The following is a 72,089-nucleotide window of genomic DNA, read 5'->3' on the forward strand; positions in this document are numbered from 1 at the left end:
CGAAAACAAAACACCAAGGAAAAAAATCCAAAACCAGATTCAGATCCAAAACCAGGGGAGATCCAGCTCCAAAACCAAAACCAAATCACGAGGGTCTGCGCACATCTCTAGTAGTGACAGGTGCAGGGTGCTAGAATGAACACTACTGTGAGAGATTTAAAAGTGGAGATATTGCCCATAGGACCCAATCAGATTTTAGCTCTTATCTTCTAGAAGGTGCTAGTTAATTGTTAAGTAGAATCTTATTGGTTGCTATGGGCAACAACTCCAACTTCTAAAAACTCTCACTTTAGTAAATATACCCCCCAGAGTCTATTGAGCATACTCACGGCTTCGGCGACATGGCAATTTTTCTTGCTCAAATATCTGGGAAAAAAGCAACTACGCCATTTTCATAGAAAACAGAACAATCCTGAATTTGGTGTTTAGAGTCTAATCGAGTCCCAGCCATACTTGCCGACAATCAGCTCCAGCCTTCCGGGAGGGAGCTGATTGTCGGCTAATAGCAGGGGGCGGGGCCAGACATTGGGGGAGGAGCCGGGGGCGGGGCGGCCATTTGGTGGCACACTGGGGGCGGGGGCGGGGCCGCATGATCGCATCATCGTGACTCTGCCCCCTCTTCACAATGCTGTTATTTTCAGCATTGTGAAGCAGGGGGTGGGGCCACGATGACACGATTCTGCGCGAATCGCATCACCAGGCCCCCCGCTGCGGGGGTTTCCGTTTTTTTCAGGGGGGAGGTAGGGAGGGTCGCAAGCTTCTGGGAGGCTTGCCTGCCTTTCCGGGGGGCCGGGAGCGGCACCCGAAAATCGGGAGGCTCCCGGCCAAATCGGGAGGGTACGCAAGCCTGGTCCCAGCTCAGATCACTTTTGGGGTTCTAAGTAGAACAGAGTTACTGCTTGGGTCTGCTACAATTCGGATTTAAAATCCAAATCACGGATTTTGGATTGCAAGTAGACCGGTCCAAATTATACGATTTTAGCTGTTTTTATCAATTTTAAAGAAATTCAAAACCAGAACCGAAAGAAAAACATTTGAGGGTGGTTTTGCCAAAACTAAAACACTGGGATCCCTGCACATCTCTATTATGGATATCCTACCTATCAGTTAATGAGAGACGAAGAGAAGACCTTTCTTTAGCTTATGGCAGATATACTTAACAGTAATAGGGAATTTATTTCATGTTAAATTAGAAAGTGATAATGTATGTGAATAATTTAACCACATATCACAGACTAAGCTTTCTATATGTATGAAATACTCCTTTGTTCTTAAAGATAAATGGTTTAAAAATATTTTAATAACCCTTAGAGGCAGCACAGTAAATCCCATTATAGCAATCAAGATATAACACAATGCTCACCTATCTTCCACACTAAGATAAAGGGAAAAATGTAGACACACTGTCATTGGCCTGAATGGGGAATTTGATCCCTCTCTTTTTTTTTGTTATGTTTTGACAATATAATATTATAAATTGTTCTAAAAAAAACATTTTCCATGTTCCTCTGATCTGTAATTTACTGGAGATAAGGGTACTGTAACATGTAACCCAGCCTTTGTTCTTTCCTTTGTTTGTAGTATGCTTTAAAAATATATATCTAGAATTTCCCCCATGAATTGAAAGGAAATGAACTAACTCCACAGTGTCTCAGATTAATGAAAAAATTAGCTGTATGGTGATGAGCTAAATACCAACAGAATGGAAACTGATCAAACGGTATGCAATCGGGAAGCCGACTGCCTAAATACCGGCAGCCGGCTTCCCGACTGTCATATCCCGGCAAGGGTGAAATGCCGGGCGTCTAGATGTAGACACCCGGCATATCCCCGACGCCGGTAGACCGGCGCCCGGCATCCCGATCGTAGTGATGCCGGGCACCGCGAGTGGACAGCAGTGGGGGGGAGGGTTAGGTTTAGGGCTCCCGGGGGGGACTTAGGGTTAGGCACCCCCCCGGGAGGGTTAGGCTAGGGGGAGGGAGGGTTAGGGTTAGGCACCCGGGGGGGGGACTTAGGGTTAGGCAGTGGGGAAGGGGGTGGTTAGGGTTAGGCACTTAGAGGGGGGATTAGGGTTAGGCACTTGGGGGGGAGGTTAGGGTTAGGCACCCCTAAGGAGGGTTAGGGTTAAGGGGGTTAGGTTAGGTTAGATAATACTTACCTATCCACGATCGGGATTTCCAGCACTGTCGGGCTTCCGCTGCCGGGATCTCTGCTGATGTCGGGCTGCCGCTGCCGGAAATCGAACCGCTGGCCGCACGGCCGGTGGTGTTTCATACCAATTCCGATCAAACGGAGTACATGTATGCAGAGGTGTTCCTATTAGAGATGGCCATCCGTGGGATAACCATCGATGGTACCATTGGTAGATAACCTCAATGGTATAAAGTAATTGACAGGGGAACCATCAATGGATTTGCTCACCAATGTTCATCCCTGCTCTATTACTCACTGGGCAGCAAGCCAGTCATAGTTGGGAACAAGGCTTCATGGGTCATGTTAGGAGTGAAGCTTGGCTCTGTGTCCCAGCACCATGGTGAAAGAAAAAACACATTGTCTCTGTGCCATCAATAGTGAAGAACCATTGGATCCCTGCCATCAATGTCAAGACCATCGGCTATCAGTGGATGGCCGCCATTGATAGTGGTTAATCATCGATGGTTGATGGCCATCCCTAGTTCCCATGCATTCTGGCAGTGGGGCTGATTCAGCATTGCATAATGCTAAAAAAAATGATCCCTTTTCAAAAGTAAAAGTCATAAACAGTTAAGGTGCATTCAAAATAGGATGATAAACTAAAAAACATCCTCGCAATTTCTTGCTCCTCCAGATCTGGGTGGGATCAATCTTCCCTGTATCCAGCATTATGCCCTGGCTGCGAGTTATCATTATTCCCTGGATTGTATTGGTGGAAGTGACAATTTTATTAACAGGGCTGTTGAATAAGAGTTTAGCCTCCAAATTAATTAAGTTCGCTTACTCTATATGCACCCTTCAAAATTCCCACTTGTCCTACTGTAGCTCATAACTTCCTAAACACTCTTTGCCATGCATGGCGGCTGTTACGTAAAACACTCTCTTTTCCTACCAATAGTTGCCAAAACAAATTTCCAGGAGGGTATTGCTTGTAGTACTAAGCAGTCTTGGCATCGTCGGGGTTGTGCTATGTTTTCCAGTTTTGGATGGGGTTGCTTCTTGGCTCTTACTTTCCCAATTCTAAGAGAAATTCATTCAATTGCCCACCCGGGAGTTATCGCAGCTGACACCTTCAGATAAAACCTGTTTCCTGGATAATAATTTCCACGAAAGCTTACAAGGGCTTCACTCCACTTTTTTAATTTATACACACACCAGGTGGAACTTGGATTTTGCCACCTTATGCAGTGGTATGGTCAAATGGCATACTGACATTCCAGAAACTGAAATACAGAACATATGGGTAAATAATATATTATAGCGGCATGTAACATGCTGCTATAACTCTTCCTGCTCCGCCTCCTTAGCAGGAAGCACTAACAATGAGATGTAAGAACATCTCATCTGTCGGAGTGGGGGAGTTAAACTACCCCTCCGGCGCTCTCTGCCTGGGTACACAGTCCATCTGCTTCATGCTGATGCGCTGTGTCTCACCTCCCGGGTGACTCCACTGGGCATGCACGGGATCTCGCATCTCTTAGCCGCCGCAGCAGGGACAGTGCTGTCCTTGTTGTGGTAGTAGGGCAATGTCAGCTGCAACTGTCAATATCGATAGCTGCAGCTGTCGGATCGGTCAGTGCCATTGACCGTTCATACATTGACCCTGTCATTTACCTGACAGGCCCTCAATAATACATGGGGGAGAAGTGTGCTGATAGTAATTCATGGGGGAGAAGTGTGCTGATAATAATACATGGGGGAGAAGTACGCTGATACCACTTCCTCCCCATATCGACATATAATACATCTACCCCATAATCCATTTTTTGTATGTCTGAACAAGCAGCTGGTCTCCTCCTCATACAATAAAATTAATTGAAATGACTACATAGTGTGTACTACACCCCTAAGTTGAGATGCTTGAAAGGTGCCTACTCTGGCTCAAATTGTTTCAAATGGACTCAGTCTGACGCAGATCTCCTGCATTGTATCTGGTCATACACTGTGGTACAGGAGTTCTGACTGGCTGTTCAGGCTTATGTAACCCAGGACCTGAATATCCCTTATTAAATAGAGATGGGTTGGGCAATGTGTGATATCCGCTCTTATCAACACTCCTACTCGAAGGGTACTGCCGTATTATTAGCTAAAATAGCGGTGGTGGCATAAGAAATGATATCATCCCAGTGGATTCTTACAGATACTATGCCATTAGCTTTATTACTACCTACCTACTGTAGGTTAACGTACAGTATTTTTATCAAATGGACTGGATGGAATGTTCCCTAGATTTGGAGTCCAAAGCTGACAAATGTTTCTCAATCTGGCTTCCCTACGTCCATCCATTGCCTCTCCAGGTGAGGGAATTCACTAGAAAAGCCGTTTACCTAATATCCTGGTACAATTTAGAACTGTTAACCAATGGTTCCCCTCCCTTAAGGTTACACATGCTGCATGTTTTTGTCAATGTAATGTCTCCCTTTCCCTGTTACTACACTTAGGCCATTTTCTGATACCAATCCAAGTATTCTTGAACCCCATGTGATAGAGGGTCTCTCTTTGTTATTACTGCCTACAGATTGTTCTGCATATCCACCAGCTGCTGATATGTTACGGGTTGGAACCATGGCACAGTGGGCCTGATTCATTACCGATCGCAACTGCGATTACGCACGCAGATGGATGATTATTGCGTTCTGTGCATGCGTATGCATCGCACTGCACATTCGTGAAGGTCACACTGCGATCGCAGACACAACACAGAGTGATTGACAGGAAGTGACCTTTTGGGGGTGGTACTCGATGTTACAGGTAGTTTAGCTGTTTAGCTAAGTATTACGGATGTCAGTAAAGGGAGGTGGGCATCCTTATGTTAGGCTTTGACGGCATAGTGATTTCAAACATTAGCATATTTTCACAGTGGGTCTGCGTGAAAAATTGCAGTTGCGATCCATAATGAATCAGGCCCAGTGTTGCTGTGAATTCTCATAGTTATGTTTTCCTCATTCCATCTCCATTATATTACAGTGACATTTATTTTGGTATTAGTTTTATAACTAGACCTGGCTTGTTACCTGATATCACTGTATTTCTGTTCTTGTATGGCATCATGTATTTCTCAATAAAAACATTTGAAAAAAATAAGCTGCGTCTTTGTACGCAGATGCTTGGTTGGTTGTGCAAAGCCGTAAGTGGACGTCTCAATACATTTCCCGGCGGCTACAACATTTTGCATATATTTGTATAGCAGCTGCGTAGAAAGACACAGCAGAGCTATATTAACACCTGAGAAGTTTATTCCAATAAAATCAGTTATTTTCCATGAAGCAATAGTCTGTGGATACAGAGTGTGGGGATGGTAAGGGTAATCAGGTCTGTAGAGAGCTGATCCGGGTCGGGCAATTTTTTAGGAGTGTGGCCTAACTGGAAGACATGGATATGCCCACATTAGGGAAAAAAAACAGAGAAAAAATAATTGATGCAGCGTGCTGAAGGCAGGGGGGGGTTTGTGCTGTGATCCCATCACCAATGGGGGAGGTGCAATCAGGGTGAATGGTCTCTCACCAACCCCCACGCAGGGGGAGGAGACTGCTGGTGCTCACCAGTATCAGCTTCCCTAACCCCACTGCAGCCCAGTGCTGGGGAGAGAGGCTACTGAAATGTAAGAGGGAGGGGGGCAGCAGCATACCCAGGCTCCCCCAGGTTTGTTCATAATTAGTACCCATACCGACCAAAAGTGCCCCTGAGGGTAACTTCTTCTGGATTTTGTAACTGTGCACTTTAGAATAGTATGTTATACAATATATTGGTATGGCCCAACTAATTTATTAGGTCTATGAATTACCTCATAAGAGGTATGCTGCAATAGGTGGTTGGGTTCAATGAATTAACCAGGTGCACCTTGTGCGTACAATACATAAATTAATTCACATAAAGATTGAATACAAACATATTGGTTACTAGTTGTTGCCCATGGCTTTGCCCACGATGAAATCTCTTCTGCCAAGATTTTTTTTATTTGATGTTTTCTAGTTGTATTGCTTTGCATAGGGGCCCTGTTGTGGGAGTGGCCCATGTAGCCAACGACATTATACAGACTGGTGGCAGCAGCACCTTCACCCACCACTCACACCAATGTCACTGTGTGCCCTGTGCACAGACTGCTATGTAGCCTATCCTAGTCACCCACCACTCACACCAATGTCACTGTGTGCCCTGTGCACAGACTGCTATGTAGCCTATCCTAGTCACCCACCACTCACACCAATGTCACTTTGTGCTTTGTGCACAGACTGCATGCAGCCTATCCTATTCACCCACCACTCACACCAATGTCACTGTGTGTCCTGTGCACAGACTGCTATGTAGCCTATACTATTCACCCACCACTCACATCAATGTCACTGTGCGCCCTGTGCACAGACTGCTATGCAGCCTATCATATTCACCCACCACTCACACCAATGTCACTGTGTGCCCTGTGCACAGACTGCTATGTAGCCTATCATATTCACCAACCACTCACACCAATGTCACTGTGCGCACTGTGCACAGACTACTTATGCAGCCTATCCTATTCAAGTGAACGCGGGCCCCAAGCACCTCTCCCCCCACCCCTTACTGGCCGCGTGCATGGTCCCACACCTATCTCTTGCATTGATGATGTCAATAAATGTTGTTTTTCTTATTACACAGCTTTAACTTGACGGATTGATATGAAACAAAGTGCAGGTTATTTCTAGGATTTTCCTCTACACAATGATGTAGTTTTCATGAAAATCGGTTCAGTTGTTTTTGCGCCAACTTGGAACAAACAGACAACACAACATTCTTATTATATTAGTTTAGATTAAGACTTTGTACAGGGCTTTGTAAAGGTAATACATTTGATTAAACAGTGCTGTTATTTAACTACATCATACTTTAACAATGTATTGAGAAAATGTCATGTCAGGAAAGATGAAGTACAATGTTAATGTGAAAAGATATAATAATTGCAAAAAAATATATCTACACACCTGTTTTATCTTTTCATATTAACATCACACTGTATCTTATCATATTACATATTCTTAAAATAGCATTTACCTGCTGGTTCATTACTAATGAACAAGGAACATGCTGAATCATGGTGACCAAAGCAATTTAACATTGAAACAGTGGAGCATGTGAGCCTCTTTAGTGTTATAGTCCAGCATAGAGATTTCTAAGGCTCTATTTATTAATCTTTTTTTACTAAAATAATGTGAAAAAGGGTGTTTTCAGACCATTTTCACATTATTTTAGTTTCACTGAAATGTAAGGGCAATTGGAGTAATTCTTGTGAAAAACTACTCCAAGCCCTTTAATTTGCATTTCTTTAGCAAGCAGATCGCATTTCTCATACTTGTGATGGGAAATGTGATCTGCTTGAAATTTTACGAAGGGGGAATTGTGGAAAAATAACAGGTGGGGGCCCTGCTATAACAACGCCATCTAGAGATGGCGTTAAGCAGGGTTCCCTCCGGTTCCCCAAATCCTGCTCCGCTCTGACAGGCAGAGCAGAGCTGGGAGCCAGCCCCCTGTGATCAGCTTTGTGGTCTAAGTAGACTACAAGCTGATCACTGTAAAAAAAAATAATTAAAAATAAAACAAAGCAAACACTTACCTGCAGCCGGGGGTCCGCTGATCAGTGCACTCTCTCCTCCGGTCAGCTGGTCGCTGAGGAGCCCCAGCGACCATCTGACTGAAGGAGAGAACTCACCGATCACCAAGGTAAGTGTCATCTAGGGGAGGGGGGCAGTCACGGGGGGGTAGAGTGAGAATTGTGTAGTGAGGATTCACAGGGACAGAGCTTTCCCTTCTTGGGAATTTTGATACATTCTCGTGATAATTCCGAAATTATCACACTACAATCTGTATTTGAAATGCGGATTGTAGTAAATAGGGACCTAAGTGAGTTTCTCTCTGTTTTTGTTGGAGAGGAGTGCGCTCCTGCGCTGTCTCCCCCTGTACAGTGATGAGCCGGTGGGATGATGTCACTGTCTAGAGTGCTGTAGTACTGCATGTTAAAGCAGTCCTTAGTTTCTTTACCTGACTACTGTTGTGACCGCTGCCATAGCTATTACGTGTTTATCACTGTTAACCCTACGTCTGCTGCTATTATTGCTGCCACTGCTGTTAACTCTGTGCCTGCTGCTATAATTGCTGCTACCTCTGTTAACTCTGTGTACACCTCTGTTATCAAATAAACCCACCATCCTGGTTAAGGACATTTGTGTGGACTCATCCATTTCACATTCCGCTGACTACTATTGTAACCAAACAGGTTCTATCAATAGGTTATGGTCCCAGTATCCCAAGGGTGAAGAACACAGAAATGTCCTGTATTCGGATCAAGACAGAATATGCACAGTGCAGTAGCCAGCATAAGCTTTGTAAAACTGAGAATTGCTCCATGTTGAAATTCTCTATGGAGATGCAGTTAAAGCAAGATAATTTGTGGAAGTCTAAAATGATCCAGGTGACAATCCAAATCCTGATTAAGTGGATAAAGCAATAAGTACCATTGGCCTAGCTGTAGGACAGCATGTGTATTCCATAATTCACAGGAAAGTGTTAGCATATGACAAATGGACAGTCCTGCAGGCAGCGTATGATGATAAGTCTGATGAGGAGGATAAACCTGAGGTGTACACTGATTCTGAGCTGGGAATAAAGTAAGAAAGAGCAAGTAACTGTGCATCTTGGTAAAACCATTATTTCAAATGTGCAGAGAGATTTAGATTTGAGAAGAGTGTGCAAACTGAAATCTAAGTTGCAGTGTAAAAAAAAAAGCTATCCAGCTTTTTAAGGCTACATGCAAAGCAGCCAGTATTTACCACACATGAAAAAAAACATTTATTTGCACCCCTTGCATTGCAACATTGTTTGCCCGTGTACATATTTACTTGCGCATTCTTTATTTATTCCCAACTCAGAAACAGGCCCACTGAACGTTACCATACTGAGAGTCTGATTCTGCTTTGGGAATAAAGTAAAAATGAGCAAGTGACTGTTCACTTTGATAAACCGATGTTGCTCTTCAGGTGGGGAAGATGTAAAGAGTGCAGAGAGATTTAGATTTTAGAAGGGTGGGTTCTAGCTCAAATCTAAACTGCAGTGTACAAATAAAACTGTTCAGCATTTGTGGGTTTGCAGAAGCAGCCTTAATTTACCCTGCTTGCAAAGATGTACAGTATGTATTTGCATCCCTAGCATTGTAACATGGGTTGTCCAGGTGCACGGTTACTTGCTCTTTCTTACTTTATTTCCAAATCAGAATCAGGCCCTGAGTGCATGCAGAGACATGAATGAGCACATTGACAATATGTTGTCCATATCTTGGCACCTACATATGTAGGAGTCCAGGTGGACTTACAAGGAAGTTGCAATGGTGATGCTGCAAAATCTGACACCAGAATTCGATTTCATAGTAGTGGCTTTAGAATCATATGTGACCAAGCTATCAATTGAGATTGTGAGAGCTAACCTGCTGCAGTTTCAAGAATGCATAGCTGAGAGTTCTACTTTACTCACAAAGGACACTAAGCCCAAAAGGCCTAGGCTTAAGTACAAGTGTTTCAAATGTCACAAAGTGGGACATAAAGCCTTTGAATGCATACTGAGAGACTCAAGTGACATGCAGTAGAAGCTTGATAAAAGGAATGGAATATTGTTGGTATATGGACTCTGGAGCCACAAGACATTTCAAATGCAATAAAAAATGGTTTACATAATTGAGCACGTATGACCTTATATCAGCCAGAAGGATCAGAGACAAAGCCGCCTGTACAGCAACAAAAGACAGGACAATCATGGTACACCTGAGAATAAAAGGAGAAATTTTCCCAGGTATCAAGGATGTGTTATTTGTACCATAATTGAGGACCAACCTTATCATCATAAGTGTCCTAGAAGACAATGAATTCAGAATTGATAAGTGGATACCGCTATTTCATGACATTCATTGATGACTTCACAAGAATGACATATGTTAACTTCAAAAAAGCTAAAAGTGAGGTAAAATCCAAAACTGCAGACTACAAGAGTTTGGTGGAGATTCAAATAGGTCTGTAACTGAAGATCTTTAAATCTATCAATGGTGGGGAATATGATAACAAACATTTAGCTGTCTTCTTGAAGAAATATGGCATAGAGCACCAGATAACTACTGCATGCACACCAGAACAGATTGGTATCAGCGAGTGGGCCAACCGCACAATCGTGGAGGGAGCATGGCTATGCTGAGTGATGCAGATCTAAAAATAAGTAATTGGAAAGATGCAGTGCCTACCACAGTATATCTGAAAAACTGTATGCCCACAGTAGCTATGAAAGGCAAAACACCACTAGAAGCATGGTCTAGAAGAAAGCCAAGCATGAATCATCTTCAAGTTTTTGGGTGCAGAGCATATGCACACATCAATAAAGAGAAGAGATGTAAGCTGGATCCCAAGTCAGTTGAATGTACTATGCTTGGATACTGTCATTAAAGTAAAGGATACAGACTATCGGACAATACAAACAAAAAGCTTATTAAATCCAGGGATGTGGTGTTCCATTAAACAGTGCCACCTAATGTGAAATTGAAATGAGAACCACAGCACAAGTTTATTATGTTGGATATGCCGACAGCTGGAAGCTTGTCGGAGTTAGAGACTATCAAAATGGATATCCAATCCCAGAGCAGTAATTCTGTGAATACCAACAAAGGAAAAACCCCAAGGAGATATTATGAGGAATTCACAAATTATGCTTTCTGTGAACTGCAAAATATCAAATAGGCAAAGTCAAGCAATGATCGGGAGGAATTTAAATCAGCAATAGTTAAAGAACTGGCATCATTAGATGACAACAATACATGGACTTTAAAGAACAAGTGGGTCTTTTGTAAGAACTATTACCTGGTATTACTTTTAAAATATAACTTTTAATGTGGTATGTTTAAAATCACAGAAAAATACTCTCCCAGAATTACTCCCAGTATTCCTTTATGCACAAAAGAAAAAGTTTTTTCATTTTATTCATTTTTTTTTAAATTATGTCTAAAGTCGCACTCTATAAAGATAATATTGTCTGTCCCACGTAAATATAGGAAATTTCAACACATCATACTTGCCAACTCTTGCCAAACTGACCCTTTCCAAGAGACCCACTGGTGATGATGATGAGTCAACTCAGCACACCAGAGTGAAACATTGACACCTGGTTAGGCTTAAAAGAATTTTCCACATATATTGACACCTCTACTGTGATTTAATCTGACACAGTAAGCATCTATAGAATGGTGAATAGAAGCATGGTATAAATACTTCATAATGTACAAATTAGCATCTCACACAGTCCCTTTGAATACTGGGAGGAAAAAAGGGAATTTGGAGCTCCTTGTACAAACTAGCTATTATGTACTGTACTTATGCTGCCCACTTTCCAGTGTGTGCTTGGAAAGAGTATTTAACACAGCTGAGAGCATAGGAGGTTACTTCCAAATAATGTGGAAAAACATAAAAATTAACTACAAATTCTATGAGTAAGACTTTTGTTGCCAATTACAACAGAGACCATAATGGATTTCAGTGGGGATGAACTAATATTTTATGATAAAGATATTAACAACAGTCATGAGGGTGATGATGAGAATGATGACATATTCCAACTGTTAAGATGATTAACACAGTTAGCCTTAAACCCATTGGGAGCTTGGTTTAACCAAACAATATATTTTCTTTTTTGGGGACTTAAACAAATCAAGTACTTCAGCCACAAAAGTGACAGTCCCTGTTGCTGAAGAGCTTGTTTTGTTAAACTGTGCATGTCTTTTTTTAATATACAACATATGGGTGGGTGAGAGGGCCAAAGGAAAATTCCATCAAGCAACACTTTTCATTATGGGCTTTGCCAAGATTGTGTGTGTTTGAGAGGCAACATATATTATTGTATGTTACTGGGGTTTTTGGCCCCAAATCAAAATTATATTATACAAAGCAAATTTCTAACTGCATGACGACGAGGATATAAATCTCCACATAATTATCACCACTATGCTCCTGTAACTTATTACTTATCAATTTCAACTTTTTACAATTATTAATTTCTATTGTCCTGAGCCATGTGATTTACTGATATGAATCAGTGTGTTTGAAAAATTACATTTGGATGCTTGTTTTTTAATCATGTTTTCCAATTTACTTTTCTTTTTAGCAATGCTTTACCTTCCACTAATACTTGCAACTCTGCATCCAATCACTTGTATTGGCCTGAGGCCTGTAATTTGCAGTTTGGAGAAGTATGTTGGCAATATATTAGATTTTTTTCTACTTTGCTTTTAGTTTTAGACAATTAGTTCTTGATTCATTAAAATATTCTATAGGGTTGTATAGTTTATTAAACTGCCATTCTGTTTTGCTGATGTGCCACTATGTTTCATAGATGTGCTATATTCTTTTAAACTACTTTGTGTTTGTGCTTCTCTGTCACTTACTGTAGCCTGCCAGCTCCCTGCAGCGTTTGGCCAATATTGGTGAAAACAATATTGTGTGCTCTGAGGTGGTCAAAATTTACTGGAAATGTTATTGATGTTAATAATAATGTAGGAACTGAAAAGGTCCAAATTACATGATTTTAATTATATAAAATTTTAAAGAAATCCAAAACCAAAACATGACAATAAATGAGAGCCAAAACATGGAGGTTTGCGCACATCTCTTCTAATTAGCTGTAAACATTTACAGAGGCCAGCAGTGTAGCTGCACATACATGAACATACAGTAGTTCACACATGAGCACAGAGAAAGTAGGAGGAGGTGAGGGGATCTGAATATGAAGGAGCGAGACTGCAAGGACTAGCGTTAGTACCTGCAGTCAAGCTCCAAAAACTTTCACTTGCTGCATAACTCTCTCCAGCAGCACAATACTATATAACAGAGTGCATCAACTGGAAAAAGATTCAAAAGAATATCACAGGATAATTTAGGAAGCCTCCCCAATACTTACCAGATGCTAGAAAATATATACATATTAAAGTATCCGTGAGATATCCAGAATGCAGAAACATTCTGTTATACTAGGGAGAAATGATGATCTGTATGAGGGGCGAGGTACATTTGTGCTAAGGGGACATTATGATCTGTCTGAGGGGGAAGGGGGATCTGCTGTCCTAGAAGGAGATGATGATCTGTCTGTGGGGTGGGGTAATTTTGTGCTAAGAGGAGATGATGATCTGTCTGTGGGGGAGGGGGGCTATTCTGTGCAAGGGCAGGAGGATGGTGCTGGGGAGATGCAGGATGATGGAACTGGGGAGACACAGGATGATGGCACTGGGGAGACACAGAATGATGGTATTGGGAAGACACAGAAGGATGGTGTTGGAGAGAAGCATGGGAGTGGTGCTGGAGAGAAACATATGGGGGATGGTCTGGAGACACACCAAGATGATGGTGCTGGAGACAAACAGTGGATGGTAGAACCACTGGTACTATTAGAAGAACAGACTGGGGGGTCTATTTACTAAGCAGTGTTAGGAGACTGTGAAAAGTGATAAGAAAGTGATAAGGTGCCAGCCAATCAGCTCCCAACTGTCATTTTTCAAAACACAGCCCTGTGAGACGACAGTTGGGAGTTGATTGGCTGGCACCTTATCACTTTCTTATCACTTTTCACTGTCTGCTAATACTGCTTAGTAAATAGACCCCTGGGGGACAGTAATCGTCAGTAAGACAACAATTCTAATGAAACCATATTACTGATGCAAATGGTGCCAAATGAGCAAATATATTGTATTAATATAAAATAGTTTGAAATGGAAAACTCACATTTTGTCCTCCCCCAAAACTTGTGTTACTATCTTGTTGAACCTATGTTGCATAATGATGACATTGGCTTTATTGCTACACAAACATGTGGCTTCCAGACCATGTGATCTCCTGCATGAATAGTGAATACTGACTCAAGACACTGCCTGTCCAGGGAGGATCAATTTCTCATTGCAGAGATATCATATACTGTAGGTAAGAAAATATTAATTCACATGCTTACTGTGCTTATTCACTGGAGAGAGGGACTGTGGGCATGCCCATCAGCTCCTGGAGCGACGGGCATGCCCCCAGTATGACTAAAATGGAGGGAGTGGCTTGCGGGCATGGCATTTCACATTAGGCCACCCCCCTTGCCATGAGGCCATGCCCAATTCTCAAGGCATGCACCGAAGTATGTATATTCATTTTCAAAAATAAGGTTGTCAGCAGGTCTCTGAAGATGCACAAGATTGAACAAATAAATACAACACCAGAATCATAATAAAACCATCCATACAGATGTGTCCTCATAACCTATCTTTTTTGTGGTGCTATGTGTAGAAAGACGCATGCCGTAACTTAGAAGCACCACCACAGGTAGTAATTCTTGGACTTTTTGTACTTTTTTCTTAATTTAGAGTCAAATTTGCGTTGTAGCCTGTGATTCCTGCCCCCCCCCCCCTCCCGCCCAGCCCCCCCCTTACCTGTCAGCGGCAGCATCCTTTCTCCCCAGTCCAGCAACCGCTGTTGTGTGCTAGGCTGCAGTGGGTCCAGAGGCTGCTGGATTAATTGTGTTGCATTAGTTGATGCAAATATTGTGAGATGCATATAGTGGCTTAATTGAAAGCCTGCGGTGTGCCATACAGGGATATTTGGCATGATTTGAGGACCGGCGAATGTGGACACATCAGTACATTTTCAAAACCTTACTAAAAAAAACAATCCTAGCACAGAGAGAGGTCTAGAAATCTTGTAATCTTCCATAGCTATTTACAACAATAGTGCAACTGAGACGTTTTGATGTCAAAATGCTGGCTAATTGCCAAAAAAGGAACTGTAGGCTAATGATAGTTAAGAATCACTCCTTTTGAAGGAAAATAAGGTACTGTGTACAGTATTTCTAATGAGGGTTAATATTCACTTTAGCTTTTCATGACCAGTAAAGCAGTGACAGATTATTCTGCACAGGGAGCCTGATGCTGAACACAGACCTTGCAGCAGCAAACAGATAATTCTTGGCTTGTGCAATAATCCTAGAAAGTAAACATGTCATTGTGTGTGTTACTGGGTTTTGTAAAAAAAAAAGTACTCCCATATTCACCCCTCTAATTGGATTTAATTTCCTATGATCATCTTCCAGTTGGCTGTGTGAGAACTGTGGTAGTGAGTTGTAGTTTACAACAAATTAACTTTCAAGAAGTGTGACATAAAGGCTATCATGGGCACTGACACCCTGGCAGCAGCACATAATGCACCAAGCAGCTCTTTGTAAGCATTGTAAGTTCATCAATCTCTCCTGATCTGTTTTTTACAGTGAAAAAGATTCCTTCACTACTAATATCTAAGTTAATTGGTATTAAAATGAGAGCAATTAGCAGAACATTGTCCATAATAGATAGTAATTAGTTAATTGGCAATTATATAAAATTACAGTATGTGTTACCTTTTGTCTGTCTTTGTGACTGGTAGTTACTCTCGGTGCCCTATGCCAATTTCCAGCTATAGTAATGGAGAGCCGGATGTATCTAGGATTGCCTCATCCGCTGATTTAAAGTAGAATGTTACTACAAGCCTTTGTTAAAAGTCTCTACATCGAGAGTATATATGAATATATTCTGGATATACAGGCAAAACACTGCTTATGATAAATAAATTCAGTGTTTAATTATAAATATATAAAATTTAGGAAAGAGTATACACCTCGGACTTTTAGCACAAGGTCAGGCAAGCAGACAATTATATTAAATTGTGTGAAACAACAGGAACCATAAGGGGAAAAATGTACCCATATAACACCAAATGGCATCTACCCCTTAATGCATGCTTCTGTTGTGTTCTGTTGTTTTTTTCTTGTAAACTACATGTTAAACAAGAGTGAAAATGCTTCTAGATACAATGTTAAAAAAAAAGTAATACAACTTCATGTATGCGTTGGTATTTCTTTCACCATAAGTGAATACTGTAAGATGTCTTCTCTTTAAGAGATGATTGTCCCCAGAAAAAAATATTCGTGTACACAAGTCCTCAGGCCAATGGTTCCCAAACTGGGTGCCGCAGGGCACTCACAGGGCTGCCACTGGTTGGTGGTCCAGGACCAAATCAAATATATGGTCAATGATATTTGCAGCCACCAACACTGGTTTTACTTATTATAAAATATGTGGACAAACAGAAACGTATCCCTGTCCACCACCGCAGAACTGATCTTAAAGGTGGCAGATGAGAACAGTTTAATTAATTTAATGATCTTTGTTAAAATTCTCACTAAGAAACTTTTGGCCTAGGGGTGCTGTGAAAAACATTCTGATACTCTAGGGTACTATGATTCAAGAAAGTTTGGGAACCACTGCCATAGGCACTAACGACATCTCCGTATCAAGAAGTGGCTAATGATATGACCTTTATAGCAGTAGCATAAAATGTTGCAAGCACATAGAGAATTGCTTTCAATATATGTCTGCGAAGTAAACACCAACTGCACTAACAATTGTGTTTATCCAGCTGTATACTACCACCTAACTTGGCCCACGTTTTTTAATTGTTTTACAATTCATATAAACATGTTTATGTTAGTCCACTGAGGCAAAAGTGCTGAAAACTCGAACATGGAAATAAACACTGTAAGGTATAACCATGAACACAGTACTATAAAAACCTAAATTTAATGGTGTTTAAGATAGACTATTCCACATAAGACAAGCTATAGAGACAGTCTCACTGAAACAATGAAACCACTTCAGAAGATGTTAATTAAGTCTTGTTCAAAAAAATTACATAACTAGCCCTAAAAAGGGCTGTCTTTACATGCGTTTGTACTTATACAAGTTTTCCACATAATGTGCTAAAAACCCAGTGGGTGTAGCATTTTATTAAAGAACCGTCATTTTCCAGAAGTAATTTGTCCTGACTTATACTTTCATAAAATAGCTCAAAGATGTCCCAACCTTTTCTCAATAATTCAAAAACGCTAGCACTGAAAGACTGAATAGCAAACTTACTGCAGAGGTTGCCACGCTGTCCCAGGTCAGGAAATATTTTATCTGCTCAATACAATGATACTACACATTTCTTAATTGAATACACTTTGCAAAAAGTTATGTGAAAGAAAACGTTTTCTAAAAAGCAATTTTTATAGGAAATATTAGCAACCGTTACAAAATATGAGCAAAACTTCTGTTGTTCTATATGCTGAGAAGGTATCACTTTCAGTAAGAGTCACTGGGGTAGATGACATTAAGTGCCGCTATAACGCTTCCGGCTTCTCCTCTTTACCGAGGCGAAGCAGGAAGCACTACCGATGAGATGTATGAACATCTCATCGGCCGGAGAGGGGGAGCGTTAACTGCCCCCTCCGGCGCTACTAGCTAGAGACCACTGCGCATCAGTCTAGTGCTGATGCACTGTGTGTCAGTCCCGGCCGGCTCCACTGAGCATGTGCGGTATCTCTCAAGTATCGCGAGATCCCCGCGCGCAGCCCTGGAGCCGGCAGCCACCGCAGCAGGGACAGCGCTGTCTCTGCTGTGGGGATAGGGCAGCGCCAGGCTGTAGCTGTCGATAGCGACAGCTACAGCGGGCGGAACGGTCAAGCGATCTGACCTTTCATACATGGCCCAGGCTATCGGCGCTGCTATCTTGTAGATAATGATAATGACAAGGGTGCATAGTGCCTTTGTCATTTACCGCCCAACCTCCCGATCATACATCGGGTAGAAGCGGTATAACATGCGCTGATACCGCTTCGGGGCTTCTTACATCTCCCCTACTATTTCCACCAGCTTTGCTTATATAAATCCTTAATTTGCCTTACGACTGTCATCCCAAGCAGCATACAATGGTTGAAATAACCACAGCAGAAGCAGAAATATATAATTTCTGTGTGATTTTTATTTAATTTTCTTTGTAAACGAAATTTGGTTTGTTACATATTTTCATTGTTAAAGAGACTCCTCTAATATGAACATGCAGTTGCATAATTTCATTTGGTCCACTACATTTCGGACATTTTTAACTCTATACCTACACTGAGGGGTAAATTTACTATGATGGGAGTACTATTTAAGAAGTGATGTTGCCCATAGCAACCAATCATATTCGACTTCTCATTTATCTAGCACCTTCTAGAAGATAATACCTGGAATCTGATTGGTTGCTATGGCAACATCACTTCTTAATAGAACTCCCATCTTAGTAAATTTACCCCTGAATGTTAAGTATATAATAGTGCATAATCGCTAAAGCAACTGGTTGATCTGTCCGTTATGACCCTGACACTTGTTGATTAAATATAAATGCTAACTGCCTGCATGTGTACTTACCCTTAATAAAGGGCCCTCTTGGGAACTGAAACATTGGACTAAAGACCATTTTTCCCCCAAGAGTGGCTTTATTTGTTTGTTTGTTTGTTTGTTTGTTTTTTCCATTTTTCATTTCATTTTTGGCATCAATGAGCAACCATAAAAGTTTTAAAAAAAAATTTGATTTCTGTAATCAGACCTAGAAAGTTTGGAAAAAGAGTGTCCTACTCTATCTTGTTTGCATTAATAGTACTGGGTGTTTTTGTCCTATAGCTTTATAGCAGTCAATCCCAACCTCGGTCCTCAAGGCACACTAACAGTCCTGGTTTTAGTGATAGCCATGCTGCAGCACAGATGGCTATATCAAATTAACTGGGATACTAATTAAGTCACCTGTGCTCAAGTATGGCTATCCTTAAAACCAGGACTGTTAGTGTGCCTTGAGGACCATGGTTGGGAACCCTTGCTTTATAGGGTTCCATGTTGCTGTTACAGATGCACTTCTACAAAACAGCACATTTCACACATACTTTAACTATTGCGATAAAGATCATTTAACCTGACTAAAGTGAAAAATGAAATTAATAACTGAAGTCTAATTGTTCCTTGGTATAATTATTTTAATGACATGTACTAAGCTAATCTCAACAGTATTTTAGAGAAGTTTTAAAAAAGTGGACGGTCTTCCAATGGTAGCAGGGTAAGCTTTGAAGAGAGCAGTTTTAAGCTGGTCATACATTGCACAACAGAGCAACTGGTCAGCCGACAGGGAAGAGGGCAGGATCAACGGCTCGGTAATCAGAGTGCCATATACACTACAAAATGTATTGAAGTGATCCCCATTAATTGCATAAAATTGGCCAAATGATGGTCAGGTGGATCGTAAAAAGATTGGTAGTTCCAGCGCCTCTCTTATTATTAACTTTGTAGGGTGTTGTGTGGGTACCGAGAAGGAAACAAATATATATATAGTGTACACTCTGTAATACAGTGAAACAGTCATCCAATAAGCAATATGCTCAGCATTTGATGTAGGGCAGTGCACCTTGGGTAATATTTCACAGATACCCAGAAGGGTGGTTGCAATGTGCAATGTTGTCTCCTGGAATTCCAGCTGTGTTGTTCTCAGTAGATATATGGAATACATATATCTGGACACAACAGAATAAGGACCATTTGGTCCATACTCGCCCTTTGTCAGACATATGCTCGCTTTGGACATTTGAACCCTCGATGTCCTTTAGTGTTTTTAATATGAATTACAGGGATACCCTCACGATTGTCGGGAGAATTATGTACTGTGAAAAATACTTTGAGGCTATACTGTACTCCCTTATTTATAAATAGAGCATCAATCTGTGTTCTAAAGAAGGCTATTATTTTATTTTCAGGTTATACAATGTAAAATACTTTGAATTGCTGATAAAACAGGAAAATTAAAGTAAAAGTGTGGAGAAGTGAATTGGAATAAAATAATGGGGTCTATTTACTAAGCCTTGGATGGAGAGAAAGTGAACGGAGATAAAGTACCAGCCAATCAGCCACTAACTGCCATTTCACAGGCTGTGTTGGAAAATGACAGTTAGGAGCTGATTGGATGGTACCTTATCTTTGGTAACTTTATCTCCATCCAAGGCTTAGTAAATAGACCCCATAATGTCACAAACTGGCTGCAATGTGTTTTGCAGATCGCGGTCTGCTTCCTCAAGTAAGTAAATGTAAAATGAGTTCTGAGAGGTATATGCAGGTGAGTTAATGATGATGGACAGTAGTGATTAGTCACATATTGGTTGCATTCATTTAAAACAAGGGATCTATAGCTAAAAGTTTTATTTTGGTAACAAGAAAAGTAGTGGAATATTATGTAATTAATATTTAGAGGATAATTCCACTATAATATTATATAGAGAGGAGGTAATAGCATAAAGTGGAGGGAAAATGCAAACAAATGGTTAATGGGTTTACCTCTTTAAAAAAGGACAGATCAGGTTAATACATTTATCTGATTTGATGTCCTAAGATTGGAATAAATGTCTGCAATTTGCAAAGTGAAATATGTGCATAAGATTGTTGTTATATAAGTAGAAGCCGGATGTTGCTTTCACTAGTGAGTTGTCATAGCAACCGCCGGCAGCTCTGATAGGTTGTGGTGTCAGGTGTGGGGGCATGCCTGTTAAATAGTATACAAATGAAGAAGGGGGCATGTATTAGCCACTAAGCATTACTGTAGCCACCATCAGTCCAGGGGGCATGTCTACCAACTAGTATACAAAAGGATGCACAGTACCAAGTGCTGAGAGCTACTAGTATTGCCTGGGAGAGACCTTGCTGATGCAGTATAACTACCTTGTTGCTGTGCTCAGTCTTGCCATGGTGTATGACCTGTGACATAAATCTGTCTTCCACAACCTCACCTCTGTAGCAGCTGTTTCTGTTTCAATTAATGACTGTGTTTCAACCTACATATGAAAATGATGATCATTATCATCTGTTTGGTATGATTAGTTAATCATACACCTGATTATAATCCTATTATAAAAGTATAGAAAAAAGAAAAACCAGATGCACCATACAACCATTAATAATTATGCATAATATGCAAGGTTTTTGGCATAAATTTGGCCAAAGTTATGAGCTTACCCACTATAGTCAAGGTAACCTCATCGGGTAAGTCCCTAACACTATGGGGGTTCATGTCTGGGGCATGGGGCACCGCCAAACCACCCCAGGGCACCACACCAAATAAAATTAAAAATAGCAGTAAAGTGTGAAGTGTTAGGTAAGTGAGAGTGGCTTAGTGTTGAAAGTGTTAGAAAAAATTAAACATAAATGTGTGAAAACGTAACAAATAAAAAACAAACATAGGGGGCGATTCAATTCAACGCGAATTGAATATCGCTGGGAGCGAGCTCCTGGAGCTATTCAATTCAGTGCACTGTGTGGTTGGAGAATGCCGGTTATCGCGTCTTAACAAGGGTGTTAAGGCACGTTAACCGGCATTCTCTGACCAAAGTGCCGGGGGCACGGCTGTTAGCGCCGCGCTATGCAGAAAAACAGCTGCGCCCCCGGCACTTTGGTCGGATTTCTCTTCGCATCCCCAGGGGGGAGCGAGCAGAAATCCTTAGCGTGCTCAAACAGTGTGGTGAATTGAATAGCTTCGGGAGCTACCTCCCACAGCTATTCAACATCGCTTTGAATTGAATCGCCCCCATAGAATGATATAAAGTGTTAAAAATAAGTGTTAAGTGGTGATACCCCACAGAGGTCCAGCCAGAGTGGTTCAAGGGGCCCCACACCCAAAATTCACCCCATAACTTACCCCCTCCCTCACCTGACACCTCCAGCCCCCGCCCTCACCAGACACCTCCAGCCCCTTCCCTCACCTGACAACTCCAGTCCCTTCCCTCACCTGACACCGAGCGGCGGACGGGCATTCGGCACATGCGAGTGGACAGCCGGGCAGGGGTTCCGGGACACAAGGCTGGACTCTGCAACATCAAAGCTGTCTTCTGTAAGGGGATAGCCCCCGGACACAGGTGGGCAGGAGGGTGGAAGGGCAGACATCGGCACACTGCAGACTCGAGTCCAGCCTTGTCACTGAGCTGGCTTTAGGGGCTGTACTTCAGTGACATTTATATACATATATATATATATATATATATATATATACAGTATATACCACTGGGGGAGTTGTCAAGGGGAGATATATATGCCCCAGGTTACTAGCTTCTGTCTAATAGTAATAGCTAATTAGCAACCTTAATTTCCAGGATGCTTGTAAGTGGCTAATAATAGCTTGGTGGTATCTCTAGTCTGTCTCTCACTACCTGTAGACAAGTTGATGCCGGCAGAGAGAGACCATTGCTTGTTATTGTAAGTGAACTGAAATAGGTTGTTGAACCACTTGACTGTATGTCTGATCTTGAAGTAAGAAAAAAGATCTTTGCCTCTGAACAGATAGAAGACCCTACTTTGGTAAATACTAGAGAGAATGTAAAAGTGGTTGATGGAAACATAGTAGATTTTTATAAAAGAAGATACCGACACCAACACAAAAATGTGTCAGTGTACATACTCCCTTCAGGTAAAAGGGTGTCTGCTGAACCCAGAGTAATAGGACTTTTTGGTGATGCCCTTAAATGTGAATAGTTCAAGTGTACCAGGTAATAAAGCGACTGACATATATGTGATACAGTAGTGAAATGTGCAATACCACTATCAAATGTGCTACATGAAACACGTGTTTAGACAAATATGCAACTTAATGATTAAAAAACAGTATATGCATAAATTAGGTCTATTGAAGTAAGCACAGTATGTGCAATTAGTGAATGAGCACAAAAGTGCAAGAGTGCTAATAAGTAAACAAATAATTAATCAGTTGGCCTAACATGGAATTCATACATTTATATAGAAAATGTAATAAAAATATATAAATATAAAAACAGGAGAAATACATATAATTAAAGCACAGAGGAATCAATATAAAACTACTAATTAAAACTTACAAAAAAAGTCTTAAAAGTGTTTAAGAAGATATATATATATATATATATATATATATATATATATATATATATACATATAATCCAAGAAATTGCTTTAAAATGTATAGCTTATCTGTGGCAGTTCATTCAGGCAAAGGCAGCTGTTCCAACGCGTTTTGTCCACTTGGGGGACTTCATCAATCCAGTAGATCCTGATATTACTGTAGGTTGTCACCCTCAGTTGGCAGTATGTCAAGAGTTATTATACTAAGTGTCCAACAAATGTGAAGATATCATGGAACAATTGGTAGTTCCTAAGGCATACTGAAGAACTGAATTAGACCTGCAGGAAAGAATAGCTGCAGTGCTGCCGATAGTGAGAAAGCACTTAGAACATTCCCAACTGACACAACAAAGGGAGAACAATTGTAATGCTCAATTCCAAAACTTTGCTCATGGGCTGACAGTACATATTTTGGTTCCAATAATAGCATGTACATTTTTGCCCAAGTGGCAAGGACCATTTGAAATCATAGAAAAAGTGGGTGAGGTTATTTATAAAGTGTACCAGTCTGGGAAAAGAAAGCCAGGACAGGTCTACTATGTATATCTTCTAAAACCTGGGAAGGGTAAAGCAGTTCTGTCAGTCAACCCGGTACTTCTGATGATTAAAGTACCTTTGGTTCCAGAAGTAACAACAGCCAAAACCCTCTCAACTATTCAACAGTGTGAGGCTAAATAATTGAATAAAAAGAAATAGAGAAATGTTTCCTGGCATACCTGATAAAACAACAGTCATGACATAATCACTGAACCAGGTTTTAAGGATAACCTAAAGCCCTATAGAATACCAGAAACCAAATGGGAATTGGTGTCTAAAGAAATTTTAAAAAGTTGGAGTTAGTTATAATTGAAGAATCACATAGTGAGTTGTCAAATTAATTTTGAAACCTGATGGTAGTTTACGTTTCTGCAATGATTGATGCCTACCCAATGCCTTGTATGGATGATCTTATTCAAAATCCGGGAACAGCACAGTACTTAATCACTCTAAACTTAACCATAGGGTACTGGAATGTGCCATTGATAGACAATGCAAAAGAAAAGACAGCTTTTCTGCACCGGAGGGTCTGTTCCAATATAGATATTGTCATTTGAGTTATTGGGGCACCCACCACCTTTCAGAGCATAATAGATACAATTCTATGGCCCCATAGACAGTATGCTGCTGCCTATCTCAATTACTGTATGTGGTCATCTATAGTCCTGATTGGTAATCTCACTTACCCAGGCTACAATCAGTGTTGGACTCCAACTGTGAGGCAGGATTGACAGCTAACCCCAAAAAAAGTGTTGCTTGGGAATGAAAGAGGTGAAATATCTTAGATTCACCATAGGAAGAAGTTTATAAACCCCAATATAATAAAATTGAGATGATACAAAATTATCGGTAACTCTTAAATAAGAAACAGGTGAGCACTCTCCTAGAAATCACAGGGAATTATCAAAGATTTATACCCATAAGTATAACCATAGGGTTTTAACAGTATAGCAGTGGTGCATGCAGGGTGGGTTTCTGAGTACCCAGAAACCCCCTGATAGACCAAATTTTTTTTCTGTGACCAAGACACTTGTCTCTGTCTATACAATGCCGCAGCTGTGATGGGAGCTCCTTATACATACACTGGGTACACATTAAATGGTGTGTACCTAGCCGACATGTCATGCAACGGGACTGGGCGGGGGTCCCGGCATCGGCAAGTGCATACACAGTCTCCGACAGATCGGACGACATATCGTCTAGTGTGTACCGGCCAATAGAGTTCTGATAGTCAGATTGCCAAGGGGGAGCTGCTACGTGTGTCCAGCCATAGCAGCTCCTCACATGCCAACTGCAGTTTCCTCCTCTCCTTGGCCTAGGATATATGATGTGTGCGTGTGTGCGTGTGTGCGTGCGTGCGTGCGTGTGTGTATATTGCATATTTTATTAATAATTATATTAAAATTATATTATAAATATATATTAGAAATAATACATATATACTGTATTATAAATAAAAAATATGTTTGGGTGTTATATTGGTTCCATGCATACAGAGCCCCATAATAATTTACGCTCACTGATCCCATTTTATCTAAAACTGGTTCTGACCAAGTAGATTAGTGAAGCCCCTATCTTATCTAACTATTTGATATAAATACCTAGTGTTGAACTACTAGTCTATCCATAGATGATTCCTTTTCCCTCATTCTCCGTGTCCCAGAGGCTGAAGATGCCTTTGGCAGCTCATCATGTTCTCAGCTCTGCCCCGCAGAATGAATGCGCCTTTGGCACGTACCGCCCTTTATTAGCTTTAACGAAGTGCTAGGAGTCAAAACATCTAACTTTTTCAGATAGTTAAGATTTGTCCTTACATTACGAATCACATTGACTGTTATGTTACCTGACAAATTTCATATCTTTTACTGTTAACAAATTCACAGAAGCCATCAAGCTCTTTATAAAAAAAACTTTTTTCCAAAATCAGACAAAAATTTTCCGCACACAGACATATTGTGTCAAGTGCTACTGTATTTTATGTTTGTAAAAGACAGCATCTCAGAAGAGCTTCGAATGTCTGTTCTCTATTTATGTTTCTTAGATAATTACCTTGTGAGATGTGTAGGAGAATATTATATCAAAACACAATGGTAAATTCACACACAACAGCAGGTAAAGTGTCTTCCTAATGGACGGTGGAATTTTATTTTTTTTCTAGAGCGTAACTCTAAACATTTCAAATGTTCATTTCTTATTCTTTAAAAAAAAAGCTACAATTAAAATGCAGTATCCTACGAATATAAATATATGGATTTCATACACAATTGTGGAAAAAGTCCTCAATATCATAAAAAAGGCATTTTTAAAGCTCACATTTTAACCAAGTTGATATCATAAATGTCAACATTGCGGTGACATTATGAATGTCGACATTTTCGCTGTTGACAATTTTTAAAATATTTTATTATTTTATTCTCCGAACTCTCTGCACATTTCATATACAGTAGCTCCATGGAAATGTTCTATTTTTTTGCACTAATACATTTCCTTCCCATATACATCCAACATCCACTCACCCCAATGGTCAACATCGTATCAGGAATCTATGTCTATCTATCCTTTATCTCCAAACTTCATTTCTGGCTATTACACTTGTCAATCTATATAAAGATTTATTTCAAAGCTTTCACTAAATCACTGAAAACCTCTCTTCACTGTCACACCATTAACTCTCGCTGTCTTTATTTTTCTCCTTGTCCTTTCCTTAACTTTTTTACTTTTCTTTCGCTTTTTCTCGCTCTTTCATTTAGTATACAATTTGTCCACCCTAATTGCACATCTACAGTACTACCCACTTCCCTGTCTTGCAGGTACACACCAATTCTTGATCATTTTATAATTTAAACTGTTATTATTACCTATCTTCAGGAACACACAATCTTTGATCATTTTATTATTTATACTATTTTATTATTACCCACTCTTCATATTATGTTTTTTTGAACACATTTTTGCAGTTAACGCCATCCATCTTCAGTATCCACCTACTTCCTATAACCATCCACCTTTGGGCCCCCTATCCACCTTAGTACATCTAGTTATTCCATGATGATTGCAAATGACTAAGAGTACTGGTAAGCAAAGGGGCTTATTACTGCCACCTCTTTGTCTACTTTGCCATATTGTTGGTCCGTTCTAGACCTGGACACACACCTAATGATGTAATTTATATAGAGAGAAACAAGGGTAACTCTGCTGAATGGTGAGTTTTGAAAGTCTTTCTATCATGTAAAGTCTATAAGAAGAATAATAATATACTCAATTAGGGTCCTTTTTGTTGTGTAAAATTATCCAACTATTACATGTCTATATTTCATGATATCATTAATTATTTTTCTTTACCTTCCAGATTCCATGGGCACCAACCTTGTATCTGTGATGTTCCTATTAGTAATTATTAATCATGTCAGAGTCATGGGGACAGCTTGTCCTACAGGATGCAGTTGTTCTTTATCTTCTATTTATTGTTGTGAAACAGAAAGATATTTCCAGTTCCCAATCACTGGTTCTGATAATATTACTAAATTAAGTTTAAGTAGCTGTCCACGCTTCGTTATTTACAAACAGAGCATCTGGAATTTAAAGTCACTTGAAGAAATAACTATTAAAAGCACAGCAGTTACATATATTGACGCATCTGCATTTGGTGACCTTCCCAAGCTGAAGAGTTTGATTTTAAACGAGTTGAACCTAAGCATAGCAAATTTCCATCCATCAACCTTCAATAACCTTCCCATTCAGCAGCTGGACTTGAAGAATAACAACTTAAAATTAATTCACAGTGAAATGTTTAGGGGTTTGAAGAACCTCAGAGTTCTAGATCTTTCGAGGAATAAAATTGCTGCCATTCACAATCAAGCATTTGATAGTCTAATAATGTTATCTGTGCTCAAATTAGATTATAACTGTCTAAGCTCAGTCACTCCACTGTGGTTTAAACCCTTTATTAACTATTCCTCATTGCTGGTCAGTGTGATGGGAAACAACTTAACTAATGAGTGCATCTTCAGGGGGATTGAACTTACTGAATATCATTGGTTTAAAAAGTCTTTATTTCCCAATGATTCTTTAACAGTCTTATTGACCGCCATCCCTGTTTGCACTAAACCAATGTTTAATAATGCATATCAAGAAATATATGTGAAGGAATCTATGTCAATAGCACTGCCATGTTCTGCCATCGGTTTACCAAAGCCTGCTTTGACCTGGCTACTCCCAACAGGATTGGAAGTCACTTTCTCAACCTCTCAATTGTTTGTTAGCAAAGGGAAATTAAATATAGCAATAACCAGGCCCAATGACTCTGGTATCTATGCATGCGTGGCCAGCAACAGTGAAGGTTCTTCAGTAGCCCTAACAAGACTTTCAGTAGTGCTGAACGCCACAACTGCAATGACACTTGACCTGATGGTAACGGAGACACCAAAGAAAAAAGCTTCATTCACTTTGCTAATAGTATTTATAATCATTCTCTCAATAGTTTTGTTCTTTGTTGTGGGTTATCTTTCAAGATTAGTGTACAAGTTAGCAAAGAAACCACACAGCAATAACTTTGAATTCAGTCGTTTTGTCGACACACCTAACATTCTTCCTGTTCCTGAAAACCCTCAACCAATGCCACATGTATAACATCTGATTTTACTGAGCACCAAGGGTGCAGTTAATAAAGCTTATTGACTCATCCACTTTAATGTACTAGTGTTTACACATGAACAAACCAGCATGTCAAATAGCTACCTCTTGTGTCTACACATGTTTAATAGTGTTTTAATTTTTACTTTCAAAGGCTGATAGCCTATAGTAGAGTGTTGCCATGACTACCTTTACTGATCACCCTAGTTCTTCTTTACCAGTCATATAGCAGGTTACCAGCTATGAGTTTCAGCTAGGCATAGCCATGTCACTTGTTTTTAAATGATAAATTGTCCCTGAAGGGAGTATAGCCTCATTCCTCCTGTGAAGTAAAAGCCTAGAATAGGATCATGGTAATAGTGAAATTGTTGTACAGAATGAAGAAAATGTAATGACATTAAAAATCTTATATGCATGCCTCACAAAAACCCATTCAAAATATGGGGACCCATTAGGTTTATATAGACTGTTCTGGAAAAAAAAGGCTGCACTTTTGGGAGCTACTGTATGACATTTTCTCTGAATGCTGAATGTCTTACTAATTATTTTTATACCTTCCTGTAAATACAAACCAGTAAAATAAAACTTTATATTGACAGCAAAAATCTAAAATTGTTGGAATAAAATTGTGTGGTGATAATCACTTGGAAACCTGAAAATGCCCATTTCAAGATTCCTGGAGAACTGTGGTAAGGTTAGTCTAAAAACCAAGTGTTCACAAGAGGAATATTCTTTATAAACTACAATTTACTATATTGTTTTAGTGCAGGCTACTGACAAATACAAAGAATCAATGGGCTCAATCCAATTAGTTGCAAATTTGAGAACGCGAGTTTGTTTCATAAAATTCGCATACATCAAACGAATGCGCGCACCCGAGAAATGCCAGATTCAATTAGAAATGCTAATTCGCCTTAGCCATGGCGAGAATGCGCAACTTTTCTACAAAATGTGACCTGGGAGAAATGCATGAAAAAATTAGGAAGCACTCTGGAGCCCCAAAAAGAGGCAACGGAGATAGTGGGACCATATAGAAGGCTGTTAATGGCCATAAGGAAAGTACTGGAGGTTTCTAAAAGGTGTGAAATTCGTGCTTTTTGCACTTTCTATCGATGGTTGAAAAATGATAGCAAGCAAATGATTACAGCAAATTAAAGTCTTTCCAGAATTTTGGGGTACAGGAAAATGTCTGCAGAGTAACTTTTCAGTGTTATTAAGAAACAAAGAGAACATTACTCTCTTATTGGGGCACTTAAAACTACTAAATTATAAAACTTATCATTTATTGGTAGTAATTAAAATTTACAAAATGAAAATACTGCATGTGTCCAAAAGAGACCTAACACAGTAAATCACCCAAAAAACAAACAGCAAAAATTACCACACGTAAAAACTTGTGTTGAGTGATGGTGAGCATTTGTGCTAGAAATTGCTTGTAAAAATGGTAATTGGTCACACATAGACAAACCAGGAAATATTTACACATCTGTGGTGAAAGAACACCAAAATTATGTATGTTATGGTAACACCAAATAGTGGTAACCATCCAGAGATTAAGATTCATAGGTAATATACCTAGGGTGAGAATCATTAAACATGGGACACTACTGTGTCCTGTATATTACACCCAGCTATTATATATAGAACAACCTCTTTTAGAATATATGGTAATATCAGCAATATTGCGGACGGAGCCAACCGAAAGCATAATGAATATACACAGCATGTGTGGCAATTTTATAGTATCACAATGTCTCTCATAGAACTCAGCTGAAAAATATATATCTGTAGTAGAACCAAACACTGATTTGCATAAAAATATTTCATTGAATAAACAATATTGTCATTTGTTTCATGAGTCTTTAGATGAAAACACAGTCATGTGGATGGAAACAGCGCGCAATCTATCAGTTTAAAAAACTCTATAACATTGTTAATACTGTAACACAGGATATTGAAATGAGGACTCCGGACAGGCAGGTACTTGGTAAAACAGTGGCTATTAATGGCAGCAAACACTGCACCTTAGCATACGTGACCATATGCCTGGATACACCCAGACTCATAACAGAAAATAAGCAAATAAATATAAAAGTGAATGTCCCAGCACTCCTTGTGCTTAACAGTCAGCAATTGCAATCTCTGTGAACCTTCCAGGTCCTGGCACCCTAATGTTAACCACCACCCCCAGGCTATTGCCTGGCCAGTTTGTCTGGCACCAGGAGCAAGGAGCATCAGGTGTGTGGGAAATTTAAACCCTTCCTGTGTTACAGTGATTATTCCAGCTGGATCTGTGTAAATGTGAAAACCTGGAATTCCACACCTCCACTGCTAATGCAGAACGCACAGGTTTCACTCCAGCCTCCCCTTGAGGGAACTGATTCCACCAGAATGTGGGTAATTCAGGTGTGAGACAACCCCTCTCACCACAATACATTGTATTCATTAGCTGTGTATACATTGCAACATTGTAAATGATAAGTGTTTTCATATATCTTTACAGTGTAGCTGGTATTATAACCATTACTGGGTAACATACATAATCATAGGGGTCTATGTACTAAGCAGTGATAAGTGACAGAGTGAAAAGTGATAAGTCTGTGATAAGTGCCAGCCAATCAGCTTCCAAATGTCATCTCACAGGCTGTGTTTGAAAAATGACAGTTGGGAGCTGATTGGCTGGCACTTATCACAGACTTATCACTTTTCACTCTGTCACTTATCACTGCTTAGTACATAGACCCCATAGTCTCACACTGTACATATAGTAAAAGAGAAGTATAGTGAAAATTATCCAGGGGATAATGAAGGGAATGGCTGCGGCACACTATATACCCTTGGTATTTAACAGTGTGCGTGGATACCCTAAACACATCTGGTAGAATGAAAATGTACAGTAGATAACAGACATCTGCTTTCAGAGTGAATTCAGTGGTGAATCTTATACCATAGGCAGAGCCGACTAAAGCTGCATACACACGTAAAGATTTTCTGTCCAACCATCCAACTAGTTGATTGGTTGGAATGAAAATCTGGTAAGGTATGAAAACAAATGACAATCAGCAATTTGCTCCCAAATGCCGGAAAATGGACAAAAACTGTTGTTTGAACAAATTGTTTAGATCAAACATTTAACAAACTTGTCTGACGTCCATTTTCATCTGTTTTCTGGCATTTAGGAGCAAATTGCTGATCATCAGTTACTCCCATACGTTACCAGATTTTCATTCCAACCAATCAACTAGTTGGATGGTTGGACAGAAAATCTTTACGTGTATATGCAGCTTAAGCCCAGCTAATGAGAGTGCCTGATTAAAGCAGATTGTAACAGTGAAACGTGGCACTGCCAAATCTGACTTGGCAGTGTGAGTGCGCATGCGTGAACCAGGATTCACACATGTGCACACAGCTCCCAATGGCAATGGAGGGAACCAAACAGGGGTGGAGGGATCTGAAAGGGACCCTTTTCGCAAACCATAGCTCCTTCCTATAGGAAGGAACGGGGTCCGGGAACAACCATCTAAAATGGCATAGGTTTCTGCTGTCAAGCTCCAAAAATGTTGTACTTTCAAGGCTTGATGAATTTCGGTCCACATACTATTGTATGGGGATGCTGGGCCAGATATGTACTGAAAGGTAAGCAAGAGATATCCATGATTTCTCCTGCATTACTTTTACAATGAATGGCCCTGATACCTCATTTCTACAAAAGTAGGTGAAAATTTTAATTTTCTCCTACAGAATTTTTGTAGAAATTAAGGAATAATGAATAGACCCCTTAGGAATGGAAGACAAATTACACATTTTGGCAGATAGGTTATGATTATATATATATATTAATACCATTTTGCTTGTAATGCCCATTGTCCTACAAATAATAAAGAACAGTCTTATCATATTGAGCAGAATGTTTTACTCATCTTCTCTCTCACATATGCCCTATGCTCTACCCGTTGTGCTGCTGTTATCACTTGGACTACAGAATGTGTGTGCTGCAGAAGACATTTCATTATACCTGTTGGTTCCAATATGTATTCAGCTATATATTTGCTCACTTTCCTCATATGGCAGCTGAAATAGCTTAGTTGCAATCAATATTTAGGGGGCATTGAATCTAGTTCTGTTTGCCATGTGCGAAAGAGAGTGTAACATTCTTTAAAGGAAGAGAAGTACTAGAACACGAGGACATGTTCTGAAACTGGAGGGAGGGAGGTTCAAAGGAAATTTGAGAAAAAATTCCTTCACGGAAAGGGTAGTGGATAAAGGCAATAGCCGCCCATCAGAGGTGGTAGTGGCTAAGACAATAAAGCAATTTAAACTTGTTTGGGATAGGCATAAGAATATACCTACAAAGAAGTCAGGATCATATAAGATTGAGGTTACAAAAAGGTTCAAAAAGGGCAGACAAGATGGGCCAGGTGGTTCTTACAGTATCTGCCATCAAATTCTATGTTTCTATGTTACATGATTTTTTCTGCTTTTCTCCCATCTCCGAGTCATCCCCTTAGTTGGTTTAGAGCTGCAAATAATTTTTAGTTGCTCAATCCTCAGTAATTAATCACCTACCAGTGATCAATCATTTTGCAGCAGCTTGTTTCCTATGAGCCAGGCTACACAGCAGATTTGTCAATCTGTGTAGTCAACCATCTTCTTTGGTCGCGCAATGCTGAAATTTAATAGCATTGTGTTTACTTCAAGTGATTAGTCTTGTCCATTCTGCATAGTGTGATAAACTATGTAATTGCTCATTCTTATAATTTATTTTTTGGGGGATTCAAAGGCAGAAAAATACAGCTTGTGACCTGTGTAATGAGATTTCAGAGAGATGATCAGTCGCATAAAGTACAGTAGCACAGAGTTTTCAAAGTGATTATTCTCAGGAGATTTAGTAGCAGAAAATCATCAGTGTAGACTTGGCCTTGTAGACAGTGTAGACTTGGCCTTAGATCAGTTTTTTTTATAAAACTTTATTTTAAAATAAAACCATTTTTTAGATTACATTATTCAACACTATTTTGGTGAAAATATTCTTTTAAAATTACCCTTTTGTTAAGAATTCTTCAGATTGAGTTTCGTGAAACAATTCTTCAATGAAAAACAAAGGTTTTTTTAGAAATTCAACATTTTGAAAATGTTTCACTAATCTTTACATGTGTATTATTGTTCCAACTTTAAAGTACATTGCAATGTGAATGCATCCAGTGAAACTTTCTTTCATTAGTCACAGTAACATGCAAAGTCTAAAAGGGCAGCGAATTCTATTCTAGGTCTTGCTCACCATCATAAAAAAGGGCAAACTTAAAGTGGTTGTCCACTTTCTGATGACTTGCTTTATATCAGTACATGCAGTGGCATCACAAGGGGGGTGTGGGCCGCTCCGGGTGTCACCCTCCAAGGAGGTGACACCAAAAGCCACACACTCATGTCTGCAGCGCGCACCCCCCCGCCGCCGAAATATCCATGCCAACACCCCTTGCACGCCCTGCCACCACCACACTACCGGCATTATCCGCCAGTCGGAGAGGGAGAGGGGAGGGCCTATAACCTTGGAGTAGGAGCTCCCAAGCTCCGCCTTCCTGCTTTATAATGCACAGGCATTCGGCAGGTGACTGGTCACGTGCGCGGCATGACGTGACGATGTCACGGCACCCACGGTCTCTGGTGTGACTGACTGTGTGAAGAGCCAGAACGCTGAGGGGGAGGAGCATTATCTGGAGGATGCCTCTGTACACGGACACTGACCGACAGCTGCCTGCCACTGATGAAGAGTAGAGCAGAGGCGATCAGTCAGCTTTAAGCACTGCTTAAAGCAATGAGGTAAGTAATTCATTTTTGCAGCTGTAGAAGAGGGTGGGGGTAAGGGTGGGGGTCCCCGACTCATTCAGCCAGCTCTTACAGAAAGTCAAGGAGGTGCACACTAGCTGGGCTAGGAGATTGCTGGAGATGTACACCCAGGTGCTGAGGGACAAGTGGAGGCTACAACTCATGCCAGATGAGATAGCTCTAGTGAAATGGCCTGGGGTCTCCCAGCAAGAAGGATGTACTGCCTGCCCCTGCCCCTAACCCCCTCCTTGCCCCAAGTACTGCCCCAGCTGCAATTTACCCTTACCCCCTCCATACCCACAACACTGCCTGCCCCTAACCCCCTCCTTGCCCCAGTAGTGTCCCAGCTGCTATCTATAACCCCCTCACTGCCCCAGCTGCTATATATCCTAACCCCATTCTTGCCTCCAGTACTCCCCCAACTGCTATCTACCCTTATTCCCTTTTCCTACCCCAACTGCCACACTCCCCTTATCCCAATCTAGCCCCTCCATGCCCCAACTGCTCCCTTTCTTAGCCCCCAGCTCTACCCCAACTGCTGCATGCCCTTAACCGCCACTATCCCAATTGCTACCTGACCCCAATTCTAGCACTGTCACAAATCCCCTCTCTGACTCCAGCACTGCACCTGTTGACTATTTGAGATCAAAGCAATGTATTTTAAGCATTTTCTGTACTGAAAATATGAGTGTGACTACATGTGTAAGGCATGTGGGGTGTTCTGATGCTATGTGGGGAGGCATACTGTAAGGGGAGCTCAAAGCATAATTTGTGATGGCACCCAGAAACAGTTGAGTAGGACCCCAATATATTAAAGTAAGGGGTCCCTGGGACCCACAATTTTTTTTCACTTAGGGCTATCACAGTATTATATATATTTTTTCTTCTGAAAGACTAAATGTACAGATTTCAGATATTTACTGTAGCTCTTAAAAAAGAGTTTCATGGGTAAATCCTAATTGGCACTTAAGGGGCATGTGAGGTTGGTCTGATGACATGGGAAGATTTAATTGGCACTGAAGGGGCATGTGGGGGGGTCTGTTTGGCAATTAAGGGGCAGGTGAGGTTGGTCTGATGACATGGGAAGATGTAATTGGCACTGCATTGAGTCTACTGGAATGTGGGGGATCTGTTTGACACTTAAGAAACAAGTGAAGGTGGTCTTAAATCCTGGAATCCTGCCGATCCCGGGATTGGCCACACTAGTTATGAGACAAAGGCCCTCATTCAGAGCCGTACGCTCTGAGCAGAGCGCACGCTCTGAATGAGGGCCGCCCTCCATATTTATGGAGCGTCCTCCACCCACAGCCTATACGAGCGTGCAGTTTGATGGCCGCGATGGTCTTGACCATCGCGACCATCGCCACTGCGAGCCGGAGCCTGCGGTTGAGGTTTTAAACCGCAAGGCCCGGAGTGATTTTGGCTCTATCAGAGCCAAAATCACTCCCACTGACATCACTAGTGATGTCAGTGGGCCGGCTTCTGACGGTAGGCGTTCCCTTGGGAACGCCTCCGTCAGGGAGGCACGCCCCCGGCACGCCCACCAAAGGGGGTGTGCTGTCAATCAACATCGACAGTACTCCCCCTTTGATCAGACACAACGAGCGAAGGAAAGTCCTTCGCTCGTCGCGTCTGGCGCATGCGCACGACGGAGCTCCCGCCGTCGTGCGCATGCGCAGTGCACAACATCGACCCACTTGCGAGCGGACAGCCGCTTGCGAGTGGGTCTGAATCAGGCCCAAAGTGGCAAACTGTCAAAAAACGGTAACACAATTTCTGCATAGTTCTGGAACTGGAACCATCCTACCAGATGTTTAGTTTTGCCTATGGGGAGGAGCACAGTGTGACCGCTGGATTGGTAAGGGGCGAGAGTTTTTTTTGGTGGAGGGAGGGGGGGTGTCACCATGCGTTACAGCACCGGGTGATACCAACCCTAGTGATGCCTCTGCGTACATGACTTCTACTAAATACAGTACATTGCTTTTTCTATCCAGCTTTATTATGTGGGTTTCACCCACTTTGTCACATAATCTGACACAGGTTTGATAATTGTTGCCCTGAGACATTTTGCATCCAATATAGAGAGTGAGATAGGTGTTTTGCTGCCCCAGTTTTTCAAAAAGCTTTAGTCTATTTTTCATCTTTTAAATTTTATTTTACAAAATTTATATTTGTACATTCTACATTGGAAAAGAGGCATCCAATTAATAGTAATGGGCAATTATTGTTGCCTTATATTTTATGCCTGTGTATACATTCATATGTGTGAGTTCATAAAATAGATTCCTGGAAATTTGAGTATATGTCATCTGTTATTTTAAATGCTGAGGAATTTTCCACATGACATAGAAAACAAAATCTGGAAAGCTTAGAAACTAAACAAATGATCACAATAGGAAACCTGTTTGAACACAATGTACATCCAAGGGCCTGATTCATTACGGAACGCAATTGCAACAGCATACGCAGATCGGCTGATGGTGCATACTGCGCATGCGTATGCACTGCAGTGTGCATGCGCAGGTTAGCATTGCGATCGCATTGCGATCACGTACGCAGATACAAAGCCATCGCAGAGCGAGTGACGGGACGTCAGCGTTTGGGGGCGGTGACGGGGTTTGGTCGGAGAAACACAGGCATGCCGGTCCGTTTGAACACCATTGCATGGACATGTATAGAGTAGCCACTGCAATGGCATTTGCAATTTATATGACAGGTCAGACTTGCTGTAATTTTGCGTGAGGGTCTGATGTTATTCGATGTTACGATGAATACGCAAGGTTCCAAAATTCAGAAAAAAGTGATTCACTGCTCACTGGAGAAAGATAATTATTGGTTGATCTGGTAAAGATCTGTAGATAGGTGACTGGTTTCAGCTACATCGCATCTCAAGCCAATCTGTTATAGGCACTGACTTCAGAATGATGATGACCCCAAGCCAGTTACCCAGGCTACTACATTTCTTTGTAGTTAGAACAATAATGTCCTAATAAAAAAACAAATCGGTTTAGCAAAATGTTGCATGTATTCAGTTACAGAATGCTCACTCATTTGTAATTGAGAACTGAACACAATTGTAAAATTGTAAATATTTGTCTAGAAATTAAAATGGCTTAACTCGTATGTCTTAAAGTTGAGAGATTTAATGAAATACAGTTTTTAGAATAATTTTAGTTTCACTAAAACTAATTATAGTATTGATCTGTCTAGGGCATGTTATTTTTCTACCAATGTCTTTGTACTGTATGGGGTTCGGTATATTTTTTCAACATGAGAATGTCTACATGGTCATAAATGTTGATATTCTTGGCATGTCAACATTAAACAGGTTGACATTCAAATCTGATGAAATGACGACATGATTAGCATGTCGGCAAAACGTTTCTGGTGGTCTAGAGGAGGCTCCACCAGTGTCTTCTGGCTTTGGCAGTCAACTGATAATGACTTCTGTTTGATCCTGCAGTGCTTCCAGTGGTGAGTATACTAACCCATAACTCTAACACTCCCGTTAGAGAATAACCCTTACCCTCCCCTACGGTAGACTTACCCTAACTCTCTGGTCCGTGCAGAATGTTGACATTCCATATGTCGATTTTGTGAACATGATATCCATGTTGTCATTTCAACAATGTTGACATCATAACTGTTATGATATAATGACTGCATCCCTTTGTATGTATTGATTGTAATTCTGGTTGCTAAAACGCAATTAAAGAATAAAATAAATTGGGGTCGATTTACTAAGCCTTGGATAGAGATAAGATGGAGAGAGATAAAGTGCCAACCAATCAGCTCCTAACTGTCATTTTTCAAACACAGCCTGTAAAGTCACAGTTAAGGTGAGTACACACCAGGCAGCTCTCTCTGCCGACCTGCCATTGCGTCGACAAAGTGGGCGATCAGGTGAGCTATACACACTTACCCATCGGCCACTCGATGTGTCAGCACTGACATCACAACTGGCCGGGCATTTCATTTTGCTCATCCATCTGAGATGTGAATCACTGGTGGTCCCTGCAGCATGTGTCATGGCGGTCAGTTGACTGCCCGTACACACAGCAAGATGCGCCGATATATCTGTAGCTATATCGGCCATCTGCTGTGCTTGTGATCAGATGTGATATGCCTGTGAACGACGTCGTTCAGATATATCGGGGGTACACATCCGCCGATCCACTCTCAAAATATCAGCTGTTCGATTGAATGGCTGATATATCTCCCAGTGTGTACCCAGCTTTAGGAGCTGATTGGTTGGTACTTTATCTCTCCACTTTATCTGTATTCAAGGCTTAGTACACGATAGTAACCTATCTAGTCTGTGACATTAGCATATTTGTCAAATATTATAGCAACTCCATCCTTTTTCAATCACCACCTGTAAGTTCTTTGGAATGGAATTGTATTTGACTTCATGGGGAAACTTCATGAAATGGAATTAAACAGAAGAAGTCAGTAAACTAACTTAGGACCGGATTCAATTAGCCGCAACCTTTACCGCAGGCTTGTAGCCTCTGTAGCATTAAATTTCTCCTTGTATGGTAATTCTGCAACTAGTGCGCGTTAACCCATAGATACCAGGTTAAGTGCCCAGAGCTAAGAGTTACCACATTTGCGGCGGCTACGATAAGGACAGAAAATGGATTTCAGTTCAAGCCTCAGGACACTTAATGAATAATAATGTAATAAATAATAACCCTGTGAAACTGAATATACTAAATGCATTAGTATTGTTGGATTGGAACTTTGAAAATGTGACAGAAATTCTTCAATATGATTGGCTGAATTTGAGCAATGTGAACAGGTTTGACCATGTTTGAGTTGGCTTGGCCGAGGACAATGGCCAAGCTTAAGTGGTTATATTTAACGATTGTCTAATGCAAACCAAAACCTTGAACACAGCCATGTTCATTGTTCATATTAAGAAACAATGTTAAAAAATATTGTAAAATGTAGTTCAGTTTGATAGTTTTTTTTTGTCTTTAATGGGAACCTTAACAGATCCTGGTTGTGAGTGGCATGCAATACAGATATTTACAGAGTTGAGTGATTTTTTGCTACTGTGCATGCACAAAATATCAAAAACCTCTTACAGTGAATGCATTATACTGTCTGTACACACAGAGGCACAGTTGCAGTATAGACACACAGTATAATAATGGTACTGGAAATGTGTTGGGCGTTCCTGGGCGGTGACTGGGAGATGGCTGTTCAGAAGCAAAAAAATAGTCTGTCTTATTGGTGTGTTATGGACATGTCACTAAAGTGTTTGCAGACACTTAATCTTTCACATTGAAGGCCATACTCAGACAGAATATCTGCACCTACCATAGGGCTGGTGCAGGGTACCAAGGTGCTGCCGATGGTGGCGTCTAAAGACTTGCCAAGTTTTATTACAGTGTCTAAAGACGCTCAAAGTGGCCATCTCAGTCCTCGCACATTTAGGCACACAGCTGTATACCGGAGAAAGCGCATAGCGAAATTTTCATAAAGTAACAGGCGAGCGACTGGCAAAAGAAGCTTAAGCAGATGCAGCAGCGGGTGACTCCGAAAAATGTGAAGTTTTGAGATTCCTTGAACAAGTGAGATCCTCCAACAGTGAAAATTGGAACAAATTTTAAACTGTTCAAATTCAAGCATTTGTGCGTACTGTAGCAAGTGCCTACATTCGCATCTGCTTCATACATACCTTTACATGGTAAAACCATATATACTTGCCTCAGTATGGGCTCTGGCCCTGATTCAGAGCTGGACGCTCTGACCAGAGCGCTCGCTCTGAATCAGGGCCCACCTCCATTAATATGGAGCGTCCTCCTGGACGCTCATATAGCTGTGGGTCACCACCCACAGCATATACGAGCATGCAGGATGATGGTCGCGATGGTCTTGACCATCGCGACCATCGAAACTGCGAGCAAAAGCCTGCGGTTGGATTTTTCAACCGCAAGGCCAGGAGTGATTTTGGCTCTATCAGAGCCAAAATCACTCCCACTGACATCACTAGTGATGTCAGTGGGGCCGGCTTCAGACGGTAGCCATGGGAACGCCTACGTCTGGCAGGCACGCCCCCGGCACGCCCACCAAAGGGGGCGTGCTGTCAGTCACCATCGACAGCACGGCCCCTTTGATCAGACACTCCGAGCGAAGGAAAGTCCTTCGCTCATCGTGTCTCGCGCATGTGCACAACAGAGCTCCCTCCGTCGTGCGCATGTGCAGTGGGGACCATCGACCCACTTGCGAGCGGACAGCCGCTCGCGAGTGGGTCTGAATGAGGGCCTCTATTCATTATGTTAATTATCGGGGTTTGAATGGACTCCCGCAGTCAAGCTCCGAAAATATTGTATTTTTGGAGCTTGATGAATCTCTGTCCTCATGTTACTGTATGGGGACAGCGGGCTATTCTGGGAGAGGATGGTAAGTAGGAGATATCTGTGATATCTGCTGCATTACCTTTTTGATGAATGGCCCGAAAACTTAATTTCTACAATTGCAGGTGAAAATGTAAATTTTTACCTGCTTTTGTAAAAATTATGTGATGATGAATAGACCCCTATGTAGGGAATAGTGCTTTACTCACCTGAAGGGCCAACTAATTTTATTTTTCAATGGCTGCAAGTTACCAGTAATCCCCTAGACTCTCACACAGCTGTGTTGTCAACAATATGACAAAGGAGAGAAGGTTTGTTAGACCTTTTTAAGTATAGGTCCAATTGTTCTTTAAGCATTTCGATAAGGCATGTCAGGTATACAGTATGAGCTGCTACTGTTTCAATACACAATAAAGAATTCCTCTCTTCAGGAGCCTGGAAATGTATCTTTGCAAGTTCAATGCATGACTGCCGTTTCACACAGAAAATTTGCAGTTGTTTATAAAATGATACAATTAAAATGATTTGTGTATTATAGAAGGAGGGTAGAAGGTGCATAAACACAGCATTGACTACTGCAGAGAGCTGTATACCAGTGCCAGTGAATGGTATTTGCCTGTAAGATACACAGCTGTTAACTGACAATTATAATGCTCTGATTAGCTACAGTTAAGTTTTATTCCCACCCAATTCAAGTTATTTGACACACACACACAATGTAATGTTATACCCCTTTTCCACTGCCCACGGCTCCCAAAAAAATGACCTAGGTCGATTTACCTGGCAATCCTACTCGGGTCTCGACCAGGGTTGAACATGGTTCAAACTCGGGTAACGCGGCAGTGGAAACGGACTCTACACGGGTTAGGCGATCCGGGTAACGCTTCTACATTGGAGATTCTGGGGCACTGGCAGCTGACATTCCCACACCCTGTTCATCACCTGCAGTGCAGCCCAGGCAGAAAAGCAGCCACAGCCACAGGCTGACCCACACCCTATACTGCAACCTGACCCTCACTCTATACTGTACAGCAGCCTGGCCTGCAACCTATACTGCAGCCTGTCCCACCTGACCCGCAGGCTATACTGCAGCCTGACCCACAGCAGCATTTCTTCTTCCAGCCTGACTGAGACAGGAATTAAAGAGCTCCTACTAATCAGGGGTGAGGAAGAAATAAACCGCCAAATGACAGGCACTGTAAAAGACGCTGTTGTGTACCGTAATATTCACAGATGCTGGTGTCCCGTGAGATAAACCAATCACAGCAGCAGGTGGTGCACAAGTTAAAGGCCTTGTGTAAACAGTTCTCCAAAGTACATGACCAGAATCGCAAGAAAAGTGGAGCAGCGCATCAGGAATGGGTCTTTTACGACTTATGCTACAGCGTTTTCAGTAATACTGCGCTCACAAACCCCGTAGCACTGTCCTCCTCAACCATCCTGCTCAACCCAGATTGAGAACAGTCAGGAGTCACCAGCTACACAGGCTACACCGCCGAGCACACAATGCCCTACTCCACTGCTATTTTGTGAAGACACCACCGTTACCAGTATACGTATCGACAGCATAAATGCAACTATAGATAGAGTTGTAGAGGCAAACTCCGAGACAGCGCACAAACAGTACCCGGTGCTGCGCTCTAATAATAAGTAAAAAAAAAAAACACATCACACACACTATATTCACAAAAATCAAAACAGTAGCTGTTGCAGAGTGTTGCTAGTGTACAGGTTGGGGAAGACCACAAGCACATGTCCGCAAACACAACTACTATTTTTCTATACGCTTACTGCTTACTGTAATTTGTTTTGACTTTTTGGTTTCTCCTCTTGGCAGTCTACAATGTACCACCAAGGAAGAAAAAGACAAACAAATTAGAGCAAGCTGCCAGAGCCATGACAACTGTAATTGTCGAGCATCTTTGTCAACTGGACTCTGACATGCAGGTGCAGGAGGATGCTCGAATGGAGGAATTTCTGGAATCTGAAAGGCAAATGCAGACTTTTATGTCGCAGCTTATGGAAATGCAGGACAGACAATCTTTTTTTTTTTTTAACACGTTTGGTCCTGCTTTAGGGGATCAGACATATATCTCAGGCACAACATATACCTCAGGCCCCTGCCTACCCAGAACAACCATATGGCCAATATAGAGGGCCCAATTACTACAGCCCTAGTACTGGTTGTACCACACCAACAAACCCAAACCAAGAAGCACCCAATTATCCAGTGTACAGTATAGGAAATTGCTGTAAAAAGGCCTAACTGAAATGTTCCATTACTCTGGCAACTGGCAGCTTTAAGTTGTATTTTGTATTTTCACACATTTACCATTTTAAAATAGAGTTTTCAATAAGATGTATGGCACTGGTTCCCAAACTGCATCCCCAAGGCAGCATAACAGTCCAGGTTTATGGGTGTAAGGTGTGTAAGGTGTTATGTAACCTTGTCTGTTAGGCTGCCTTGTGGGCCCAGTTTGGTTAACCCTTGGAATACACTTTTACTGTTACATTTTTCTGTGTGTATTTTAAATGTTTACAAGCAGCAATTCCACTACAGAGGCACAAGGGATGCACCAAACAGTATTATTATACTGCGCACTTTTACTAAACACATGTTTTGAAGGATTACATTAGTTCTGTCTTTTAAATCATTGAGGGAAGGTTGGCTACAAGGGTTGCCCGAATGAGCTCCCTGCTGGCGTCTTGCTCCCCCTTGTAGCCTGCTGCATCAATTGGAGTGCCCCCCATCTTACTGTCCTGCACATTTCACTCTGGAAGTAAGTGGTCCTTTTGTATTTCACAAATATTGTGCAGAATGCAGCAGGCTGCAATACATTGGGCATGATTTTTAAATCCACATCATTTTGTTTAATTAAACAACACCAGCATCCTTTTAACCATCCAAAAGCATTTTCTACAGCCATCTGGGCAGAACTTATTGTGTGGGTGTCGGTGTCCTTTTCCGGGCACAATTGAAGATGCTGGGTGTATCATTTCATAAGCCAAGGGTGCAAAGGGTATGCCACATCCCCAATTATGTGGACCGGGATCTCCACCCCATCTATGGTGGCCAATTTCTATCAAAAAATAAGGTTGAAGAGAGAGAACCCTAGTGTCATACACTCATTATTATTATCAATCATGGTAATGTCTAAATCCCCTTCACGGAGAGGACCCTGACGTCATCAGTCAGTGTCCAGCGTCATTCCCAGTGTCCAGCATAATTCCCTACCATCCAAGTGGGCATGGAAGGGGAATATAACCTTGTGGCGAGCGTAGCGAGCCACCAAGCCTGAAGCGCGGGAGCGGCCAAATTTCTTCTTTAGCTGGGGACAACTTTCGGTACTTGTGTATGTAAAGTACACAAGTACCATTTCAAACATTCATTGGGTTCTCTCTGCAATGAGTCCATAAAGTACACAAGTACCAAAAATAATATTGTGTAGTTATATTGTAGAGGTGACATAAGTGAATTCTGTCTATTTTGCACACATATTGCGCAGCACTTCATACAGAAAATGTTTTACATTCACAGAACTTGCTACATCTCTTGAGCTAGCAATGTATTAAGTATTATATGGACACACCCAATATATATGGTTATTTGGAGTATAGATACAAATTTACCTATCACACTATGGCACTGACACAACTGGCAACTAGGATTGGGGGAATATTACAGGGCCTGTAAACACAACACCATGGTATAACACATGAATATTGGTTCAGGGGAGATAATGAGAAAAATTAATATAGGTTCTTACCTCTATAAGGAAAAGCCATCCACACCACTATTCCTCAGCAATGGCAAATAGATCAGAGTTGGTGAGGACTCTGGCGTCATGTGCCCATCAAGGCCGCCCTATGAAACTAAAAACACAAATAAAAATTTGATTTTTATAGCACAGGGGGAAATGTACAGTAATAAGCAGTAAAGAGTGTAGAAGTGAGCCAGTAGAGAAGTTGCCCATGGCAACCAATCATCTTTGAAGTAACATTTATCAAGTGCATTCTATAAAATTATACGTAGCTGCAGAGTGGTTGCCATGGGTAACTTCTCCTCTGGCTCACTTCACCACTCTTTTCACTACTTCATACCTCTGCACCTTGAAACAAACCTAAAAAATATATATATATTAAGTATATATGAAACACTCATTAGTAAAAATGGACTTACCAGTATTTGTGGTCTACTAAGGCCTGTAGGACAATCAAATGCCATCCTTTGCGATTGTAGTAGTCCATGGGGTTGTCATGGGGAGTGATGATGGCGATGTGGCACCAGCACAGTGCATATACCCACGCCTCAGGAAGCCTTGGCTGGTGTCATCTAAGCGCTGTCTTTCCGGCAAGGCTACGAATCGCTAATACAGGTGATCCACAAATGCCCGCATGACCTTATACACGATCTTGCAGACTGTGCCAATCCCAACTCCGAACAAACAGGAGAGTGTGCGGTACTCTAAAGGGGTAGCGTACTGTCAGATTGCGGCCTGGGATCGGTCATTACTCGCCACAGCGACGGCTTCCCCTGATCCCCCGGGCAGTCAGACTTCAGGTGCAGAGACGAGTGATGCACTGAGGATTACTGCTAGGTGCGCTAGGACTTTCTTGGGTTGCGCTGTGACTTGGTTCCCGCGGTTGCCGCCATGGACCTAGCCATGACAGTCCGTATCACCTGACTACCTTTGTCCTGAGGTAGCATTGTTAACTGCCAGCTGACGTAGTCCTCCAATGGACTGCTACCATTGGGTATTTAACCGGGCTCCGTGTAACAGGAAGTTGTCTGTACAACTTTGCTACTTCAGTGTTTGTCTGTTGTGGTTTCATTCCAGGCTCCACGTTGGTCCGTGCTGAGTTCATTCGCAGTATCCTCTAGTGTGTCTTCAGAGTTACTCACGTCCTGAGTCTGAGTGTGTTACATCTTCTCTCGAGTTTACTTTTTAATTTGTTCCAGTCTCTCCCTGCTTGTGACTACTACACATACCACCCTGTTCCAGAGACCAGCGTTTAAAGCTCTATCTGCATCTGGATCCTTAGTGCACTTACTGACCCACGTCCGGGTCCTCTGTGCATCTATTACTGATATCTGCATCCAGATTCCCAGTGCAATTTATTACTGATATCTGCATCTGGATCCCCAGTGCATGTTACTGGTATCTGCATCTGGATCCCCAGTGCATCTGTTATTGATATCTGTGTCCAGGTTCCCAGTACATCTATTACTGATATCTGCGTCTGGATCCCCAGTGCATCTGTTACTGATATCTGCATCTGGATCCCCAGTGCATCTGTTACTGGTATCTGCATCTGGATCCCCAGTGCATCTGTTACTGATATCTGCGTCCAGGTTCCCAGTAAATCTATTAGTATCTGCGTCTGGATCCCCAGTGCATCTGTTACTGGTATCTTCGTCCAGGTTCCCAGTACATCTATTACTGATATATGCGTCTAGATCAACAGTGCCTCTATACTGATATCTGCTCCTGGATCCCAGTAAACTAGTTCTTATTATGTGACTGTGATGCTCTCTGAGTACTAGAGCTACTATTCTCTCGCAGTACCTCTCCTGTGTTTTCCTGTGTTTTTTGTTTCTTTCCCACTAGTACCGGATAACTGACCAAAGGGACGCGACCTGCTTGCCAGGTGCAGCTAAGCCGAAATCCCGTTTGGAGGGGTCCATGGCGAACACCTCCCGGTAAGTTAGACTCTGTGCCTTTGGTCTCTCCAACATCCAGTACTAGTGGATGAGGAAAACATATAAACAAGCCTTCCATCTCCTGCTATCCCCTTTCTCCAGGACCCAGGCTCCAAGTCCTCTGGGTGAGGATCCCGAGAAAAAAAGCTTGACACATACCACCAGAGGACAATCGCTAATCTCCTAATGGGGGCGATGGGCTTGCAGAAGTTGGTGGTCTGTTTTATCAGTGCTGGTGCCAATCGATCCAATATGTAATAGAAGGTAGCACGTGACATACGGAAGTGAACCATCCACTGCTTAGACTGAAAAGCTTCCAAGGTATGCATAAAAACTTCTCTCTGTCGACAGTCTCTGACCCACATTCTCCATTCTGTCACGGTGCCCAGTTTGAGAATGTGCAAATATTGGCGTTGAGATCTGGCCTTCTCAGCCAAGAATTATGCTATCCTCCTCGAACCTGCAGAAGGTGGCACAGGATGAGACGCTGCATCATGCTCTCTGTAGGTGTATAAAACAGCAGAAAGATGCAAACAGTGAAGAAATCAGGGATACACACATGTGCTCCATCTGCCATCATTGCTGCAATGCTGTGAGCAGTCTCCACTCCTCCCTTTTGTTCTCTTTTCTGACCTGAAAAAAGTCAATTTTTAAGGACATCCAGAGGCTTTTACAGGGCGCACCCGGGTTCAATGTAAACGGGCTGACCTGGGAATATCCGAGTCGAAGTGCAGTAGAAACGGGGTCTGAAGGCTGGTCCAACCCGGATTCTACCAGTGTGCAAAATACCAGATGCAACCCGGATTTTGGTGGAAAAGGGGTATTAGTGAGCCTATTTACTGGTTTATAAGAAAGATTCTCTATTGCCACTTATCATAACTAAAGATTTTTTTCCACCAAATTGACATTAAAATATTGCCAGGATAACTGGGCGATACCCAACTCCCTGGTATACTGGCTTTCAGCAGTGAAATTATTCTTACCTCATTGTTGGATAGTACTGGTTCCCTCTGCACATGTGTCATCTGGCTTTGCCAAAACACACATACGAGAGGCGCTTGAAGCCCAGACTTTCAGTAGCACTTTCATTAAAAAAAAATTGAATAGGAAAAAATTTCCATGTGGAAAAATGATGTACTGATACTGTTGCTGTCCCTGTTATATAGGATCCCCCCAAACTGGCTTCCCAATAGCCACCACCGGCCTGGAGGTTTGTTAAATAGGGAGAAGCCCTATTGCACCCTGACATAACCATGACACCATGAGAACTGTGCAATTACAGCCAAATATTGTGATGAGGAGTTCCAGTCTTACAGTCTTCAAGTCCCACTCTTTGCCATTCCACACTATGGAGCTAATTCAGGGTTGTATGCAAGTTCACTTTGCATTATTTAGCACTGTGCATGGTCATGTTCTGCAGTCTAAGCTATGCAACTTTAAATAACAAGGGCAATTCAGCTGCATCTCCAGTTGAATGTGTGCAGGTGGGCAGCAACTGGATGTTCACACATAAGCTAAGGGCATATCATGGGCATGTTTTGTTGGCTATTCTGAGGTCAGTGTATGCAGAGATTCAGCTAATTTCAGACAGATCTTGTGTACCAAGCATGGGGCTGGTGCAAATGCACACTGATAGTAATGATGGCTACTTTAGATATGAATATATTTCCAACCGCGATGGCTGCATATGCAAACAATTTCCATGCAGCTCTGAATTAGGCTCTGTATATGTAAACTCCTATATTGCTAAATAGTCTATGAAACGAGGGTTAACCAAACTGCATCCCCAAGGCAGCATAACAGTCCAGGTTTATGGGTGTAAGGTGTGTAAGGTGTTATGTAACCTTGTCTGTTAGGCTGCCTTGTGGGCCCAGTTTGGTTAACCCTTGGAATACACTTTTACTGTTACATTTTTCTGTGTGTATTTTAAATGTTTACAAGCAGCAATTCCACTACAGAGGCACAAGGGATGCACCAAACAGTATTATTATACTGCGCACTTTTACTAAACACATGTTTTGAAGGATTACATTAGTTCTGTCTTTTAAATCATTGAGGGAAGGTTGGCTACAAGGGTTGCCCGAATGAGCTCCCTGCTGGCGTCTTGCTCCCCCTTGTAGCCTGCTGCATCAATTGGAGTGCCCCCCATCTTACTGTCCTGCACATTTCACTCTGGAAGTAAGTGGTCCTTTTGTATTTCACAAATATTGTGCAGAATGCAGCAGGCTGCAATACATTGGGCATGATTTTTAAATCCACATCATTTTGTTTAATTAAACAACACCAGCATCCTTTTAACCATCCAAAAGCATTTTCTACAGCCATCTGGGCAGAACTTATTGTGTGGGTGTCGGTGTCCTTTTCCGGGCACAATTGAAGATGCTGGGTGTATCATTTCATAAGCCAAGGGTGCAAAGGGTATGCCACATCCCCAATTATGTGGACCGGGATCTCCACCCCATCTATGGTGGCCAATTTCTATCAAAAAATAAGGTTGAAGAGAGAGAACCCTAGTGTCATACACTCATTATTATTATCAATCATGGTAATGTCTAAATCCCCTTCACGGAGAGGACCCTGACGTCATCAGTCAGTGTCCAGCGTCATTCCCAGTGTCCAGCATAATTCCCTACCATCCAAGTGGGCATGGAAGGGGAATATAACCTTGTGGCGAGCGTAGCGAGCCACCAAGCCTGAAGCGCGGGAGCGGCCAAATTTCTTCTTTAGCTGGGGACAACTTTCGGTACTTGTGTATGTAAAGTACACAAGTACCATTTCAAACATTCATTGGGTTCTCTCTGCAATGAGTCCATAAAGTACACAAGTACCAAAAATAATATTGTGTAGTTATATTGTAGAGGTGACATAAGTGAATTCTGTCTATTTTGCACACATATTGCGCAGCACTTCATACAGAAAATGTTTTACATTCACAGAACTTGCTACATCTCTTGAGCTAGCAATGTATTAAGTATTATATGGACACACCCAATATATATGGTTATTTGGAGTATAGATACAAATTTACCTATCACACTATGGCACTGACACAACTGGCAACTAGGATTGGGGGAATATTACAGGGCCTGTAAACACAACACCATGGTATAACACATGAATATTGGTTCAGGGGAGATAATGAGAAAAATTAATATAGGTTCTTACCTCTATAAGGAAAAGTCATCCACACCACTATTCCTCAGCAATGGCAAATAGATCAGAGTTGGTGAGGACTCTGGCGTCATGTGCCCATCAAGGCCGCCCTATGAAACTAAAAACACAAATAAAAATTTGATTTTTATAGCACAGGGGGAAATGTACAGTAATAAGCAGTAAAGAGTGTAGAAGTGAGCCAGTAGAGAAGTTGCCCATGGCAACCAATCATCTTTGAAGTAACATTTATCAAGTGCATTCTATAAAATTATACGTAGCTGCAGAGTGGTTGCCATGGGTAACTTCTCCTCTGGCTCACTTCACCACTCTTTTCACTACTTCATACCTCTGCACCTTGAAACAAACCTAAAAAATATATATATATTAAGTATATATGAAACACTCATTAGTAAAAATGGACTTACCAGTATTTGTGGTCTACTAAGGCCTGTAGGACAATCAAATGCCATCCTTTGCGATTGTAGTAGTCCATGGGGTTGTCATGGGGAGTGATGATGGCGATGTGGCACCAGCACAGTGCATATACCCACGCCTCAGGAAGCCTTGGCTGGTGTCATCTAAGCACTGTCTTTCCGGCAAGGCTACGAATCGCTAATACAGGTGATCCACAAATGCCCGCATGACCTTATACACGATCTTGCAGACTGTGCCAATCCCAACTCCGAACAAACAGGAGAGTGTGCGGTACTCTAAAGGGGTAGCGTACTGTCAGATTGCGGCCTGGGATCGGTCATTACTCGCCACAGCGACGGCTTCCCCTGATCCCCCGGGCAGTCAGACTTCAGGTGCAGAGACGAGTGATGCACTGAGGATTACTGCTAGGTGCGCTAGGACTTTCTTGGGTTGCGCTGTGACTTGGTTCCCGCGGTTGCCGCCATGGACCTAGCCATGACAGTCCGTATCACCTGACTACCTTTGTCCTGAGGTAGCATTGTTAACTGCCAGCTGACGTAGTCCTCCAATGGACTGCTACCATTGGGTATTTAACCGGGCTCCGTGTAACAGGAAGTTGTCTGTACAACTTTGCTACTTCAGTGTTTGTCTGTTGTGGTTTCATTCCAGGCTCCACGTTGGTCCGTGCTGAGTTCATTCGCAGTATCCTCTAGTGTGTCTTCAGAGTTACTCACGTCCTGAGTCTGAGTGTGTTACATCTTCTCTCGAGTTTACTTTTTAATTTGTTCCAGTCTCTCCCTGCTTGTGACTACTACACATACCACCCTGTTCCAGAGACCAGCGTTTAAAGCTCTATCTGCATCTGGATCCTTAGTGCACTTACTGACCCACGTCCGGGTCCTCTGTGCATCTATTACTGATATCTGCATCCAGATTCCCAGTGCAATTTATTACTGATATCTGCATCTGGATCCCCAGTGCATGTTACTGGTATCTGCATCTGGATCCCCAGTGCATCTGTTATTGATATCTGTGTCCAGGTTCCCAGTACATCTATTACTGATATCTGCGTCTGGATCCCCAGTGCATCTGTTACTGATATCTGCATCTGGATCCCCAGTGCATCTGTTACTGGTATCTGCATCTGGATCCCCAGTGCATCTGTTACTGATATCTGCGTCCAGGTTCCCAGTAAATCTATTAGTATCTGCGTCTGGATCCCCAGTGCATCTGTTACTGGTATCTTCGTCCAGGTTCCCAGTACATCTATTACTGATATATGCGTCTAGATCAACAGTGCCTCTATACTGATATCTGCTCCTGGATCCCAGTAAACTAGTTCTTATTATGTGACTGTGATGCTCTCTGAGTACTAGAGCTACTATTCTCTCGCAGTACCTCTCCTGTGTTTTCCTGTGTTTTTTGTTTCTTTCCCACTAGTACCGGATAACTGACCAAAGGGACGCGACCTGCTTGCCAGGTGCAGCTAAGCCGAAATCCCGTTTGGAGGGGTCCATGGCGAACACCTCCCGGTAAGTTAGACTCTGTGCCTTTGGTCTCTCCAACATCCAGTACTAGTGGATGAGGAAAACATATAAACAAGCCTTCCATCTCCTGCTATCCCCTTTCTCCAGGACCCAGGCTCCAAGTCCTCTGGGTGAGGATCCCGAGAAAAAAAGCTTGACACATACCACCAGAGGACAATCGCTAATCTCCTAATGGGGGCGATGGGCTTGCAGAAGTTGGTGGTCTGTTTTATCAGTGCTGGTGCCAATCGATCCAATATGTAATAGAAGGTAGCACGTGACATACGGAAGTGAACCATCCACTGCTTAGACTGAAAAGCTTCCAAGGTATGCATAAAAACTTCTCTCTGTCGACAGTCTCTGACCCACATTCTCCATTCTGTCACGGTGCCCAGTTTGAGAATGTGCAAATATTGGCGTTGAGATCTGGCCTTCTCAGCCAAGAATTATGCTATCCTCCTCGAACCTGCAGAAGGTGGCACAGGATGAGACGCTGCATCATGCTCTCTGTAGGTGTATAAAACAGCAGAAAGATGCAAACAGTGAAGAAATCAGGGATACACACATGTGCTCCATCTGCCATCATTGCTGCAATGCTGTGAGCAGTCTCCACTCCTCCCTTTTGTTCTCTTTTCTGACCTCATTTTTATGAGCCTGAAAAAAGTCAATTTTTAAGGACATCCAGAGGCTTTTACAGGGCGCACCCGGGTTCAATGTAAACGGGCTGACCTGGGAATATCCGAGTCGAAGTGCAGTAGAAACGGGGTCTGAAGGCTGGTCCAACCCGGATTCTACCAGTGTGCAAAATACCAGATGCAACCCGGATTTTGGTGGAAAAGGGGTATTAGTGAGCCTATTTACTGGTTTATAAGAAAGATTCTCTATTGCCACTTATCATAACTAAAGATTTTTTTCCACCAAATTGACATTAAAATATTGCCAGGATAACTGGGCGATACCCAACTCCCTGGTATACTGGCTTTCAGCAGTGAAATTATTCTTACCTCATTGTTGGATAGTACTGGTTCCCTCTGCACATGTGTCATCTGGCTTTGCCAAAACACACATACGAGAGGCGCTTGAAGCCCAGACTTTCAGTAGCACTTTCATTAAAAAAAAATTGAATAGGAAAAAATTTCCATGTGGAAAAATGATGTACTGATACTGTTGCTGTCCCTGTTATATAGGATCCCCCCAAACTGGCTTCCCAATAGCCACCACCGGCCTGGAGGTTTGTTAAATAGGGAGAAGCCCTATTGCACCCTGACATAACCATGACACCATGAGAACTGTGCAATTACAGCCAAATATTGTGATGAGGAGTTCCAGTCTTACAGTCTTCAAGTCCCACTCTTTGCCATTCCACACTATGGAGCTAATTCAGGGTTGTATGCAAGTTCACTTTGCATTATTTAGCACTGTGCATGGTCATGTTCTGCAGTCTAAGCTATGCAACTTTAAATAACAAGGGCAATTCAGCTGCATCTCCAGTTGAATGTGTGCAGGTGGGCAGCAACTGGATGTTCACACATAAGCTAAGGGCATATCATGGGCATGTTTTGTTGGCTATTCTGAGGTCAGTGTATGCAGAGATTCAGCTAATTTCAGACAGATCTTGTGTACCAAGCATGGGGCTGGTGCAAATGCACACTGATAGTAATGATGGCTACTTTAGATATGAATATATTTCCAACCGCGATGGCTGCATATGCAAACAATTTCCATGCAGCTCTGAATTAGGCTCTGTATATGTAAACTCCTATATTGCTAAATAGTCTATGAAACGAGCTGGAACAATGCCAGTCAATTGATTTGGCTGCATGGTGTGGCTAAGTCAATTTCACAGCAAGATGCAGAATAAGGTGAACATTGCACTAAACAATTTAGAATATTTTGCTCATTTCTACTGTCACAATTTACTTACTATTATTGGAATTTGTTTTTGGAAAAATAAACTATTTAATTTACACAACTATTTAATGCCAGGGGCAGTAGTGTTGCCTACAACAAACCATAGAGAAAATCAATAACACTTGGAAGAGATAATCGCTAAAAGAATAAAAAAATATTTGGTGCATATTTTTGGAAGTACTTACACTTAACTAAAAGTGGACGTTGTCCTTATATTAGGAGCCTTTGGTATGTTCGTAAAAGAACACATGAGCAGTTTCCCCTGAGTCCAAGAAGGGAATAGATCTCAGTATGTGTCAGTCCCATATGTTCCAAAGAAATTCTCTTTCTGTGCACCATGGATAAGTATTCTTCAGACCTCCTGATAAAATCAATCCCACTGGCAATATGTGCCTCCAAAATACACAATATGGAAAATACACTGATAGTGCATTTATCATTTAGTTTATTCAGGTGCTAACGAACTCTGCACCACACATTATGACACACAAAAACATAAAAAATCCACAATGGGCTGTGATTTAAATCAAGTACCCGAAAGAAGCTGGATCAGTATCCAGAACAAGCAATTTTACCGTACCCTAGGAAACAGGGAAAGGCACACCGGATGTGCTGATGTTATGCTTGATTCGGAATGGTAGATCTGGTCATCAGCCTCCACACACTAAAGCGTTTCGGATAGAATCTCCTTTGTCAAGGTGTGGGGAGCCAAACTGAAGCAGCTCTCTAAGGCAAACTTTTTGGGGGGGCAGTTACATTTGTGGAATTAATTTTACAATGAAATATTGTTGCTGAACCCATTTTTTACATTTGTTCTGCTTTATTGGTACATGACATAATGAAGAACATTTAATTTTCTGATGTTAGCTAATTTTATTACAATAGTTTTTCTTATTTTTTAGACACAACCATTTAGATGATTTGTTCTTATTGCTTGGTGTAATTTATACAGTGATTGCAGATTGCATTTTCCATAACTGTGCATGAGCCTTAACTCTATAGCCACAAATTCTGGTAAGTGTGTAATTAAAGGAGAACTCTCTCAATCACAACCCCCTCTGTATTGTAGAACAACAAGGGTTCAACGTCCCGGAACCTGCAGCCTAGGAACTATTCACCCAGATGACATCTGTAAAACTTGCTTGTGAAACTACTAAGGCTGCACTGATCAAGGTTCAACACATGGCAAAATTTACAACCAATTTCCTGATCAGTTAGATGGACTCATGCAATGGGAAACAGGTCACAGGGATCTATTTATTAAGCCTTGCATTGCGATAAAGTGAACAGAGATGAAGTCCCAACCAATCAGCTCCTAACTGTCATTTTTCAAACACAACCTGTTACATGGCAGTTAGGAGCTGATTGGTTGGGACTTAATCTCTATTCCCTTTATCTCCATCCAAGGGGTATATTTACTAAAGTGAGAGTTTTTATAAGTGGAGATGCTGCCCATAGCAACCAATCAGATTCAACTCAACTTAACTTTACTTTAGTAAATATAACCCCAAGTCTTAGTAAATAGACCCCACAGTCCTTGCCTGATTTATCTGATTGGCTTTATATAGCTGAGATACTATATGGTAATATTTTTTCCTCTAATTTTAACAGCTAATATTACTGAACAGCATACACTGATGAATATAATAAAGAACATATTTAAATATATATTATTTATCTTTCCCATTATTTGCAATGCTCATTAAAACAGCACCACATTTTATCTGTAAGTAAATGCATCACCCTCAGACAAATCCTGGCAGTTTATTAAAGTTAGTAATGAAGGCAATATTTTATGTTGCTTGTTGAATTATTAAAGTATTGTCTCAGTTTATTTTGCCTTTTATATGTACTGTGGAAAGGTGAATAATCTTCGGCTTAGTCCAAAATGTGCTAATTATGAAGAATACAGTTTATCTGTAAAGAGTTCATAAAATAATGTACCTTTTGTTATCAATCGTTATCTCCTGCACATCTGCATGATGCCAGTTAACCTGTAAGCAGCCAGAAATTTTGAATGTCCCCAGCATCAGAAATTATCCCAGGAGATAGGTATGTTGATGTTGGACCTCAGTGACCTGCCCACCAGTGTGACTACAGTAGTGAAGACAGGATTTCATGCATGCTTTTCGACATTCTGGCAGCCTTCTCCGGAAGTGTGCAGCCAAGTCAGCCAAGCAAGGGGGCGTGGTGCTGCATGGGGGGGTCAGAACCTCAGTGAAAGAAATGAAAGAGCTCAGACTATTGGATGCTGCTACTAGCGCTTCAACCAGATTCACAGTGCTGAGTCTGATAAACCAGAACTATCAAACATGGAAATTCATGTAAAGATCCTGCTCATAAGGGAAGGCATGTGCAAATATATACAAGAAGCTAAACATGACCCAGTCACAGAGGAACGAACTGAGAAAGACCAGAAAGCCCAGAGTGCAATATCTCTCAGTGTAGATGATGATCAAATTGTGTATACTGTGACACTGATAGAGAAATGTGAATTGTGCTGCAGCAAGTGCCTGAGAGTGCTAATTTAAGAAATAAGCTTTATTTAATAAGAAAGTTGTATCAGACTAAACTGCTTAAAGGCCAACACATGTAGGGATATATAAGATGTGCACTAGTAATGGAAGGGCATCTGATCTCCATAGGAGAAGAAATAAAGAACTTTTATATAGCAACCATGATACTCAGTGGTTTCCCAGGCAGCTATGAGACACTTGTAATCAGACCAGATGTTGAACTGACTTTAGAGTATGTTAAAGGGAAACTTGTGGATGAATTCAATCGCAACATAGAAAGTGCAAATAAGCATGATACAGCACTGAGAGTTAGGACTGTATAATTAGAGGCATAGGGCCTGATTCACTACCGTATGCAACTGCGAATACGCACGCAATCTGCCAATTGTTTTGCACTGAGTCTGTGTACACTTCACAGTGTGCGTGTGCAAACCAGCCACTGTGATGGGGACTGCGATCACAGCGGCTATGCAGATCCATCGCAAAGTTATTAACAGGTAGTGCCATTCGTGAGTGGTAATGGGGGGGTGGTCGGAGAAACGCAGGCGTGCCAGTGTGTTCACACACCAGTACAGGGGTGTGCACAAATTAGCCACCGCAATGCCATATGCAATCTGAGGTCTCATAGCGTGCATGGAAGTTAGCAATTTCTGAGTAAGATCTGGGCTTGAGCAAGTGTGCGTATGTGTCCGATGTTAGTTGATGTTACCGATTATTTGCTATATTGCTAAAGTATACGGATGTGAGTAAGGGAAAGTGAGCGTCCTTATGTTAGGCTGCGATCACAATGCAAATGCAATCATTTGCATATCACCACTGATATTCTGATATTAGTAACTGTGTTATGTGCATATTAGCAGAATAGCAATCCTTGCTGAATTAGGCTGATAGAAATCAAAAACTTGGGAATATTTTGTTTGCAAGAAACCTGCACACTTAAAGGCAGACTGGAGAGTCTGGAATGCCAGAATGAATCAGCTAAAGAAACAAAGTGCAAAGCAAAAAAAAAAACACCACATAACATTGTTATAAAGGAGCTGGAAAATACTTCTAGGGCTGAATGTGCTTTCAATACAAACACAGGCACAGTGATAAATGTTTGGTGTATTGACTCAGGAGCTACAAGTCATAAGACATACAGTATATGTGCCTAATCTTGACACCTATCTGTTGTCTATGAAAAAACTTGCCAAGCAAGGACACATGGTGACATTTGAAGGTGATAAATGCATTATTGCAAATGGTAGACACACTTGCAGAAGAAAAATAACAAATCAACTCAGTTAAATTGTAATGAAGCTAAGCAGGATCATTTTAACTGTATAATGTAAATGTATGGTCATCTAGGGCACAGAAATCCAGAATCCATAAAAATACTATCCCAAGAACAGAATGCAAATTGTATAAAGATTGAACCTTGCACCTAGGTAATTAAATGTGTAAGCTATTTAAAAGGGAAAATGACCTAACTGACACAGATCTATGTGGACCAATGAAAAATATGACCCCGGAACAAAATACATTCCTCACATTTATTGATGATTACTCAAAGTTCACAACACTTTACCTGCTGCATAATAAGGAAGAAGTCTCAGAGAAAATGAAGAATTTCTTGCTCAAGTGAAGAACAATTTTGATATTTTTCAGTAACACTAGGTGCAGTTAAAGGGATAGAATGTACAAGTGGCAACACATAAGCTAATCTGAAAAGATATGGAAGTGTGTTCCAGGCAAGCACATATCCAGAGGATAAATCGGACACTCTGTGAAAGGGGACGGAGCATGCTCTTTGATGCAGATATGCCAGCAATTTACTGGGGAGCAGCTATAACAACAGCCTGCTATCTTCAAAATTGTTTATTGGAAAAAGAAATGACTGAAAAGATTCCATATGAATTGTGGAATGAAAAGAAACCTGACCTACAGCATATAAAAATATTTGGAAAGCATTTATACATTGTCACGACCAGGATTTCTCGGCATGACGGCTGGCAGGTATTACCTGTGAGGACACTATGGCCAGGGGCGTCTGGTGGTGGCACTGGTATCTGGCGGGGTGCATTGGCTGCACGTAGTCCTGTGCGGGCATACTGTCACTCTGGTCTGGTTAGGCCTGGTGGTGCTTCCGTTCTGCTCTGGCATGGGCGCCGCCATCTTGCCTCAGGTCATGTGACCTAGTCGCTCTATCCTGGTGTGTCACATGCTCTCTCTGGCCTGTCACAGTGCAGCACTGGGTATTTAAGGGAGTGCCGAGCTTCATCTCATTGCCAGTGCAACGTGTTTTTCAGCGAGAGTTGAGAGAGAGAGTTCCTGTGCTCATTTACCTGTCTGTTGGGATCATTACCTGGCCTGCTTCACCCTGCCTGTTCCAGCCCTGCTGGCTCCTGTCTCCTCCTTTGCCTCTCCCTTGCCTGAGTACCTGTGTCAGCTGTTACCCTGCACCTTGCCTCCACTTGCAGTTTCCCTGGGAATTATTTCTCAGCCTGCAATTCACTTCAGCCTGCCATTCACTTCAACCTGCCATTCATGTCAGTCTGCAATTCACTTTAGTCTGCAATTCACTTCTGTCTGCAACTCATTTCAGCCTGCAATTCTTTTCAGCCTCACAAACCCTGGATTACTGGACTACCTTCTGTTATCACTACCTGGACTTTTTCCCATTGCTTCACTACAGTTTCCCAAGTGCACCTTAGTGCTATACCCGGACTTTTTGTGTTTCCCAGGGCCGGATTAAAGGGGGGGCGACAGGGGCAATCGTCCCTGGGCCCCCACACCTGAAGGGCCCCCACACCCAGCCATCGGGGTTAAAGTGAACCGGAGAAGGAACCAGTTCCGCCTTCTCCGGACACCTAACCCTGGTGCCGCATGAAGACACCAGGCGCCCACTGAGATTGTAACCAGCAGGCGCCCGGCTCCCTCCCCACAGTGGCAGCCAGAGAAGGAGACTAGAGCTCACTCGTGAGCTCCGGCTTCCCTCTCAGGCAGTGAACTATGGGAGAGACGTCATGCGTCTCTCCCATAGTGCAGACAGAGGAGCAGCCCCAGCCGAGCGGATCAGAAGGCACCAGGAGCGGAGCTTAAGGTAAGTATGATTTTTTTCTTCTCTAGTGCAAGCGGCTTTTCCACTGCTGGGGGGGACATTACTCGGGGGGGGACATTACTACTGGGGGCATTACTACTGGGGGCATTACTCGGGGGGACATTACTACTGGGGGCATTACTCAGGGGGGCATTACTACTGGGGGAATTCCTCGAGGGGGGCATTTCTACTGGGGGCATTACTCGAGGTGGACATTACTACAAGGGACATTACTCGGGGGGACATTACTACAGGGGACATTACTACTGGTGCCACTACCACAGGGGGCATTACTACTGGTGCCACTATCACAGGGAGCACAACTACAGGGGTACTACTACTGAGGGCATTACTATTGGGCACACACAGGGGGCATGACCACTGGGGGCACAACTACAGGGGTATTACTACTGGGGGTATTTATACAGGGGGCATTACTATCAGGGATACTACTACAGGGGGTATAACTACAGGGGGCATTGCATATGGGGCACTGCATAAGGGGCAACACTCCTGGGGGCACTACTACTGGGTGCACTGCATAAAGGGCACGTAATAGGGGCCCCCACATGTTTGTTGCCCAGGGGCCCCACAGACCTTAATCTGGCCCTGGTTTTTCCACATTCATATCTGTTAAGTCACTCATTAAAAACTCCACATTTATTTTTAAATCTGCTTCAGTGTCTGCTCCTTTTACCACCCCGGGCCCACAACAAAACCAGAACCTCACATACATGTTCCAAAGAAGAAACAATCAAAATGGGCTGCTTATGCGAAGGAAGGAGTGCTTATAGGCTACAGTGAATCACAAAGGGTTACAGAATTCAACATAAAGAAATCAACCAGGTGACAACAAGCAGAAGTGTTGTTATTGATGATCTCAGTGTATCGGTCATTTCATGAAACTATATAACCAGAAGAAATCAAGGACGATGAAACTTAAATTGAAATTACTGTGATCCAGTTATTGTTGAAGAGGGAAGATCACCTTGGCCTTTTGTAAGGAGATCTACTAGGTGGAACAAGAGTATACTACCAAACCGGTTATCTAATCTTGTACAGAAAGCACTGCAATCTAAGACAGAATCCAGAAGGAGATGCAGAAACTGCCTACACATGAAAATAAAAAATGGATTAAAGCTGCTAATGAAGAGATTCAGGGCTTTATTTACAAGCCCGCTAGGCTTTACACTGAGTGTGAGTGCCATTTAAAATTTTCAGCTCCAACTCGCTAAGAAGTGGTAGCTTACAAAAGCTGCCACTTCATAAATATAGCACAGAGGACCTCATTCAGAGTCGGTCATTGCGGCCACACGGTCGTATGGCCAACGACCACAAAATCTGATCGTACGGCAGGTCGATCGTAAACAAAGTGACGCCCATTCGTTAGCACTGCACCTCCTCTAGCTACCGACTGATCTGATCGAATGAACGAGACAGTCGTAGTCAGGCGCTGTCATTCGTTGTATGCTAATTATGTTCTGATGTTTGCGGCCGTATGTGTTGTTTTGATGGTCACATGTCATGTTTTCAAGGACTATCGATCAGCTTGTTATGAGCTTGTTGTCAATTATCTTATTAATAGTGTTTAACTCTTGCTGTTCTTTAAAACAAGTTTTTTATCATGTGTCAATAAACTTTATTGTTCATTTCGTGGTTGTTTTCTCCGTTTTTTTTTTTTCACACAAATTAAAAAACAAAGTAAGATTTATTATCTGTGAATGTACTGTTGATAAGTGTGTTATCTTTAAAAATACATGTGCATTTTGCGTTAGGATCATTTGCACTCTTATGTTTGCAATTGCACACTGCGTGCTGTAGCCAATCAAATGTGACCTTACTTTTCGGGCCACATGATTAAAGGATTGGCCAATAGTGGGGTTTTTTGGAAACTGTGTAAATATTTTAGCCAATCATCTTTTTTGTAACCCATGTATATTTCATGTTTTCTGAAAAATCAGCCATTGCCATCATGAGAGCCACGGCCTTTACCAGGAGAGAATTGCTGGTCCTGGTGAATATCCTGGACAGGCAGATTACGAATGCTGTGCCACCCATTTCCAACCGCATGAAGCAGGCGGCCTATGCGGAGGTCAGGCGAGCCCTGAGATGTGTGGGATACAGACGCAATATTGCACAATTAGAGTGGCGCTGGTCTGACCTGCACCGCCGGTCGCCTGTACTCCTGATGAATTTGCGGGCGCAAATACGCAGACGTAAGTATACGTTTGTTTAAAAGTAATAATTAGTGGCCTGTTAAAAATGTATGTTCCTTTGCCAATTATTTTAGTCAATGTTATAAAACCCTCCTGTATGTTGTCCCTATTGGCCTGAATGTGTAAAGTGTACTTGTATTGTGTAGCCGAAATTCAAAACTAATCTATTTTTTTTTTTTAATGTTTACATTTTAGATGCACAGCGGAGACAGAGAAGGGCACGCAGAATGCGAAGAAATGCAGGTGCCAACCTGCAGCCCTCACCTTCACCATCTCCTCAACCCAGCCCTCCCTCCCCACCACCATACTCCCCCAGTAACCCTCCCTCCCTCTTCCAATCCTCCCCGAGTATTCCTCCCTCCCCTGCCCACTCATTCCAAATTTCCCAAATATCCCCTCCCTTGGATCTCCAGCGACATCTGTGGTTGTGCCCGACCACTCTGAGGGTATGTGTTTTTTGGGGGGTTTTTTGGGTGTTGTTGTTATCCATGTATTTGTACAAATTTATTACCATTGTTTTTTTGGTGTAATTTCAGTATGGGTGTCAAAAACATTGCGCAGTAATGCTGTTTTTCTCAATTGCGACCTCAGGTTTTGTGCCTGGGCCTTTTTTTTTATTGTGGGCCAAAAAAATATAGGTTTTTTGGCCTTTAAAAAATGAATTGTATTTTTAGGAAATAATGATTACATTAGGATTAGTATTTTACAATGTAAAAAAACATGTCACACAACTTGGCAAGGTGCTAGGAACCAGACTACCCTTGTTGATGTTGTGTACACTGTGTTTAAAATGTACTAAGATGTAACTTCATTAGGAAAAGTGATGTTTGCCATAGTATACAAACACATTGTATTTTAGGATTATCAAGAACATTCTAGAAGTGAATACGTGCATTGTGTTTTAAGGATATGGCCATCATGACTTAAGAATACACCTCCCATTATTTTTAACATCATCATAGTGGTTTTTGGCTTATGCCACATAGTTAGGGTTTTCAATTATTTTAACATAAAAGTATAACCTATTAATAATTTTGCTGATACTTTCTAACACACCGTAACATCATTGTGTTTAACCACTTTTTGGTACATTGAATAATGTGTAATGTTCAAATGTTTGTAATTTTAATGAAGTATTTAATCCCAAAGAAAAATTTTCTGCCCACAGACCTAACCCACATCCTGAGGGAAATAAGAGAGGAGCTACAAGACACAAGTGGCTATTTAATGCAGGCCTACTGCTGCCTCCAAAGAATTGTGGGGAGTTTGGAGGATTTATAGTTATTTTGTTTTCATATTTTTCCATTTTTCATTTTAAAAAAATATTATAATAAAGTTTTTGTGGTTCAAACATTTGTCCTCTTTTTTGCCACACATTACAGGGTGTAATTCTGCATTTTAAAAACTTTGTGATCAAAGGTGGGTGCCTTTCCATAGTGTAAGAACTGCAAAAATGTATTAGTAAACCTTAAGAAAATTTGCCGTAATGTTGTTTATTTTTTTTCAGGGGTTGGCATACATTATCCACCTCAAAATGGCTTTCATTTAAAAAAAAAAACATTTGTTTTTATTTGAAATAATTTATTAAATAACAAACATGTTGCCAACAGGCTTTTACTCGTAAAAAGAATTTCATAACAGATTCACACATAACAAATGTCCTCAGGGTTTGGCCAAAGAAAACATCTGGCTTAGTCAGACATAAACAACTATAGTAAAAACCAAACAGATTTTTGAATGTAAAACATACAAATTAATAAAACAAAAGGCAAATTAACTAAACATGTTGGGGTATATCCGTACTAACTGTGTTAGTTGTCCAAAAACATGCAGTGTATTGCCAATGGGCTCCACTATTTTTGCAGGTTTTGGAAAGTGTTGTGATTTGGTTGGTAGGAAAAGAAAACAAAATAAAAAGGTACACATTAAAATACATTTGCAATAAGTGTTTTGCTAAAAAAACAAGTAAATGTTCCTACCTAAAAAAACATGAAACAACATAATCGCGTCTGGCCCCCCCGACAGCATCACAACACCTTCCTCTGGGGGGCCATCCTCTGGCAAGGCCTCCTCTGTCTGCATGGGTACTCGACTCCTTATTGCAATGTTGTGTAAAATCCCACACAGGACCACAATGCGAGAAACCATATCCGGCAAGTACATGAGTGCACCACCAGAGTGATGGAGACACCGGAACCGGCCCTTTAAAAGACCAATACAGCACTCCACCACCTGCCTGGTGGCAGTAAACGCGCCATTATAGTGAGTTTGGGGCCCTGGTGTGGGAGTCAAATAAGGAGTCAGCAGCCAGGGTGTGCAAGGATATCCACTGTCACCTGATGGAAATGAGACAACAAAAGATACATACATTTACCATGATAACATGTTTACACTATTACTATAGATACATACTGGATTTTTACTTACCAAGAATCCACGCATCACCAGCTTGCAGTGTGCTTAATTTTGGCCAAATCCCTGAATGCTGGATCACGTACGCATCATGGCTGCAGCCTGGGAATTTGGCATTCAGGGAGAGGATCTGGAGGGAGGCATCACATAGCACCATTACATTTAGGGAATGGAAATGTTTTCGGTTCCTATATATTTGTTCACTGCATGCAGGGGACTGAAGTGCTATGTGAGTGCCATCCACTACCTCTATGATGTGTGGAAAGCCTGCAATTTCAAAAAACTTCTGCTTTACCACATCAAGGGTTTCCGTATCCAAAGGCATACTAATAAAATGTGCTATATGATTGAAAAATGCATCTAGCACATGCCTCAGGATCTGTGATAATGAGGGCTGGTAGAGGCCACCCACCAGCCCCACAGTGGTTTGGAAGGACCCTGAGGCACAGAAATGTAACACCGCCAACAACTGTGTAAGTGGTGAGATTGCTGTTGGAATGTGAATCTGACTTTCTAGATCATTCTTTATTATTCAGTGTCTAGGATAATATTTGGAGGCAGGCGATAAGTGGTTACAACCACATCATCAGGCATTCCAAAAAGGGTGACACGTGTTCTATATATCTTGGCCCTTGCATGCCTCCTATGCCTATGCCCAGGAGGAGACTGAGGAAGGTTGGTGGGGGGCAACATGGCCACTATTAGCTGTCCAACATCGCTCTGTAAAGTAAAATTTATATTTAAAATTGGTTCTACAGAGTGTTTTTTGACTATTTGTTAAAAAATACTTAGCTTTATAATAATGGTGCATATTCTTACAGGGTCGGGCAGTGCCATCTTCGGAAATCCCTACATGTGTATTTGTTGTACAGTTGTTGTTTTTAGGGAAGACAAAAAATTTTTTGATTTTTTTAGTCCAAACCAATATTACTACTATTATTGTTAAAACAAAGCTTAACTTTTAAATTGGGCAATATGAATTGTTGTTAAATGTACGAATTTACATTTACCAAATATAAAAAAAACATTATTAAAAGAAAAAAGGTATTAAAAAAAAACAAACAAACAAAAAAACATAATTGTAGGTTTGAATTAATAGACACTTACCTGATTCAAGTACAAAATGGACTGTTAAACACCTTTAATAAATGTAAAAATACAAAAAAAAATTAGTAACCAAAAATGTAATTTTTTTAGGATTGTAGAACAAAAAGAAAATTAACAAAAAATGCAGTAGGCTGGCACACTTACTTGAGTCTTCTAATAATGTTGTTTTTTTAAGGCTACAAAAGCCCGGCCACCCAAACAGAACAAGTAACCAGCTCAAACACAACAAGTAACGGGGTTTTGAAAATGTCTGCACCAAACAAATTTGAAAACCAAAAACCACCACCAAAAAAATAACAATAAAAAAAAAACACCACCAAAAATAAAGGAACAAAAAAACCAGCACCAAAAATAAAGGAAAAAAAAAACACTCACCAAAAATAAAGGAACAAAAAAAACACCCACCAAACATAACGGAACACAAAAAACCACCACCAAAAATAAAGGAACACAAAAAACACCCACCAAAAATAAAGGAACACAAAAAACCACCACCAAAAATAAAGATACAAATAAAGACCCACAACCAAAATAAAAAAATAAACAAGACACAACCAACACACAAACAACACACACAAGCAACAATCAAAAAAAACACACAAGCAACACTCAAACAACTCACACAAGCACCTCTCAAACAACTCACACAAGTACCTCTCAAACAACTCACACAAGCACCTCTCAAACAACTCCAAACAATGTAACCACAAACAATCCCTTCCTGCACCACAAATCACTCCAACTACAACCCACAAGTAAGGGAACATTTGGCTTTGCCTTAAATAAAGACATAAAACCCCAATTATTGAATCATGCAGGAAAGGTGTGCATTTGTAGTTAGGTAAATAAGGATGCACGGGTAACCAATCCAGGGATGCGCTCACATCTAGCACAACTCACGCAGTAATTACGGAATGCAGGAAAGGTGTGCATTTGTAGTTAGGTAAATAAGGATGCACGGGTAACCAATCCAGGGATGCGCTCACATCTAGCACAACCCACACAGTGATTACGGAATGCAGGAAAGGTGTGCATTTGTAGTTAGGCAAATAAGGATGCACGGGTAACCAATCCAGGGATGCGCTCACATCTAGCACAACCCACGCAGTGATTACGGAATGCAGGAAAGGTGTGCATTTGTAGTTAGGCAAATAGGGATGCATGGGTAACCAATCCAGGGATGCGCTCACATCTATTAAAAAGTCTGCACAAGCAGTATTCTTCATGCTCTCTCACAGGTTAGCAAAATGTCAAGCGAGGAGCATGGTGAGCAGAGGCCAACTGAGGCAGGTAAGTGTGAATCACATTTTTTCAACAACACAAGAACTGTTCATATTTCCCTTAAAAAATGTTTATAATTTTATCTAATTTAAACAATGCTGTAGGTGCTGGGAATCAAATTCCACCAGTAGAGGAGGCGGAGGCGGGCCCGTTTTCACGATCGAGCTTGAGACATTGGTGACCATGACAATGGAGAACCTTGTCAATGCCCCAAGAAATATGGGGGCTGGAGCCAAAGGCAGGATTTGGGAGGAGATATCCAGGGCTGTTAATGCTGTGGGGACAACCTACAGAACCATGAAAGTCGTTAAAAAACGGTAAGAAAATGATATTGTGAGTGTACTGAAGTCCAAAGCTTGATCTTATTTAAATAAACTAACCCTTAAAATTTCCAAAATCACATTGACAGGTGGACGGATTTAAAGTACCAACTGAAGAGAAAGCTACGGAGTAGGGTGGACCATGCTGCGGGGACAGGTGGTGGTCCCATCCCTGAGGAGCTGGCCTTGACGAGGTTGGAGACGTTGGCTCAGGGATGTGTGACGGAAGAGGAGATAGTCGGTGTGTCCACTATGGACACTGACATGGCCGACTTCAACACTCCACATGTGCAAGAAGGTAATTTTTTTCTGGTAGCCAAAAAGTATAAAGCTCAAACGTCTATGCGATTTTTTTTTTATGAAAACAAATAAAAAAAATTTTTTTATATTCCAGACTCAGAGGAGGTAGTGCCTGCTCCTGAGGTCAGGTCTGGGTCCAGCACAGATGGAGACTCTGCAGGGGAGGATCCAAGTACTCCATCTGGGGACCCTGTGGAGTCTACTCCAGGGCAACTATCAGACCAAGCAGTGCCTCTCCTCACCAGGTTGGTCTCCCAAACTCAGGAGAACAGATGTGTTCTTCTGAGGATGGAGACCACTCTGGTGAGGGTGGCGGTGGCCCTGGAGACCATTGCTGGGGCCCTAGATTGTTTGGCCAATACCCAGGAGCAGGCCAACCAACCTGCCATGATGGAGCGAGACTCTCTTCCTCCCAGGACCACCACCTCTGGCAGCCCAACAAGTATGGAGAGCCCTATGCCTAGGCCAGAGGAAATCCCATCTACCTCTGGCCAGGCCAGTCGGCGTGTTACACGCCAGTCGGCTGTCCGTAGCTTACCTCTTCCTCCGAGCTGGCCCAAACGACGAAAGTAGCCCTGGGTATCTCCTCCCTCACCTGTTGTCCAGTCCCCATATTTATTGTCACCAATGTCTCAAGCTCTTTTTTTTTTAATTTAAAAAAAAAAAATTTGTTTTTTTTTATATATATATATATTTTAATTTGAATTATATGCAAATGTTGCGGTCACAATTAATATTTAAATTGTGCTGAAAGGCAAATTTCAAATAAAATAAAAAAATTTACAACAAAAATGTATATCTTTAACTATATCAATGTATACAAGGTTTAAAAAGTATCGTATCTGAAAAGGCTGCTACGCAAAACACAATGCTAGATGTTTTCAAAACTGTTTTCCCAAAAAAATTTAAAAAAAGCACAAATAAACATTTGTGTTACGAATTCCCTAATGCACACGCAAATGAAAGCAGTTACAAGGTAATTAGCAGTGTTAATAGTTACAATGCAGCAATCTTAGCTGCTTGGTTTGTGTGGTTTGTGTGGTTCAAAATAGAAACATCGCAGGTAACATCAGATTAATGGTTGTACTTTTGTGGCTTACGGACGCTTCTTGCCTACCTTAGCCTGGACGATCATCCTGTTCGTAGAGTCACGTTGTCATGCATCCGCAATTGTTGGTCGTACGAAGCAGGTAATTTATGCACTCCCCTAAAATGCCTGGAAACGCAGAAGAACGCCTCCGTTTGCAGACCACCACCCCCGTATACTCCCACAAATGGTCTTGCCTGTCAATCAACTTTAGCAATCCACTTCCATGTCGGAAGACCTACGACCGTCAATATTTTTCATCGGTAGAGCTCGTACGCACATGCGCACTGCTAGCCGTGCGCAGGCGCAGAAAGAAAAACATCGTATGCGTACGACCGTGCGGCCGCAACGACCGACTCTGAATGAGGTCCAGAATCTCTTAAACAGCAATAGACATGGGATCTAACAGAGTTACCTCCAGGAAAACATTCAATCAGATGTAAATGGGTTTTTAAGACCAAGGGCCAAATGTAATAGGGTCTGAGTTTATAAAATGTGTGAGTATAGAGCTATACTCGCACATTTTTAGAACTCACCCTATGTTTCTCATACCCCTGCAACTCACAATGACAAAACTCGCATCCAGATGTTTTACCATTGTGAGTATACAACTCGGGCAATGAAATGGAGTGCAAGTTTTTAACTCGCAAACTATTACTGATCTAAAACTCTTAAAATAATAGACCTGCTTCAGGCTAGCCAGTATAGCCTGAGCAGGTCCGAGGAATATACTGGAGAAGGGGACAGATCATGTAGTGTGAGTGCAGGAGAGTATAAGTGAGGCATGTTGCCCCCATTTTAAGGCATCATGCAGCCAGCAACTACATCCCCAGATGTCCCCAGAGGCATTCTGGGAAACATTACAGTTGCTTAAATGCTTAGTGGTTTGCTTCTGCTTCCAATTTAGAGTCTGATTCACAGTTACCGTGTATGCTACTGCTCCTGCGTCTTTGTACACTGCTGCTACACAAAAACATGCAAATGTCACAGTTTCCGGGAGATGTATTGAGATGCCCATCTGCAGCTTTGCAAATCCAAGCATCTGCGTAAAATGATGCAGCATCTTAATACAATGACACAACATTGGTCACTAATCATTTGATTGTTGCAGTCCTAAGTGAGTCTATTGTCCCTCAGCACATGGCTGTGGGAATTGAGACACCAGAGCCAAATTCCTTGAGTACGAGGTCACAATATTTGACATGCCTCTAAAACAGTTGTAACACACCATTGTTCTTTACCGCCAAATCCTCTTTCTGTGTACACACTGGAGGATGGGCAGCTTAAGTAAAGCAAGCCAGTTTGTGAAAGGGCTTCCAAATTGCCTTTTTTCCTGCCAGTAGTCAAAGGGACTGCCTGACATGCTTATTTGGACGTTATCATTTAAATAATCCTCAGACACTCTTTGAATGGTGACCGTATCAAATTTCCTAATTTTAGGAAATTCTTTACACCCAACCAGATGTCAAAATGTAGTGGCAGACAGAAAGGCAGTTTAATAAACTATAAAATTATCAGTCAGCAATGCCCCAAATAGCACATAATGCAAAGAAAAGAGGTGCAAAATGAAATTGTCCTTGGGCCCTCCCATCCACCCTCATGTTGTTAAACAGGACATGCACAGTTTAACAAACCAAACAGCACTGGGGACTGCAACTTGTGGCTGAAGTGATTGGTTTGTTCAGACCCCACAAAACAAGCTACCAATGGCAATGATCTCTATGTACAAACGTGCTCTACGGAGGCAAGATGTCATCACCATTATCATCCTCACCCTCATCAGTGTGTACAGTACATCATCGTCTTCACACAATGTTAAATTGTCCCTACTGGAATCCACCTTTACAGGTGCCTCTGGACTTTTACATAATTGTTGGTAAAGGGCTTCCTCATGGAATTTGCAGTTTATTGTGAATCATCTTTTCCACATTTTGAGGAAGCAGCCTCCTATGCCGATCACTAACAAGGTTCCCGGCTGTGCTGAAAACTCTTTCTGAGTACACACTGGAGGATGGGCAGCTTAAGTAAAGCAAACTGTCTGACATGCCTATTTGGAAGCTATCATTAAAATAATCCTCAACCATTCTTTGAATGGTGTCCGTATCAGATGGGGTCCCAGGGATCGGTATGATTTACCGCCGGCCGCATGATATCCCGACAGCGACAAATCCCGACATCGGCAGCCCGACATGGGTGAAAATCCTGAACAATGATTAAGGTAAGTAACCCTAATCTTCCCCCCCTAACCCTAACCCTCCCTTAGGGGTGCCTAACCCTAACCCCCCCCAGTGCCTAACTCTAATCCCCCCTCTAAGTGACAAAACCTAACCCCCCCTTCCCCGCTGCCTAAACCTAAGTATGCCGGTGGGGGTGCCTAACCCTAAGTCCCCCCCGGGAGCCCCTAACCTAACCCTCCCCCCCATGGCTGTCCACACCCGGCGCCCAGCTTACCTTAGATCAGGATGCTGGGCGTGGGGCTCCCAGTGTAGGTAAAATGACAGGTATAGGGACTCCGTCCGTCGGCTTCCCGACTGCTTCCCAGGGTCGTGGTAGAGGTGTCACTAATTTTAGGCAATTCTTTTAGACCCGACCAGATGTCAAAATTTTTTGTTGTTTCATCTACATCATCAGTGGGTCTCTTAGGAAGCTGAGTTTTTTCCTGGCAGCTGCAGTTGCTGGAGAAACTGAAGGATGAGACGTCGCAAGTTGCTCCTTGAGCTGACAACTTGCTTGCAAAGAGCTCTTTTCATATCTTCAGATCTGTGTCCATTGGAAAGAAAGACACAATGTACGACTTAAACTTAGAATCAAGCACGGACGCCAAATTATATTTATCTGATTTTAAGATGCTCACATTCCTTGGATCCTAGCGAAGCGATAACAGGACTTGATCTACAAGTCTAACATACTTAGTTGAATCGCTTTGTTTCAGCTCTCCTTCAGTTTCTCTACATTGTCTAGTAGGGGTGGGGCCAAGATAATATGATCACATCACCATGCCCCCAGAATCACCCACATCTGCAGCTCCATGCCCCCCCTCTCCCCCAGCCATGCCGACCAAAGGTCGGCAAGTATAAGAAAGGGTCACCATAGAAGGACATTACTACAGCATAGAAAGGGTCACTGTACACAGGACATTACTACAGCATAAAAAGGATCACCCTACACAGGACATTGTTGCAGCATAGATAAGGTCACTGTACACAGTGCATTATTACTACAGCAAAAAAAGGGTCACCCCACACAGGACATTACTACAGCATAACAAGGGTCACCCCACACAGGACCTTACTACAGCAAAAAAAGGGTCACCATCTACAGGACATTACTATAGCATAAAAAGTATCACCCTACACAGGACATTACTATATCAAAAAAAAGGATCACCCTACACAGAACATTACTACAGTATAGATAGGGTCACCGTACACAAGACATTACTACAGCAAAAAAAGTGTCACTGTCCACAGGACATTACTACAGCATAAAAAGGATCATCCAATGTAGATAGGGTCACCCTACACAGGACATTACTGTAGCATAAAAAGGATCACCCTACACAGGACATTACTATAGCATAAAAAGGATCACCCTACACAGAACATTACTGCAGCGTAGATAGAGTCACTGTACACAGGACATTACTACAGCATAAAAAAGATCACCCTACAAAGGACATTACTACAGCAAAAAAAGGGTCACTCCATACAGGACATTACTGCAGCATAGTTAGGGTCACTATACACAGGACATTACTATAGCATAACAAGGATCACCCTACATAGGACATTACTACAGCAAAAAAAAAGGTACCCCAAACAGGACATTACTACAGCATAAACAGGGTCACCGTACACAAGACATTACTACAGCAAAAAAAAGGGCCACCATACACAGGACATTACTACAGCGTAAAAAGGATCATCCCACATAGGACATTACTAAAGTGTAGAAAGGGTCACCATGCAGAGGGCATTACTATAGCATAGAAGGGGCACACTAAAAAATTTAATACAGCATAGAAAAGGTCACAATACACAGCACATCACACATTATACACCATTCTTCAACATATGATTAATTACTGAAAACTATACACATGCACAAACTTACTGACTAATTAAGTGTAAATTTGCAAAAACCGACAGCAACCAATAACACCTTTGCTGAGTGGCTTACGGCCTGCAATTATAATTACTTCATTATAAAACAGATTACTGAGCACAGCTTTACTTCAGCACAGCACTGGATACTGCACACGATAAGGGGCAGCTCTAAGAAAGCTTTTATGAAACAATTTATTAGCAACTATGACTCAGAGTAAAGCTCCATACCTTTAAAGCTGGGTGTGAACAGGATTGAGCTTATTAGGGACACAGGGCCTGATTCAGACCCGCTCGCTACCGGAGGCAGCTCGCAGGTCTGATGAGCGTTTTTTTTTTCTTCTTCAAGCCACTCGCTAAGCTGTGGGTGAGCCACAGCTTTAAAGAGCGACCTGGAGCCCGTCGCGATTATCACGACCATGGGGCTTGCGAGGAGACCCTGTGGTAGGGTCTCAGGGCTCGCAAGCCCAAGTGGACTCCCTGCTCTAATAGAGAAGGAAGTCCACTACTGACATTACGAGTGACATCAATAGGGCCGCCGACAAAAGCCAGGTGTTCCTAAGGGAACGTCTGCGTTTGTGCAGCCGCCCCTCCT

The 72,089-nt window shown here is 41.8% G+C and overlaps 1 protein-coding gene and 1 pseudogene across 1 annotated transcript; both read left to right on the forward strand.

Moving 5' to 3' along the window:
* The first annotated feature begins 26,902 nt into the window (after nucleotides 1-26,902).
* LOC148542464 (uncharacterized) lies at nucleotides 26,903-28,679 on the forward strand. Its single transcript, XM_088468397.1, has one exon. It carries the CDS (start codon nucleotides 26,903-26,905, stop codon nucleotides 28,175-28,177), a length of 1,275 nt encoding a protein of 424 aa, XP_088324523.1. The 3' UTR covers nucleotides 28,178-28,679.
* Nucleotides 28,680-41,554: 12,875 nt separating this feature from the next.
* Nucleotides 41,555-45,250, forward strand: LOC148542465 (uncharacterized; annotated as a pseudogene).
* Nucleotides 45,251-72,089: the final 26,839 nt, after the last annotated feature.

The sequence above is a fragment of the Taudactylus pleione genome, unplaced genomic scaffold, assembly GCF_031769625.1.
Source record: "Taudactylus pleione unplaced genomic scaffold, aTauple2 ptg000012l, whole genome shotgun sequence".
In the NCBI taxonomy this organism is placed as follows: Eukaryota; Metazoa; Chordata; class Amphibia; order Anura; family Myobatrachidae; genus Taudactylus; species Taudactylus pleione.

Excerpts from the sequence above, each read along its gene's own strand:
- LOC148542464 (XM_088468397.1), top strand. The coding sequence starts at position 26,903 with ATGGGCACCAACCTTGTATCTGTGATGTTCCTATTAGTAATTATTAAT.